The sequence below is a fragment of the Gouania willdenowi genome, chromosome 14 (assembly GCF_900634775.1).
Source record: "Gouania willdenowi chromosome 14, fGouWil2.1, whole genome shotgun sequence".
NCBI classification, from domain to species: domain Eukaryota; kingdom Metazoa; phylum Chordata; class Actinopteri; order Blenniiformes; family Gobiesocidae; genus Gouania; species Gouania willdenowi.
The window spans coordinates 25,259,018-25,331,106 of NC_041057.1; the positions used below are offsets into that span (position 1 = coordinate 25,259,018).

Sequence of the window (72,089 nt, forward strand, 5' to 3'; positions counted from 1 at the left end):
TCTTTTCCGTCAAGGATCAAAGTAAAAACTATTCGAATGAAATGAAATAGTTCCAATAGGACAGAGAGGTGTGTTCGAAAACTAAGTACATAAAATAATTTACCTCCATTTCCCATTACCATGACTTTGCCTGATGATGTTTTGTATGGGGAAGCTGACAAAAAAAACACAGGCGACGTATACAGCAGGAAATGGGACAATTACATGCTTCTTAGTGAATAGTACACTTAAAGAAACAAATAATTGGTGTTAAGTATGAGTCTTAAAATACACACGGCGAGTAATATGATTGAATCAATTCAGAATATCAGAATCAGAATCAGAATCAGAATCAACTTTATTGGCCAGGGGTGAATGAATACACACGAGGAATTTCTTTTGGTGACCTGTGCTCTCTCAGGTAGTATAACATTAAATAATAACAATCAACTAGAATAAAGAAAAATAAATAAAATAAAGAAAAATAAATGAAAAAAGAAGTATAAACATAAATATAAGAGTAGTTAGACTAATATGTGCAAACTAAATAAAAATAACAAGATAATAGTAATAATAATAATAATAATAATAATAATAATAATAATAATAATAATAATAATAATAATGAAATAAAATAAGAATACAATAATAATAATAATAATAAGATAATAGTGCAGTAGTGCATTGATGAGTAGTGCAAATAGGTGAACATTTAAATGAAAAAATTATGTCCATGAACATTCACAGTGACAGGTTGTTCCAGGGTTGATATGTTTAGTTCCAGGTTATATCACAGTAACAGAAACAGGTCCGACACTCTTTGACTGTTTAGTGTTGATCAGAGTGACAGCCTGAGGGAAGAAACTGTTTTTATGGCGGGAAGTTTTGGCGTACAGTGATCTGTAGCGTCTGCCGGAGGGGAGGAGTTTAAACAGATTGTGTGCAGGGTGGGAGGGGTCTGCAGTGATGCTACCTACCCGTTTCCTGACCCTGGACAGGTATAAGTCTTGGATGGAGGGCAGATCAACACCAATGATCTTTTCTGCAGTCCTGACTATCCTTTGTAGTCTGTGTCTGTCTAGTTTGGTTGTAGATCCAAACCAGACAGTGATGGAGGTGCACAGAACAGACTGAATGATGGAGGTGTAGAACATTATCAGCAGCTCCTGGGGCAGGTTGAACTTCCTCAGCTGTCGCAGAAAGTACATCCTCTGCTGAGCCTTTTTCCTGGTTGTGTCTATGTGGGAGGACCACTTCAGGTCCTGTGAGATTGTGGATCCCAGGAACCTGAAGGAGTCCACGGTAGCCACTTTGCTATTTGCAAGATTAAAGATATAAAACCATCTTTTAATCAACATCTAATGTATTAATATTGAAGCAAGCTGAAGTGGCACTTTTAACTTCAGTAAACATTTTATTTTAACCTTGACTGATAATGTTTCAGGTTGTAATTTTAGTCAGAAAAAGTGTGTTTGAGTGAGTTTTCTCTAAGTTTTAAACTAGCACCATCTAAAAAAAAAAAAAACACGTGTGAAATCACTGGTCCACCGTCCAAATATGCTACACTTTTTGAGGACATAAATGCAAATAAATTGTGCACAGTGCTCTGCATATAAAGAGAGAACTTTCACAACTAAGTGTAACTGTTATCCTTCTTTAGCAAGAATTACTAAATTATTTATTTAACTGGACTCTTATGTTATCAAAGGGCATGATTGATTAGTTGAAATGAAATGAATATAACCACAGATTTAGTAATAGTTTAGTTTAAGAAGTTAGATATTTATAACTCCGTCTTCGAAGACTATTTCACACCTTTTACCAACCGACTAATGAAGGTAAAATTAGGCATGAACTCAGTTTAGAAACAGTTATTCTTTAGAAACCATAAATCACTTTGGTTTGTTTAAAATGTGTTCTAATTGTAACTCCGTAGTTCAGTTGCCATACACACTAAAGTGTGTAAGTTTGTGTCCAGTCCAAGGGAAATAGAGTTAAATAAACCATTTTTGGTCAGTCTAAACACTACAGACGTGTTTTTTTAAAAAAAATGATGAAGTCTTTAGTCTTCAGAAATAAATTCTTTTTTTTTAACTCTACACACAAAAAGCTTTGTTTTTTGAACATCTGAACCCAATAAGCCTTTTCACACTCTCGCTGTGGTCCAGTTCTTTTTGCATTAGGTCAAAGGTCAAGAGGGATAAACCCGCCTTGGCCGACGGTGTAGGAATCGAGTCTGACAGAGATTGTGATTATTTTTGCCGTTGGAGCGTTGATTCCTTACAAGATTTTTTGCGTAAACGTGACATCAGTCTCCAAGGCAGAAAGACAGAGTTAGCTGCTAACGCTAATGCTGCACAAGAGCTGAAAATTCCGGTCTCAACAGTGACCCAGGTTATAGTCACATTTTGTAAACATGAATCAGCTGATCAGTGCTGTTTCACTTAATCAGAAAATACTTTATTTAAAGAGTATGTAATTAATCAATTTAATTTGTTAAAACAAGTAAATGGAGATTGTTTTGGCAAATGTATGCGTCGTGGCTACACTGCTTAGGCTCCATAAAGTGTTCTAGGTATATTGCACTGTTGTGATGTACAGTACTAAACATGATAAAAGGCCAAAATAATGGTCAGATTCAAGTGATTAGAAATAGATGATACAATATATTCTGTTCTTCTGTGTAGTTTCACCATCTCACAATACCACTACCATTAATTAAGGTTTATTTATAATATTAAACAACATAATATATAATCGATTTTATTCACACGTTCAGCAAACCATAGATTATGCCAGGCATATTTTTTTTTTTGCGACTCCTCATCCATTAAAAACAAATTGAAAATCAAGCTCCGAGCGTCGATGTGTACACATCCATAGATTATACCTACCAAATTTCAGCTCGATCCGTTCATGAATAACAGAGGAGTAGTGATTTTTAACTAGTGTACACAACCAGAAGAACAACAACAAAGTGAGTGGTGTTTTGAGTCCAGTAGACGGGCCTACTAAAACGCAAAAAATTCAATGAAACGTGTTCGTTGAAAGCCGGTTTAAGTGAGTGACTGCAGTCTGAGTGTTGCACTTGCAATATATTGGAATGTCAGATAGATTAGGCTTACCTTTATCATATAGAAAAGTCAGCTGAAAATCTCAGCGCATAGCACAAACAGCGTCGTGTTTACATTGTCATATCTCTTGTCCAATGACACCCGCAGGTCGCGCATGCGCACTTCCAGAGTGTGAAAAGGCTTCTTAAACTTATTTTTAAAGAGAAATATGACATCCTGCATTTTTTTCTAATGAATGTATTCTACTTTTCAAACAACCCGAGTAAAATTCTTTGAAACTTTAAACACTTTGAACAGGTCAAACCCCACCTGATGGACAAAAACAAGTTCAAAGCAGGTATTAAACGGCGTGGTGAAACTCTTTAAATTGGGCAGAGAAAACAGCAAGCTGTTCCATTTACTGCTGAGGTAACCCCAAGTCTCTCGTCCCAGAGTCTCTTCACTAATCATCCCAACTGGATGTCACCCCCTGGTGGAAGCACGGCTTGGCTGCTTCCACCAGGGGGAAGACCCTCAAGCCAGGGGTTGCGAGACACAAGCCAGATGCCTTCAAGAAACTGGGAATATTTTTTTGAAGAATTTGGGCACATTTTTACCCTTTATCTGCAACTACACTAAACTTGCCATATTTTAACCTATTTTCATCACTTTTTCTTGCCATATTTTGCTCCTTTTAATGCATTTTTGCTACATTACTCACATTTCTGCCACTTCTCCATCAAATTTCAATGCTTTTTCTGCATATTTTTCCACGTTCAAGGACATTTTCGGCACTCATAACCCTTTCCACCACTTTTCCATCCTAATGTTGCATATATTGACCCATTATTGGTCACTTTTAACCTCTGTTCACCATTTTTCATGCTTATTTTTTCCAATTTAACCACATCATGATTTTTGTCATGCACAATTAGTAGGAAATATCTTGAACATTGTCTTGCAGTGCCTTAACTTCTCTTGGACTTTTATGCATTTATTGATTTTTTTATTTGTTTTTAACTTCTTAACTCTGTAGATCCTGCTCTGTTTGTGTGAATGTGAGCAACAGACTAATGCACAATTTCCTTCGGGATCAATACATTATGTATCCAATCTATTGCCGGTTTTAAACTAATTGTTCCTACTTTTTAAATTACAAATATTTCCCCCTCTTCCAGGATGGGTGGTACACAAAACAACCCCCTTTTTCTACTGAGATTCTAACTTTGTCTGTGAAGGCTAATAAACATTATTGTGCTTGAATTTGATTGTATTCCATGTATTATAGAGGGTTTTAAAACTATTAAATCGAGGAATGTGAACAAGAGCAGACAGGTGAATGGTGCACGGTCACTAGTTTGCATGTTTCTCATCGAGTATGCATGGCTCATGGTTTTCTGCCACTGACACTCCTGATGCTCTACCCATTCTCAAAAGTTGTAATGGAATATTTGAAATCAAAACTACAGATCAAATCCAATCACTCCAGCAAGCTATATATATATATATATATATATATATATATATATATATATATATATATATATATATATATGTGTATAGATCATTTATATGTGGAAGTGCAAACAAGGGCACAGTAACAATTTGCTCTTTCTCCCATCAAAGATCTGTGGCCCCCTTGAGCTCAAACTGACCTAAAATGAGTTTGACACCTCTGCTGTATATCATATACTTAAATATTGATAGATTTGGTAATATTACCTGCTAAACAGAAACCAGTCCTCCTTGCTGTTTCTCCATTCCATCACAGTGGCCAGAATTGCTTGTATAATCTCTACATCTACATGTGTGTTGGCATTAAGACAGCACTGCAGGACGGCCAGATAACAGCACACGTCTGAAAAAAAAAAAAAAACAATACATTTTAATACTTGCTTTCATTTTTAAAATTCATATTATTTAACTAAATGTAACGATATCCATCTGGTTTTCCTTACTGTCATTTTCTTGCCAGTTGATTAACCCTGCGGTGGCCAGAGTGACGAGTGTTTCCTTGTCCTGTGCCGACAACGTGGGGCAAAGCACCTGAAGCGTGTTCAGTTTGCTTTGAGACTCTGGGAACATACAGGGTCAAAGGCAGCAATAGTGAGTATACGGCATAGTAGCAAACATAGAGACTGGAACGCTTACACTGAAATGACTTTAGACACAGACCTGTCGGCACTACCAAAGAGCTTCTTCAGATCACCAGTGTTCGCCAAGTCGTTGGTGCGGATGTAACGATCCAGGGTCAGTGACCACAGACCTCCGTCAGTCACCGACCTGAAGTGCACAAAAATAAATAATGTAAACTGCAAAGTAAACATGGGAAAGTAGCAACACAAAAAACAGACAAAAAGAAAAAAGAAATACAAAAAGATGACTACAAAAAAAATGTCAACAAAAACACACAATATGACAGAGAAACATACTAAACAACATCAAAAACACACAAAACAATGACAAAAACATGAGAGACATGTCCTAAATGATACCAAAAACACACAAACAACAAAAACATACAAAATGCGAGATGTCCCAAAATAATACCAAAAACACACAAACATCAACAAAAATACACCAAATGACAACAAAAACACACAAAATAATAGAAAGATGTCCTAAATAATACAAAAAACACACAAACAACAAAAAACGCACCAAATATTAATAAAACACACACACGACGACAACAAAGACACACAATGTGTTAGGAAGTGTGACCAAAGTGGCTCGGATGTGGTAGGAGGCAGACGAGGGAAACTTAATCCAGATGCAAAAATAATTTATTTCCAGGAACAAAAGTAAATCTCTGTTTCACTTGCAATGTAACACATATATATAGCATGTGGACAATTGCCCTGGTTGACTTAGCCTCCAGTGTCTCCAGCTACACTGACATCCCAACCCCCCCAACAGTCCAAGACAAACTGCTTAAATAGACTCCTGTCAGCAGGAGTCAATCAAGGCAGCTCCATCTACCTAGGTAGCGCCAAGTACTTCCCCCTTAAATCAGGTAGAGAACACAGTCATTCACAACTTCCATTTCATACATAAATGCTAAATGAAGTGCCAAATACTGTTTCTATATAACGACACTTATTTAAATAACATTTCTCCCTTTAATCAAATAACCTAATTTTATGTCCCACCCCTTCTACTTGGTCTCACCCAGTGACATCACCAGTGACATCACTGGAGTTGTCACCCAGAGTATAAATGCAGGAAATGGTGGTATCCACCTTCCCTTTGTCCCTGGAACACATGGTGGTGCAGGTGAGTAGCAAAGAACACTCAGCAATTAAATAGCAATGCTAACTAGTACACAAGATGAAATTGATGGGACAAATGGTGTGTTCTCACCCACTTTGTCACACAATGCAAGTATATTTTTGGAGCCTCTTTGTATAATGTTTGCTGTTTTTTGTATTTGTTATCATTTTGGGTATTATTAATGTTTCTTTGTATATTTTATGTTGTTCTTTTGTGGATTTTTGAAGACTAAAAGAATCTTGCTAAAGTTACTATGCGGAGGTCAAGGAATCTCCAATGGAAACATCAAAGCAATCAGCAGATGCCTTATTTCTGAAGCTCAGCAAATTAAAGTTTTAGTTAATGAAATTGATGACATTTTATTTTGAGCGTGTGATGTCAGACACATTTCTGAACATTGTGGCATGGCTGGTAAAAAATGAACTCACCACTGATATCTTGCAGTAAATCCTTGACCAGTATGGAAGGACTCCTTTGACCTCTTCAGCATCTCTCTCCTGACACATAGACCCAAAGTCCTGCACGGCCTGAAACCAACACACACAGTTAATACATAAACTGGAAGGATACATCCTAAGGCAGCGATGTCAAACTCATTTTAGTTCATGGGCCAAATGGACCAGTTTGACCTCAAGTAGGCCGCAGTGGTTGGGAATCAAACAACTTCCACATTAATAGTTGAGCCACTGCCACAGAATTAGGTTTCTTTCAACAATTTGAGAGTAAAAATGACTTCCATTGTTTTCTACAAGCATGGGAATTTGTGATAAATTCAATGAAACTCCACTTGAATAATTGTAATGTTCTATTTCCAAAGAAAACTCTAAATGTTATGTTTTGCTAAAGTGTATTATTTTGCATGGATGCCAATATTTATGTTTGGGTATGATACAGTGATTTCAAAATACTCCTAATTTCTGCTTAATTTCAATAAATAATTCCCATTAAAAATTTCTATTTTTTTTTTTTAATACATTGCAAAAATCCCCAAGTTATTAAGTTCCCGTCGAAATTTGCCAGATATTTTATGCCCCTTTGCAACCCTGATGCGATATCCACAACTACATTATTTGGTCATTTACACAATGTTTCGTGTTTTCTCAGACAATTTTACTTGAAAGTGTCTAGAGATGCATTAAATGTGGCCATAGCCCCCGAGACTATGGGTATGTTTCCGAATCTTTTCTACATATGCGTAATGTGCTTTTGTTTTCACCATGTAAGGATGGCCAAGTGGTCAAGGTGTCACAGTGAAGGATTCTTCTTTCCGCTAACGTGACATATGAATTTTTTCATTTTAACATATTTAACATGGCAATTTCCACCTTTAAAAATACATATACAAAAATAAACATGTTAGGGTTAAAGATAGGGTTAGGGCTAAAATAAATGGGTTAGCGGGGTAGCTAAAAATAAATATGAGCTAAAATACAACTGATGGAACTTTAAGTCACGTGGTGAACCCATCACATGATCTAAACTGGCCAATGAGGGGCCAATGCGTATGCATAGATAGAGTCTATGAATACGTTTAACGTATCCATAGACACGGCCTTTTTACTTTCCCTTGCAGATCGCTTTTGGACATTTAGAAGTCCGGATTTAACCCCCAGGCCTTAACCTCAATGTTAACTTGTATTCCTCGCACTGTAGTCTCCAGTTCAGTAATCTTTTGGAGAAGACTGCTGTATTCTGTTGTGGAAAGAGCCATTCTTCTGCTAGTTAGCTTGCTACTTGTAGCTAGCTAGCTTGCTACTTAGCTTTCCAGTTGAGCCAGCAAATAAAAAAGCAGTAGATGATTACCTCAGAGCCAGAGTCAGATGGTAAATGATAGATTTTGATGTTGAGGTATCGTATCATTTCTCAGAAGAAAAAGTTCATGTTTAGTAAATAAATTCCTCTGTGAGCTCCGCTCTGCTCTTTTGCTGCTGTCAGCTCAGCTGCCGGAAGTACACCAAAGCATGATTTTGTGTGCGTTGGTGGCCCAGTAGTAGGGAAGGTTAGATAGGCTAAGCCCACCACACGCTCTTCTGTAGCAAGGACTTACCAGCTCTTGGATGTCTGCCAGCCCGAATAAATGAAGATATTATACTATCAATGTTGCTAAAAACAGATCTAATTAGGAAGAAAGTCAGACTCTGGAAGACATACAGGTACTGTATCTGGGCAATACATTCTTTTTGACTATCTGCACTCTTCCAGCTATAGAGAGTGGTAGTTTGTTCCATCTCTGTAGGTCCCATTTACCAATGAGGTCAAGGCTGTAAGGTTTTGTTCCCATAGGGATTTAATGTATTTAGTAACATTGATACCTAGATATTTGAATACCGTACCACAGAATCTAAAGGAAAGTGGGGATGTTGGCAAGTCTCCAGCTAATTGGTTAACAGGAAAGCACTCACTTTTCTGGATGTTTAGTTTATAACCTGAAAGACAACCGAAAGAGTCCAGAAGCGAGAGGATATGGTCAATGCTGGATACAAGATCCCGCGCATAGAGCAGCAGATTGTCTGCATATAAAGAGACTTTGTGTTCTACACTCCATCTCTGAATTCCTCTAAACCCACTGTTCTTCTTTAAGGCTATAGATAACAGTTCAATGGCAATTGCGAACAAGAGGGGTGATAGAGGGCACCCTCTGCGTGTACCCCGAAAAAGAGGAAATAATTTTGAACGTTGAGTGTTTGTACACTGATGCATAGGGGGTAGTGTACACCAACCAAATCCATGAGACCAGGCCATCTCCAAATCCAAATTGATGTAAGCAGGAGAAGAAGTAGGCCCTTTCCACCCTGTCGAAAGCCTTCTCAGCATCTCGTGATATAACTACTTCTGGTTCAGTCGGAGAGGAAGGTGTGTGGATGATGCTAAGAAGCCTCCGTATATTAGTATATTAGTGAACAAGTGCCTTTCCCTAATGAATCCTGTCTGGTCATCTGATATTAATGACGGTACGACAGATTCTAGTCTGCGGGCAAAAACTTTAACAAAGATCTAAGACTAGCTGTTCTGCCTCCCTAGTGAGCAGAAGGTCAAGCTCAGTCTGAAGTCTTGCCCTTTATAAAAACAAGGCGATGAAACAAACGAGAGTTGACGGTCTATAGTAATATAGTCAACTTTTAGTATTAATGAAATAACATTTTATATATATATATATATATATATATATAAAACCGCGGGCGGTCTCTTTTCACTTCAAGCTCGGGTCCTCTACCAGAGGCCTGGGAGCTTGAGGGTTCTGCTCAGTATCTTTGCTGTTCCTCGCACTGCACTTTTCTGGACCGAGCTGTCTGATGTATTTCCTGAGATCTGCTGTAGCCCTCTTCCAGTTTGGGGGTCAGTGCCCCGAATGCCCCGACGACCACGGGTACCACTGATGCCTTCACCTTCCAGGCCTTCTCCAGTTCTTCTCTGAGCCCCTGGTATTTTTCTAGTTTCTCATGTTCCTTTTTCCTGATGTTGCAGTCACTCGGTATTGCTATGTCAACCACAACGGCTTTCCTCTGCTCTTTGTCCACCACCACAATGTTCGGTTGGTTCATCATTACCATTCTGTCCGTCTGTATCTGGAAGTCCCACAGGATCTTAGCTCGGTCATTTTCTACCATCTTTGGAGGTGTTTCCCACTTTGACCTTGGGGTTTCCAGCCCATACTCTGCACAGATGTTTCTGTACACTATGCCAGCAGCTTGGTTATGGCGCTCCATGTAAGCTTTCCCTGTCAGTATCTTACACCCTGCAGTTATGTGCTGGATTGTCTCAGGGGCCTCTTTGCACCGTCTAGACCTGGGGTCTTGTCTGGTGTGGTAGAACTGGGCCTCTATTACTCTGGTGCTCAAGGCCTGCTCCTGTGCATCCATGATGAGTGCCTCTGTGCTGTCCTTCAGTCCAGCTCTGTCTAGCCATTGGTACGATTTCCTGATATCGCCACTTCACTTGTGTTTCGGTAGTACATCCCATGTAGGGGCTTGTCCTCCCATGACATAACGTCCAGCACCTCACCTCCTGTTCTCCATTGTCTGAGACATTCACTTAGCATGTCATCTGTTGGAGCATTGTCCTTGATGTACTTGGGGATCTTGGATGTTTCATCCTGGATAGTGGCTCTCACGCTCACTAGTCCTCGGCCTCCTTCCCTTCAGCTAGCGTACAGACTCAGGGTGCTGGTTTTGGGGTGGAACCCTCCGTGCATGGTTAGGAGCTTTCATGTCTTAACATCTGTGGTCTGTATCTCATCCTTTGGACAGCTTATTATTCCTGCAGGATATCTGATTATTGGTAGGGCATAGCTGTTTATTGTCCGGGACTTGTTCTTGCCATTGAGCTGGCTTCTTAGGACATGCCTTACTCGTTGGAGGTATTTGGCCGTAGCCACTTTCCTTGTCACCTCTTCGAGGTTGCCATTTGCTTGTGGGATTCCGAGGTACTTGTAACTGTCCTCAATGTCTGCTATTGTTTCTTCCGGGAGTGAGACTCCTTCTGTGTGGACTACCTTCCCTCTCTTAGTCACCATCCGACCACACTTCTCTAGTCCGAATGACGTCCCAATGTCTGCGCTGTAGATTCGGGTGTTATGGATCAGTGAGTCTATGTCTCGCTCATTCTTAGCGTACAGCTTGATGCCATCCATGTAGAGGAGGTGACCGATGGTGGCCCTGTTCCTGAGTCGGTATCCATAGCCAGTCTTATTGATTATTTGGCTGAGGGGGTTCAGGCCTATGCAGAACAGCAGTGGGGACAGGGCGTCTCCTTGGTATATGCCACATTTGATGGAAACTTGTGCAAGTGGCTTGTCATTGGCCTCAAGGGTGGTTTTCCACAACCTCATCGAGTTTGCAATGAAGGCTCTTAGAGTCCTGTTTATGTTGTATAGCTCCAAGCATTCAATGATCCAAGTATATGGCATTAAGTCGTAGGCTTTCTTGTAATCAATCCAGGCAGTGCTCAGGTTAGTGTTTTGGGTTCTGCAGTCTCTAGCGACTGTTCTGTCAACCAGGAGCTGGTGATTGGCATCTCTGGTATTTTAACAGATTCCCTTCTGAGCTGTGCTCATGTAATGATCCATGTGCTGCTTATCTTAGCCGCTATGATGCCAGACATGAGCTTCCACGTTGTGGAGAGGAAGGTTATTCGTCGATAGTTGGATGGGAGGGATCCTTCAGGATCAGGATTGTGCGCCCTTTGATTAGCCATTCAGGGTGATTCCCATCTCTCAGCAGCTGGTTCATTTGTGCTGCCAAGCGCTCATGGAGTGCCTTGAGTTTCTTTAGTCAGTAGGCGGGCATCATGTCGGGGCTTGGTGCTGTCCAATTTTTCATACCTGAGACTCTTTCTTGGATGTTCTAGGTGGCTCAGCATGGTGTACAAAGTGATGCAATAGCATCCTCAGTGGAGCAATTGATTCTGTAGGTGAACTGATGGGGATCACAATCACCAGAGCTGCTTAAATATCCATTTGTTTTAATGTAAAGTCCAGTTTTCTGGCTGAAAACAATAACAAGTGTGTGAATAGCAAAAGAAAGTTGCTAGTGATCAACTGTTGTGTGCAGTCAGTGTTTACAGCCCGGTTTTAGAATTGGTCAGAAAGTGACTTTTCAGATGACTAAAACTCCAGAAAACAGGCGGGTTAGGGAATATAAACCTCAAATACTATGTTGTTGAAGATGAGTGAAAAATAGCATAATATGTCCCCTTTAAATTACTTCTTAAAACATACTTTAATCGGAGAGCCTAATACTTGCCTTTGGAAAACACTTTGTAACGTGTGTTTTGAAAAGTGGTCTATAAATTAAGTTTATTATTATTACATTATATTATTATTGTAGATTGTGAGGCTCTGGATTCCCTGCCACACCTGCTAAGGGTTGTTGTCCATTAGATGTCCCTCAATTTTATTCTTATGCACCCTTTACTGTTCTGATGCCCCTCCTTAGCTCTGCCCTGGCCCTGGAGTACAGCTCCTTGTCTCCCGTATGCCTGTATGCCTATTTGATGTTGCAGAACACATCATCTAAACTGTTTTCTACGGAAGCGTAGAGCTGCCACAGTTGAAAATATATTTTTGATCACTATATTGTACGAACAATATAATTATATTGTACAAACATGATATTATATTGTACAAACAATATAGTTATATTGTACGAACAATATAGTATATTGTACGAACAATATACTTATATTGTACGAACGTGATATAATAATGTCCAGATGGTGGACATTTAACCGGAAGTAAGAGCAAACGAAGGAAGAAAACATGGATTCTCCACTGTTGCGGTTCCTGCGCAAACGAGGTGTGCCTGAGGAGTGCCTTTCCCGCATGGAGGAGGAACATGTAAGTTTAAAGTTCATTTTCTTCTTTTTTCCACGGGTCAAGTGTTTTAAGGCAACGAGGGAAGGAGGTGGGTGCGCGCGCATTCGGACCTCGTAGAGTGCGAGTGTGCGCCGGCCCGTATTATACTTCTCAGGTCATCATCCATCCATTTTCTGAACAGCTTGCTCGTTTCTCCAGCTGTCATCGGGCTCAATGCTGGCCGTAGGTACACCTTACAAAGCGCCAGTCCTTCACATGGCTACCAACCAGACACAGAGAAACGGACAACACTCACACTCCCATTCATTACAGGCAACATAGGGACTCTAGTTATCCTGACAGTATGTGTTTGTATTGTCAGAGGGAACCACATTCTTGGGTGACCAACGTAAGCACAGGGAGAACATGCAAACTCCATACAGCAGGACCTAAGTGCCTATAATTGGTCAGAATCAATGAAAGTCTTTTTGTTCCCACAAGCCATGTAGCCTTGTGCTTTTGATATTTCATATTTATTATGCACTGTTAATTTTATTATATTTTTGTGTATTTTAACTTTGTTTTTAATAACTTTGATTAATTTATGTAACAAAACCATTATAATTACAATCTACTTCTTGGTCTCATTGTCAAAGCGACAGACGTCTTCTGTTTCCACACTCCTCTCCCATTGATGGAACTTAACGACATACACCAGGTCCATGATTATTTTTATTAGGCTGTTATTTCAATCCAATTTACAAATTTGGACGAAGTGCACAAGATGAACAGGTCCACAGTTCAAAGTGACGGAAAAGTCAGGAAAAACTAAATTTTCAGCTCGCTCGTGTGCAGCATTAGCTTTGGCAGCTAACTCTGTCTTTCTGCCTTGGAGACCAATACACATTTTAAACGCAAAACATCTTTCAATGAATCAACGCTCCAACAGTTAAAATGATCTAAATCTCTGTCAGACTCGCTGTCAGCAAAGGTGAGTTTATACCACTCGACCTTTGAACGCATGCACGAGAACTGAATGTTCCGAGAGTGTAAAAAAGCTTATTGTGTAGCAGAGTGCTGTGTTGTTTGTTGCAGGATGTTGCATTAGGTATCAAGCTTGTTTGTTAGTTTGCATATAATTTTCTGTCTCTCTACAGATTGACGCTACAGTTATTGACTGTATGGATGATGGCACACTCTCCGGTTACATCCCAACCTATGGAGATAGAATAGCAGCAAGACGCTTCTGTTTGGAAAGCAAAGATACAAATACAAAAGACTCCAAAAAAATTCACTGCTTGAAAAACTAAAGAAGAAGATGGGCGTTGATAATGATGATAAATGTTTGAAAGGAGACGAGACATCGGCACCAAAGCGAAAAAGACAATATGCAAAATGCAACAAATGGGCTGAAAAAAAGACCAGAAGAATTGAGTTGGGGTGGATTCATGAAGGCAAACAAGTGAGGAAACGCAGGGGAGGAGGAACAAGGATGCTTGATGTGCCAAAAGGATCCAATTTTTTGGATTCTTTTGGCACATCAAGCATCCTTGTACTGTATGTGGTTTGCCTAAACAGGTATGTTCTTGATCATTCAACACCATTGAGTTTTCTGTAGGATGGTATTTAAAAGGGGTTTATAATTATTCTATTCTAAACTTTAAAACACAAGTTCACTCCTGAATTTAGAACTGGATTCAGAAACATTGCATTGGCTGTTGGATATGTTTGTGCCAGTTACCATGAAAAAAGTGTCGTGTAGTTTTGAATTGAACAAAATTGTTGTTGTATTCTTGACAGCTGAAAAAAGATGAACATATTTGTTTTTTGAACAATGTGGTTTATTTATTATTGTTGTTTTGATGGTGCTGTATTTTTTTATTTGGGGTTTTCATCATTTCACTTGGCTTCATTATTCCAAAAAGAAAAACATTAAATGTTGTAAATACAATGGTTGATAACAATATGAGATTTAGGCTTATGAAAGGAAAACAAATTCAAACAAGTTCGGATAAACCACGACCGGGGCTCCGCGGAACGTCTCCGTGCCAAATGGCATGTACCACGTTCCCAAGAATTCAGTCAAATGACTCGGTTCCACCGAGTAAAAAAATGGGGCCCCTGGCGCCCCATGGGACATACGGGGTAATGGGCCCCATTCATATATTGGAATGTGTCAACGATTCGGTATCACCAACTGTCGCAATATTTGACTCACAAATAAATGAGAAAATGACTTTAATGGAAATTGCCGAAAATAGGGGAGTGGGCCCCTAATCAAATTGTGCAATGCATAATCGTAATCTACATTGAATTACCTTTGAAACGATATATCACACATTTATGTTCCCATAAATTTGTAATTTACGATTAGAATTAGAATTACGTCATAATTGTGATTAAATATCAATTTAATTAATATAGAGATTACGTTCCCAAAAGCTTAACTGTGTCTGCCTCTAAGTTGACATTTATTATTACGTTATTAATTGACATGCAGGAATTTTTACCTACAACCTTGGAACATGAGACTGCTTATAAGGTTTTCAGAATGTATGTTCTAAGGAAAAGATATAACTCTATGGCTTCCTCTGTATTGGTTGGTGGGAGCAAGAAGTTCTCTGACATAATATGGCAGCACAAATTGAAAACGGTTTCATCACAAGGATAATGTCCTCTCTGTTGGCACTCCTCTTTACAAGCCTCCACAGCTCCTGGAGAGACTGTTTTCAGGTGATCTTGTCCACCAAACAGATGAGGAATGGTGTACAGAAGAAGTGGATGTCCACTTGGTGCCACTGCATTTCTGCTGTGACGCATGATGTGGCTGTTCCACAGATGTGAAACTTCTTGCAGCTCCTCCTGTAGAAGAAATAGTTTTTACTTGTTATTTACAATCTGTTTGTGGCTTTGTACAATTCTCAAATAAAAGAGATACTTAGGGGATAAATACTTAATGGAGAGGACATACCCTGTAGTCTGAAAGTGTCAATAAAAATTACATTCACAAATAAGCAAAAAATGTAAAATCTCTCTCCTTTAGAAAATATTTTTTGAGGTTCAATGTTATGTTCATAAGCTATTTCCAGCAGGTTTGTCAAATTATGTTGGCAGGGGCGGCCTGGGGGTTGGGGTCGGTGGCGTGGTGCCCTGGGTCCTTGGCTCCTTGGGCTTTCTCGGGTGTATATGTGGGGGGCGGTTTTTACACATACATTGGTCATGGATGCACTGGCCTTGGCTGTGGGATAACACTCATACTGGGCTCAACCATAGACACGTTGTTCCCAAATACCTGTTTTATGGAATTTCCACTCACTTCTTCCTCTGTCCACAGCCACCACCATTATTCCTAAGCCTCACACTGGTCACCAGACTGGCTTGATAACACAACATAATAAGCACAATATACACAACCACATCTCATTCTCACTTGAAAACAATCAACTCTTCCCTCCTCCCTGTTCCTTTCCCACTACCACCCACCCCCTCACCTTGGTGTAACACTGCCCTGTCTTTTTACAATCCTCCCTTTAATAAAGTATTTCTTACCCTTCCTTAGGGAGAGCTGGTGATGGTCACAATTATGCAATAAAATAAATTCATTTATTTAATTGCAATAACAAAACATGCATTGCTGTTAAAAGATTGCACTTGTTGTAGTGTTGGGAAAAAAAAGAGAAAAAAAGAAAAGCATGAAAAGAACAGTTAGATGGATTGCTTAATGCATCCCAGACTTACTCGTAAAAAAAGAGACACTACAGGAATCACTCACACATGCTGTCCCTGGAAGAAAAAGCCAAAAGTGGCTTGTGCAACTGGCATTTTCTATCAGCAAATTTGACCCAGAATTGTATTTCTAGTAAGACTGTTGAGTTAAAAATATCGAGATTTATATTGTATATCACAATTTGAGGATAAAATATTGAGATATTTTGGTCCATATCGCCCAGCACTACTTCTTACATTTACTAACACTTTCCCTCTGCCTCTCACACACATAATGCAGCATAATCATTCTTATACAGATAATGAGCATGATTGTTTTGATGTTCTAAGTATGACTGTTAACATACATACCTCACAATCCTTAAACAAGTAAAGAGAACAAGCTGCTTATCCAAAAAGCCACCAGAGAAGTAGTCATTGTCTTTCAGTTTCTGGAAACGATTCATCCAGTGTTGAGCGTGGTGCGTCCTCAGAAAAGCCCACCAGCTTTCGATCCACTGGTTGTGATTGCTGGATCCAGAGATGTAGCAGTTACTGGTGGAGCGATCAACACTCCACCGAAGGAATCGCTGCATCTCTGCCATGATGACATTTTCAGTCCCCAAATCTGCTCGGATTCTGGCAGGAGTCCCCATTCTCTCTTCAACTTCAGTTAAGAAATAGCCAGCGATGATTTTCGGATCACTGTTTGTTGAAAATGCATGAAGCCATATAATTTGTCTGGAAAAGCCATCAATTGCTCCATTTATACATATTCCAAATGGCTTCAGTTTATCGTACGAATCAACATGCCAAAGAAAATTGTGTCCAGGGTTCACATACATGCGTCGCATCAGCCGTCTTCTTTGCCTCAGTTCCACACCAATGGGGTCAATAAATTTAAGCAGATGTCTCACTGTATTTTGGGTCACCACGTATCCAGCTTGAAGACACTTTAGGTGGTGAAACTTGTATCCATAAAGCCTACCGTGGTTCTCGAGTTGATCAATGAGGAACGCTGCTACCTCCAGAGGATCCGAGTGGTTTTTCCTCCTGTACAGCCTCATACTTTGAAGCTTTCTCCTCAGTGTGCGCATACTAATAACAATATCGTCCACTGAACGAAGCATCATGAGGATTTCTCCATGCCTCAGCCCAAGCATGAAGTAGAATTTGATCAAATCCTGCACATTCATCGTCTTCGTCTACGCTTCCGTATCTTCCTTATCAAAATCCACTTTCGAATAATATCATTATATTGTTCGTACAATATACTTATATTGTTCATACAATATAACTATATTGTTCGTACAATATAACTATATTGTTCGTACAATATAATATGTTTGTACAATATAATTATATTGTTCGTACAATATACTATATTGTTCGTACAATATACTGTAAGTATATTGTTCGTACAATATAGTATATTGTTCTGACCACACGTGCTCTCCATCAGAACATCAACACACACACACACACACACACACACACACACACACACACACACACACACACACACACACACTAAACCATATTTATCTAAAGATATAATATAATAATATATAACTGCTGAATCTACATATACTTCCGACTAAAACATGAATCTTCCGCGTTAATAAATTAGTAAAACACATTTTTTATTTATTTACTGTTTTATTATTTAATATTTATTTTACAGATACTCATTAGATCTTCTTTTCTTCTCTTTATGTCTATTTTTAAATACTCAAACTGGAGTACGTGTCCCCCTCGGGCAGGGGTCTGCAACCTGTGGCTCTGGAGCCTCATGTGGCTCTTTGACTCTTTTGCAATGGCTTTTTTTTTATTTATACAGAGGCTTTTAATGATTAATGACAAATAAAATCAAGATATAACAATTTGTTAACCTAAAATAAATCACGTTGTGCAATGACTCAGCACTTTCCTACTTCACCTCCTGCAACATCTACAGACCATCAACTTTCCTTAAGTTTTAAATCCCTGGTAAAAAAATTAAACCAACAAAAACACTATTCTGGAAGAAAATAAAGATTTTAATTGTGTGGGAACAAATTAATTTAACCACCAATGTACAGGTTAAATATGTGTGTTTTATGTGTAGCAAGAAATTAGTAATTGGCATTAACTGAAAAAATATTTATATAACATTGTGTTTCTGTAAACTGAGATGTGTAAGAATTTGAAGATGAGCATACTGTTTTATTTATTGATGATCAATAACAATCTAATCAAATCTAATCAAACATTATTCTATGTAATTTTGACTGTATATAATTTAATACACTGTATTGTCTTTATTGAGAAGGTATTTTTTCAGCTCTGAGAGACTTTAATCCAGGTGAGATGAGGTGAAATGGTTCCTTAGAGAGTAAAGGTTGCAGACCCCTGATCTAGGTCTAGGGGTACTTGTACAGTTTGTTTTTTAACATTTTAAATTTTGTTGTCTTTTTTTTTTTTTTTTTCATGCACACAAAGACGTTTTTCTCATCCACCAATAATCATTTGTGACACAACTCATTAAAATACACCAAAAGGTGAAGTTCAAATTCTAAAAAATCAGAAATAAATGAATAAAAAGCCCTAAAATCAAGGTTAATGTTGGAGATAAAGGGGTACTTGTGATTAGAAATATAAGTTTGGGAAACACTGGTTTATTACATTAATTAATAAACAAAATGTAATTTTAACTACCATCAAAACTGCATTTAAAAAAAAGTAAAACAAAACAGAATAGAACAAACAAATAAAAGAAAACAATGAGCAAAAAAAATGTCTTAATGAAGTTTTGAAAGCTTTAACTAAAGGGTTCTCAACCTTGGGGTCAGGGCCTCATTTGTGGTCACCAGATGCCTTCAAGAAACTAAGAATTTGAGTCAATGTTTGCTTATTTTTACAATTTTTCTGCAACTACATCAGTTTCTTGCCATATTTTTGCTCCTTTTAATGTATTTTTGCTACATTACTCCCATTGACATCACATTTAAATGACTTTTCTGTACATTTTCTCCACTTTTAAGACATTTTTAGAGCTTATAAACCCTTTCCACATAATGTTTTATATATTGACCAAATATTGTCACTTTTAACCTCTTTTCACCAGATTTCATGCTTATTTTTTGCCAATTTAACCACATTCACCATTTGTCATGCCCATTATTTGCCATTATAAACTAATTATTCCTTCTTACCCTGTTGCTGTTTTAATCGTAATTGAATTGTAATTCAGTTCAGATTATTGACTTTGCGTCAAAATTATCATTTACAATTTAATCAAACACAAACCAGGGGAACCATCGTTACAGTTCTATGGCTCACACACACACACACACACACACACACACACACACACACACACACACACACACACACACACACACGTAGTGAACATCATTCAAATATCTTTTATATAAAGTTTACCTGTCACTTCTCTTCAGGATCATTTTACCATTTAAATATATATATATATAAATGTATATAAAAATCTAGGGGCACACTGACAGAAATAAATTCCCATATCAAAAATATGAAATATTTTCATTGATTATGATGCGTAACGAGGTAAACAAAAGATGAGAAACTAATTAGATGGTAAATCATATTTTTTTTGTTGTATTTTACAGTTTATTGAAGACATGGGTCAAACTGACCCGTTAGCATTACAGATGCTAACAGAACGCTAACACAAGAGGAAAGTTAAGTTTAATGGAATTATTTATTAAAGGCTCCGTACTTGTGATTCATTGAATTTCAACTGTAGTAATTGAGAATGTAATTGTAATTGACTTTCAGGGGAAAAATATAATTGTATTTGGAATTGGAATTGGAAAAAATGCCGCTCAAGACACAATTGTAATTGAAAAATGTAATTGATCCCAACCCTGCTTCAGGCAAAGAACGATCACCAAGAAAATGGACAAAACCAACGAGTTGTGCAAATATTTATTGAGCTTTGGACAGAACCATGTGATGAGGTTCATTGATCAGTTGTATTGATCATGTGATCACGCTTGCTTTTTACGGGCTCTTCTGGACTTCCTGTTTGCTGTGAAGCTCAGCGTGTCGTCGGCGGCTCGTCTCACGTTGGCGTCGCAGTCTTTATTTGGAGTTTCCCTCAGCGCCGCCTGCACGTCGTCGTCCAGCAGGGGGGACACGTCGCCGTGCACCAGCGCGGCGATCCTGAGCGTCTCACAGAAGTAATCGGCTAGGTCCTCGTGGCGTTTCTTCTTCTTCAATGTTTGTCTTTCCATGACGTGTGCCAACCAGTTTCTCACCGCGTAGCACGCGTTCCGCCGCACAGGCATGTAGTAATGGTGCAGGCAGTTGATCAAGTCATTGAAAACGTCGTTGAGGGGCAGGTGGGATGGGAGGGAGGTCAGTGGGTTCACGTGAGCCAACAGCCGGCACGTGGCCACCCTGATCTCAGGGTCGTGGTGAGTCAGCGCGCGCTGCAGCACCGACGCGTTTACGTGGAGACGGCAGCCAGCGGAGAAAAGGGAAGCGCGAGCCGCATGGGACAAGACGTTCAGAAGCACGGCGGCCGTTCCCCACAGCGCGCGTTGACCCAGGAGGTCAGGGAGCCGAGAGCAGAGAGAACGGCGGTGTGAGGACGCAGTGGGGTGGGCGTCGCCGGGTGCAGACAGAAACCTGGCGACCCGTCGGAGGTGGGGGAGCGAGCGCTCTGGCTCAATCAGCAGCATTCTCTTCAGCAGATGGAGGGGCCACTCCAGCAGGGAATGAGGGAGACTTGGCAACACCTGTCAGAGCAACGGAGAACAACGTGTTACACACCAAAGAACTCAGAATGTTCCCTCCTATCTCCTTTCCTATCCACTTTTCCTTAAAGGTCCAGTATTATGAAAAATCCCTTTCTAATGGTTTTGCTACAGTGATATACATTCATTTAGCCTCATTCATAGGAACAAATGTGAAAAAGTTCTGTTCAGTTGGATTTTAACGCCCTTATGATGTCATAATGGGGAAACTCCTCCTCCTGACAATCCTGGCTCCTCCTACCCTATATAAGAATGTGAGCTCCTCCCTCTCAAACTACCTCACAGCTAAAACACACATAACAAAGACAGGTTGATATTACAGTTAATCTATTTACGTTCATAATCCAAAGTGCAGCGTGAGCGCTCACAATCAGTTCCATTTTTAGCAGCTGTTACCACCTCGTATCGCTTTCATAGGATGATCTGATCTGTTTGTGACCCAATGCAATGCAGCATTAGGACAAAATAATGGACTATCATCTTAAATGGACAATTTCTGTGGTTAGAAGAGGTGAGGAGGAGAAGGAAGACAACAGCTACTCATGCTGATGTATATGCATGAAGGCCCAAAAAACAGCCTGTTTATAGAAGCGTCATGAAAGTGACTTAAATACTATGTTGTTGGGGTTCTTAGAACAAATAGCAGAATACTGGAGCTTTCCTTAAAAAGGAGCAGTTAAGACACGCCCAGTCTATACTATAAAATCTCCAATGAACAATGTACGCTATGCTAACTAGCTTAGTTTGTAAGCAAAGTGTTTTCAGAGCCCGAGAGGAACTGACCTGCAGGAGCTTTGGAAGAACACCAGAGGCGTGGTACAGGTTCAGGATGGAGACCATGGTGGGCTTTGGCAGGTCCAGGAGTACAAACGGGATGAGCAGGAGCTCAGAGCTCAGGGAAACCACAACGACTGTAGCCGGAGAAGGAAACCTGAGAGGAAAAGTTTGACTCAAGTTACTTTTACCTGCGGCACACCACGACATCCACTCAGAAATAATAACAATTTACATTAACAATGTTTTTAAATGGTTGAATTAACAAAATCTCTGTTAATAAATTAACTACGTAAAAAGACATCTACCACACAAAATAAAATGAAAAACACATAAAGCAACACAAGAAACACACAAAATGACAGAAAGATAGAGAATCCACAAGAGAAATGCATGATAACAACAAAAATACACTACAACAATAGAAATATATACAAATGACAATCAAAATACACAACAGAAATTAAAGATACACAGGATGACAGGAAAATATACAAAACAACACCAAAAACACACAAAACAACACTAAAATACACAAAATGAAAAAAAACCACACACACAACAACAAAATTAAACAAAAAATACACAAAACAACACTAAAATACACAAAATGAAGAAAACCACACAAAAACACAAAACAACACTAAAATACACAAAATGAAACAAAAAACAAACAAAATTAAACAAAAAATACACAAAACAACACAAAAAACACACAAAATTAAACAAAAAAATACACAAAACAACATGAAAAACACAAAATGAAACAAAAAATACACAAAACAACACAAAAAACACACAAAATTAAACAAAAAAATACACAAAACAACATGAAAAACACAAAATGAAACAAAAACACACAAAATGAAACAAAAAACACACAAAACAACACTAAAATACACAAAATTAAACAAAAAATACACAAAACAACACTAAAATACACAAAATGAAGAAAACCACACAAAAACACAAAACAACACTAAAATACACAAAATGAAACAAAAAACAAACAAAATTAAACAAAAAATACACAAAACAACACAAAAAACACACAAAATTAAACAAAAAAATACACAAAACAACATGAAAAACACAAAATGAAACAAAAACACACAAAATGAAACAAAAAACACACAAAACAACACTAAAATACACAAAATTAAACAAAAAATACACAAAACACTAAAATACACAAAAACACAAAACAACACTAAAACATACAAAATGAAACAAAAAACAAACAAAATTAAACAAAAAATACACAAAACAACACAAACAACACACAAAATTAAACAAAAAAATACACAAAACAACATGAAAAACACAAAATGAAACAAAAACACACAAAACAACACTAAAACACACAAAATGAAACAAAAAATACACAAAACAACACGAAAAACACACAAAATTAAACAAATAATACACAAAACAACATGAAAAACACACAAAATTAAACAAAAAACACACAAAATTAAACAAAAAACACACAAAACAACACCAAAAACACACATAACACCAAAAACACACAAAATGACAGAAAGATGCACAAATTGACAGGATAAATTCTAATAACAACAAAAAGACACGAAAACAACAGAAATAAATACAAATGACAAAAATAATCATAAAATGACCGACAAATGTTAATCTTTTTAAAATTGCTGGCTCAGAGTGTCCACACATCTGGATTCTCTCTCACAATACTGAGGAAGACACGAGTTCATATTTGTGCCGTGCACATAAAAAACAGCTTCAAGGAACCAACACAGCCCTGAAAGAAAGATGTCAGCATTAGAATAACGACCAATCAGAGCATTAACAGCATTAAATTAAAGTTTCCAAATGGATTGGAGAGGATGAGGAAGTTTGTCTTGTCTGAATCCATTCAGGTTATCACTTTACCTGTCTTAATGTTAACCTCTGAGAAGGAGTTCACTTCTGATGTTAAGTTGTGCCCTGGGTTGTGTGTGATAATTCATAGATGTAAACTCTTGTTTCTGTTCTCTGCTTTAGACATTGTTTGATTTTGCTGGGCAAGAGGAAATGGCCAGTGAGGTTTTTTGTCTTAGAGAAGCAGCATCAACCAATCTACTCGAAAGCACACTGTCAGGATCCATTGAGCAGTACAACATCAAAGGTTTTTCAACTCTCTATGTTCAGTGGATGGCAAGACCAGATGGACAGGTGATTAACAATGTAATTTCAAACATTTTAATTTGTACTATTTTTTTTTTTTTTTTTAAATAACAGTTTTAATGTATATTGTGTATCTGTATTTGTGTGTATTTTTGTCTCCAATTCAGGAAATGGATGCATGTGACCTGAGCAATGCTTGCCTTGCCATAGACCAACACAGCCCTTCAGCTACTCCTTCTTCTCCTCCTTCTCTCCTGACCAGTCTCCTGTACGATCACTGCCTCTTCAGCCAACTCTTAGAACAATAGTGGAGAATAGTGAATCCTCATCATCTCAGTATGTTATTTTACTTTCATTTGAATAATTAGTCTCAAACTTCAAAGTTGTCTTTTGTAATCTTAACTTTTTACATTTGTTTTTATATTACAGAATTGATCTGCAAACTGTCTTGATGAAGCTCCTCAGCAAAGTGGATCTCACCTGCAATCACACAAGCAATCAAATAAACGTTTGCAGAGACAACATCTTGCAGGGTAGCCTTCAAGCGTTTAAACGACGCCGCCTTGACCCAGGAGCAAAGCTGGATGTAATATTTGTCGACAGTGAGGGGGAAGGAGAAGGGGCTGTGGATGACAGGGGGCCAACCAGGGAATACCTGCGTTTGCTAATGAGGGCTATACAGCACTCAAAGATATTTGATGGGCCTGAGGATGATAGACTGTTGGCGCTTGATACTCATTGTAAGTAATTGTGAAGTTTTTTGCATATTTAAAAAGAAGTGTAACCAATTAAAACTAATTATTTTAATCTTTACATAAATGTTTATTTTTCAGATCTTGAGACTGGACTGTACACCCTGTTTGGAAAGATGGTGACTATAATCCATGGTGGAGTTCGCCCATGCTTCTTTTCTAAGCGTCTCTTTCTCCGGCTTTGCGGTAAATCTCCACCTGCTGCTTCATTGGATGAAGTGGGAGACCAGTCGTTCAGAGAAAAGTTATTAAAGGTTGTGTATTGCACCGTTTTTGAAGCTTGCTCATTACATTTTCACTGTAGATTTTTTCCCCAAAATGTGACGACTCTCAGTCAATATATATGTTTTTTTAGATAAAAGGAGCTGAGACTGTCCGTGAGGCAAATGATGCAATCACAGATGCAGAAGAAAGTCTGAGCATGATGGGAACACTGAGATACATCACATCCTTGGAGCAGAGGGATTCCCTGGTCCAATCTGCAGCACATTATTTTGTTGATGGGCGAACGCACATGGCATTCAGACAGTGAGCAGTTTATCCATCAGGGCAAAACTGAGGGGTGTGAAAGGGTAACTTGTTCATAAAACATTGATTTGTAATGTTCTGATTTATGTGTGTTTTTTCCAGGTTTGAGGAAGGTTTCAAAACTCTTGGTTTCCTTGATGAGCTTAGGGCTCACCCTGAAATCTTTGAGGACCTGTTCACCAAAACCACTGGAGGCAAAAGACTTGTCTACTTTGTTTCAAGTTGATTTCTCGGTCCCTGGAAGTAACAGACGACCCCTGGAAAATCAGACCATCTGTTTCTGGAGAGACTGGTTAATCGATGTTGAGGGTACGATATTTCAATGGCATGTGTGTTTTTGGCGGGACCACTAAGCCAGCCCTAGGAATTGGAATCAGGTTTGGTTGATCGGTCAGCCATTTGTGTCTTGTTGTGCAATTATAGTTATGCTGATGGGCCCCAGGGTGGCCTTGCATATGTCAAAACGACAACTTGAAAATAGCCTCAGACCTCTATTGGGAAGTTTCAGAAGAGTTTAGCAACAATGTTCAACAACATATATATTATAGATCTGGACTATATCATCACTTTCATGTAGATACAGTTGTACAAAACTTGAAGCGTATTAGTGTGACAGGCATTCATATTTATTTCCATGTGATCTACAATTTCCTTTGCTTGTGTCTTTGTAGAAGGAGAATGCAGCCCCTTTACGCTGGAAATGGTGCTGGAGTTTGCCTCTGGAGCTTCAGCAGTGCCTCCCCTGGGCTTCCCACTGCATCCGGTCATTGAATTTCTCTACAATGAAGACACTAAAATCTTTCCAGAGGCAAACACATGCGCCATAGTGCTCAGACTGCCCATTCACAAACAATATGAAAAATTCAAAAGCTGTATGACAGAAGGCATTCTGCAGGCCCCAGGTTTCGTCATTGCATAATATAACTAGGGTCCTACATAAACACTCTAAAATCTCTGCATTGTTTCAAAACAACCTCCCAAAACCTGAGCATTTTCTGAAAAACTACAATAAAATTGTATTAAAACCAATTGAAAGCTTACTTGACTTTAACTGTAGCATTACATTTGCCCTAAAATTAATAAATCTTTAAACCAATGTTGTAGTCAAGACCACACTAAATATGACCAAGAACTGCCCGACAACAGAGAGCTCCCAGGCATTTAGGGAACGAGACCAAGTCCAGACCAAAACAATAAAAATATCAATATATAACAAAGAGGTTGAACAAAATACAAAAAAATCCATTGTTTAATATGTTTGTGTCTTTAAGTCTAACGGCAACAAACAAGGTCTCTGCAATTTGTTTTCAGTGCCGCATTCTGTGGACAAAAAGTTTAAGTCAGTTCAGGCTTTGAAGTACAAGTTCACAAAGGCAAAGCCCGCTTCAGACTTCTGTAATGTTGCTGCAATTTTCTTAAAATTAAAACTGCTTTTTCAGGGCATTTGTGTAAAGTAATCATAACTGAACACAACAATAGTTAGAAGTTATAGTATGGTTATACTGTTAAAAGAAGTTCATATTTTGGAGACAAATATTTCAGAAACTGATATTTTCATGTTAAGTACAACTCACCCTTTTCCCCCCTCAAATGTGGTTATCAGTTAATGTTCCAATGTTATGCAGTGGAGGCAGGACATTTTGCAGTTGTACAATAAAATAAAGAAATATATTTTCAAGACAAAATGCAGTCTTTGATTTCTGAGGTAAAATGACAGGGTGTAAAGTGGTGTACTGCAAGAAGTACAGTGTTTTCCGGACTATAAGTCACATTTTTTGTCATGGTTTGGCTGGGGTGTGACTTGTATACAAATATATTAAACATTTTAGAGGTACAGACACAGAGATCAGTGTGATATACAAGCCTACAGTACGCTCTAGCGGTTATCCATGTGAAGGCCACTAGAGGACACTGTAGGCTTTTGTATCAGTGCATGCTCCTCTTTGGCTGGTGCGACTTATATATGTTTTTTTTCTTCATCATTATGCATTTTTTGGCTCGTGCGACTTATATTCCGGAAAAAACGGTAGTCTTATTATTGGTCATTAGACAAAATATTACATTACTTAACTATGATCATAGAGGGTATTTCAAATAAATGAATAAGCGGATTCAACACCTGCCTTTATTATTTGTTGAAATAGGATATTAAAACAGTCAGTGAACATTTACTATACAACGTATAGTGTTGTACTACTTGTGCTTTTGTACAGGAGTTGAATACTTCTTCTATTATAAGCTATGGTATACCTATATGGTAATTTATAAAACAGTTTGTTCTGACCAGGCAATATGATTGGATCAGAGGCATTACGTGAGCGACGATATAGGACACAACTTTATTGGGACTTTCCCCAACATGCATCACTCCACCTCTGCCAATAGCTTTGAATACTCTGAAGTGACAATTATAGCTGAAAGGTTTTATCTTTTCAACTTCTCAAACAACAGACTTGAATTTCAATCGTTTCATGATAAAATGAATTTATTTTAACACACAAGTTAAGATTCATACAACAAAGTAGCTGGTCTGTGGTAACCATGGAGACCAACAAAGTAACAGTGCAGGAGAATCTATGGGTTGCTTAGAATGAGACTGAGACTAGTTTTAGTTAAACTGTGGAACTCGTTGAGTTGGTGGAGTTAAAATAATCTGTTGAGTTTTTAGTTGTTACCACTATTTTGTGCTTGTATTAATGTTGTATTAAAGCAACATCACACTCTAGGTTGAGATGTTGTTCTGGGTATCATCACTCTGGATATTACTTTAAATTGTCCTCCAGTGTATCAGTTTGGTCTTTAACTCATTCATTATTTTCACTTTGGGGCAACACAAGCATATTTGCAATTACTGTGCAGCAAGTGTGATATTTCTGTGTCGTATGGTAATTCAATTGCCTGGATGACGAGTTGCTGTTGCTGTGAAGTGAGGTGGATTCTGGGTCCTTCCACAACAACAGCTGGGAAATGGTCGTCGTCATCAAGACTGGGGAAAGTGACAATCCCATGGTGTGCCAAAAGGGCCTCCAAACTCTGTTCACTGTAAAGGTCCTCACCAAACACATTGTTGATGGCTGTGTTGTCCATCTCCATATTGGCCAGCATTCCTGCAATCCAGATTTGGACAGGTGTTCTGTTGTTTTCAGTGCGCAGACAGTGGTTGTTCCAGGCATTTCTGAAATTGTGAAGTCTTTTCTGAATTTCTGGCAGAAAGACAATTTGCAGTGCCATTTTGTGGAGGTCCTCCTCAGGATCAAGAAGCTCAGAATTCTCCAGAGAGTAAAAAGCATCATAGAAATATTGTAGAACATGCAGAAAAACATCTCTCCAAAGACGTTCTATTCTTTGGTTATGGACAGACTCCCCTGTGATGTGACTCCTCCTCTCCACACCTTGAACAAGGTTCATGAACAGTGCAACTTGTGAATTCTCACCTCCATAGTCTGATCTAACTCTGGAAGGAAGGCCATACATACAGGTTGCTTTTACAAACTGTGTCAGTACAGTGGAGGCGCGATTATTTGTGTTGCAATTCAAGTATGTGATCAGTCGAGAGTGTCCATCAATGGCTCCATGGACCACCAAACCCCACCTTGTGATAAACAAAGGAGAAAGGTACATTTGATTATAAATCTAGCAGATTGGTGGAGTTGTTTTTATACCTCTAGATTATAGTGCATTGAAACTACTCAGTAAATATACATACAGGGAAAGATTAAAGGAAAACCGCTAAATAAAATACACATAAACATCTGAAAGTGAGATTCTGTTCACCAGGGCTAACTGAATGGTCTGGTGAGGATGAAAATTATGTGAATAAATGCTCGGGCCATTCAGTCAGCAGAACTCAACCAAGCTGAACATCTACGGAAAATTTTAGCCAAACGTCACAATGCTCTTGACCCCCATATCCATAACAACCACTGATATAATACAAACTTTAAACTTCTAATCTATTTCGTGGTGCATGCTATTTTCTCTGATGCTATATGTAATTTGTTCAGTCTGTCCGTGTTTGTTTGTCTTTCTATCTGCTGGACTCATGTCTCTCTTCGTAAAAAAAGTATAATCTGATAACATAAATTATACAAATGATGGAATATCTTGTGTAGAAATGGAGTTCATCCCTGTTAATAGTTAGTCATGAATACAACATACAGACCAAATACCTTATGAGTCACATGTTTCCATCTATGTGCCATAAACTATTGGGATGGGGAACATGGTACACCCTTCTGGTCACAGCACTGCTCCACCTGCGTGCAGCTGCACCAGGATTTATCTGGGTCAATGCGTCTCGTACCCTATGCCGTGGAATAAACAGCCCCTCAGCTCGGAGGAATCCTCTCATCATCTGATAACATAGAACCAACACACAAACAAAAAACATTTTCAGCAAGTTGTATTGGTGAGCCGAATTACAACATACATTTTGTGTACAGTTCATGGGGAACATAAAAACTACTGTACCTCACTTCCTGTATTAGGATAAAGCTCATGAAGTCTTGTGATGTGTTGGATGAGCTCTTCGTCTGTCACTGGTAGATGTCCTCTTCGAACACACACTCCAAGCAGCTTTGTTTTCTTGTAAAGAAACGATGAGGAGCAACCAAACATGCCAGCCATTTGCTTGACAGTGTATCCTTGTTTCAGCAAAAACAGTATTTGCTGCCTTGAAACATCAATGGCTGGTCTGCCACGGCCTCCTGAAAAATAAGCAACAGGTAGCTCAAAAATGACTTTCAAATATATGCATTGCAGATTTCTGACTATCTTATTAAACTGTGAAACACTCTCTAAAAGTGTGTCTTATAGTCATTTATCTAAATTTGTACATATGTAAAAGAAGATTTAATATTAAATGCACTAAATTATCAAGTTAAACTACACTATGTATTTTTTGTATGGTTTGAAGTGTTCAATCGTTGACGTAGGAGAAATAGTGACTAGAGATTCTGTTCAAATAATGAATGGTACAGTTATGCTGACTCTGATCTCCTTTTAACGCCTTTGAAAAGGCAAAATTGCCATCAATTTATAACATGTTTTCTGAGCTGATCATGTCTTCAGAGTAGCAAACAGGCCTAACTGAACGGTTAAAATAATAGTATGGTGTAAAAAGAATAATTTAGCCAGCTAACTAAGCACATCCACATTATATACACAATCATTGAAAGAACACAATTAGTTTAGATCAGGGGTCACCAACCTTTCTGAAACTGTGAGCTACTTCATAGGTACTGTATAGTCCAAAGGGCTACCAGTTAGAAAAGCATGTCTTTAATACTATATTTTGTCCCTTTATTAGAGGGTAAGATAATAAGGAAGGCCAGCAGTAACTTAAAATTTGTAAGAAATCTTAATGTATGCAATCGTTTCATTTTCATGACATTTTGTAGAAAAACTACTTTTACCTATTCATATAACGTAACATTTGTAAAATGTAACAATTGTCATATTTTACGAAAATCCACCTTGCATTTTTTTTAAATAATCTTATATATATCCTATTATATATAACAACACATACACCAAATCTGCAACATGTAAAAGCATTTGTGATGATGTTCCAGTTAAAATAAACATTTAAAGATGGTTTATTTAACACTAAAACTTTATAAATGTTTATTATATTTAGTAGTATTTAACTCTACTTAGTAATAACTACATCTCTTATATGTATTTATCTTTGTGAGTTTGAATCTTGGAAAGTAAATCAGATTTTAGATGGAGCTCATTGGTAACTAGAGCTCTTGAGGGCCCCTCACATGGTCCGTGAGGGCTACCTGGTGCCCGCGGGCACCGGGTTGGTGACCCTGGTTTAGATGTATGCACACCGTCGTGCTCACCTGGTGTTAGCTTGTATGTGCCTGTCCTGTTTACATCTTTTACCTTTCTTTTCCTTACAGAAATATCTGAGTAACGTTAGCCCTTAACAAATTTTCTTTAACTTGCCACCATCTGCCTGGATTTTGTAATATTACTTATGTTATTCACGGTAGACCAAAGCTCATCGTCACCATTTAGCATATTAGCATGTTCACATAGATAATATGAATATAATTTTGACCAATGATTCAGCACTTACCTGAACGAACTCGATTAACTGAGAAGGCTGCCGGGGCATCTCGCTGTGAACTCAAAATCAATTCCTTGATTTCCAGAAGGGCGTCTCTTAATTCATTAGCTGTCTCTGTAGAAAGTAGATCAGCAATTCTCGCTAAATTAACAATGCAGGCGTCTGTCGCGCGTAGTTCCCTTTGACTACATACACCTTGTTGATAAGCTCGTTCGATTGCAAAACATTTTCTTTGAATTTTAAGGATCACTTGCTCCGCCATATTCTACGTCTTCCACTTCAAAACACATATGGTGAGAGCCACTGGCACCGTCATCTGCGACCGTCACAGTCGGCCAATGGAATGGTACACGACGGCCATTCCCGCCCACATATCCGAAATTAATATGGTAATTTTGAGTACATATCCGAAATGACGTCATTGACCCGCCCACATATCCGAAATTAATATGGTAATTTTGAGCACATATCCGAAATTAATATGGTAATTTGGAGCACATATCCGAAATGACGTCATTGTCCCGCCCACATATCCGAAACTGCATTTCCACATGTTGTAATTCAACTGCAGATATCTGTAATATAATTGTTACATGTAAAAATGTAATTGCAGATATCTGTAATTCAATTGTTACATGTAAAAATGTAATTGCAGATATCTGTAATTCAGTTTCTACATGTCGAAATGACATTTTGACATGTTGAAATATATTTGTTACGTGTGAAAATGGCTTTACAGATATCTTGAATTAACATTTCAACATGTCAAAATTACATTTGAACATGTTCAAATGTAATTTCCACTAGTGAAAACTAAATTGCTACATGTCCGCCAGACTTATTAAATGTTAAAAGGGCTTGCCATACCAGCGCGGCGATCCTGAGCGTCTCACAGAAGTAATCGGCTAGGTCCTCGTGGCGTTTCTTCTTCTTCAATGTTTGTCTTTCCATGACGTGTGCCAACCAGTTTCTCACCGCGTAGCACGCGTTCCGCCGAACAGGCATGTAGTAATGGTGCAGGCAGTTGATCAAGTCATTGAAAACGTCGTTGAGGGGCAGGTGGGATGGGAGGGAGGTCAGTGGGTTCACGTGAGCCAACAGCCGGCACGTGGCCACCCTGATCTCAGGGTCGTGGTGAGTCAGCGCGCGCCGCAGCACCCACGCGTTTACGTGGAGACGGCAGCCAGCGGAGAAAGGGGAAGCGCGAGACGCATGGGACAAGACGTTCAGAAGCACGGCGGCCGTTCCCCACAGCGCGCGTTGACCCAGGAGGTCAGGGAGCCGAGAGCGGAGAGAATGGCGGTGTGAGGACACAGTGGGGTGGGCGTCGCCGGGTGAGGACTCAGTGGGGTGGGCGTCGCCGGGTGCAGACAGAAACCTGCTGCACTACGAAGTTCACTAAAGTCTTATGGAGCTAAATCACCACGGTAACTTAGGCTGAACGACTAACCTGGTCGGGACCAGGTTTTGTTCTGGCTAGGATTTGAGCGAGCACTAAAGTCCCGCCTCCTGACCAATCAGATCTGATGTGACGCTGACAGGAGAGAGAATATTTAGACATTGATGTAATCCTTTCATTTACCAATGACATCATTTAGGAAACATATAGATTTATATCTGATGAACTGATAAAGTAAAATAAGTTAAATAAGTCAGCTGATAAAGCTTGCGTGCATTGAGCACTTTCACACCCATAGATTAATTAATTCCTTCATTAATTCATGTATTATGTGGTAATGTAAAGAGCCTCAGTCCTGTAGATAATATAAATATAAATATATTCCACCTTATGATGTAGGTAAAAAAGAAAGTGAAACTGTTTATTCTTCGTTTAATTTAATCATTAACACTCATCAATTCCTGCATTAATTATTTTCTGCTTTTACTGCAGCAACAGTGTAATTTTTGGTCTGAATTATGGATTTAAATTTTTCATATTTTTAAATAATTATTCCTCATTTGTGGCATTCTACAGTTCCTGTGTGTGTGATTGGTCTGACGCTGTAATATCCTCCTCTGTCACTAGAGTGCGCCGGTTAACCAGACTGAAATCAACACGCTTCACTCAGCTTGTTGTTATCATGCTTCATAGGACAGCTTCTTTCTGACAGGGAATGTTTGGTTAGGTGAAGCCCACTAAAGGGGATTAATCCAGGATATAATTATCTAGATTTGAAAACATAGGGTCTTGGAGTCATTGTGTGTGTGTGTGTGTGTGTGTGTGTGTGTGTGTGTGTGTGTGTGTGTGTGTGTGTGTGTGTGTTAGTTTACTTTTGTCTGGTGTAAATAAAAAAAATAATTTTACCATCTGCTGAACAGAAGTCGTATTCTGGGTATTCAGAGTGGATCCGTTTCCAAATGTCTACAAACATCAGTGGATTCAAAGACAACGGGACAGAACTGTTGTTTTCAGGAATATGAACATCAGACCGTCACACAGTCCATGAGGGGGCGGCGGCTTTAGGAACTGATAAGAAAAACATGTATCACTTATTATTTGTTCCAATGGATGTTTGTCCAGTGAAATGTGAAATGTTAAAACCCAGGCAGTACCTGACTGGGGTCGAAGCCAGCAAGAAGCCTACATTCTCCACGTCAACCTGAAGATCCACATGTTCGGCGAACAGACGCAAAAGCAAGGCCGAGAGAGGCTGGAAAACAAAGGCAGAGGTAAAAGTAATGGATTAATACTCGTGTTACTGTAATTGAGTTGCTTTTATGGGTACTCGTACTTTTTGGAGTACATTCCTAAATCAGTCATTTTACTTGTACTTAAGTACATTTTTAAAGAAGTGATTTGTTATATTTCTACACCAAACATCACTGAGTAAATGATCATTTTCTGTTTTAAAAGGATCAACAGACAACGTGAAACTACAAAAAATTGTGACAAAAAGTGACAACACAGCATTGAATGTAGGTTATGTTCTGTTTTAGGGTTCATAGATGTAGCTATACTTAGCGTCTAATCATTTTATTTATTTTGAATTGAATTCATTGACATTATTATATTTGAAGAAGAATTGTACATTTTGACGACAACAAAAAAAATACAAAATGAGAGAAAAAAAAAAAAATATCCAAAACGCACACAAAAATGGATGGAAGCCCGTTTCCGACACTTAAAAAAAAAAAAAAAAATCACCAAGGAAAGTCATAATTATGGGAAACAAAATCATAATTATGAGATAGGAAGTCATAATTATGAGTTAGTTAAGTCATAATTATGAGAAAGAAAGTCATAATTATGAGATAGGAAGTCATAATTATGAGTTAGTAAAGTCATAATTATGAGATAGAAAATTTTTTGGTACATCCATCTGTACCCATGACACTGACCAGAAATCTCCATGTGTTGTTCAATAAACTGAGCTACTTCAGCCACATCAGTTTTATCCTTTTGACGCCAGAGCCTCTTTTTGCTTAGTATCTTTTCAAGGTTACATTTACTCAGCATATTTCTATGTGAATTTGCAAGCAAACAAAGTATTTCATCATTTGTAAAGCCCCGTCTAAAGTAGTCTTCGATAGTCTGATCAGCCATCTCTCAGTTTCAGCTCACCACATGAACAAGCTGCTGTAAATGTGTTTAAGTATCTCATAATTATGACTTTCTATCTCATAATTATGACTTTCTTTCTCATAATTATGACTTTCCTTATTGATTTTTTTTTTTTAGTGGCGGAAACGGGCTTCCATAAAAATGACAACAAAAATACATAAAACGACAAAATGTAAAACAGCAAAAAATGCAAAAAAATAACAACCAAAGCACTCAAAATGACAACAAAAATACATAAAACTAACAAAATATACAACTCCAAAAAACACACAAAACGACATAAAACACACTAAAGAGATAAATAAAAAATTTACATTTTGACAAAACTTTTATCTTATACAGATACATTTGTGGAAAATAAATTAAGATTTGGATTTGGTCTCTTCATTATTAAGTTTTCTACATGAAATGTTTACTATATGCATGGGACCCGTACCTAGATTTATTACCAACAATAAACATGGGGGTGAAAGTAACTTTTATTTTGTGTTCTATTTAATTGATCAGCTTTTTACTTTTACTTGAGTATTTTATGTATAACTTACTTGTATTTGAGTAAAATTACAATCAAGTAACATTACTACAGCATATATCAGTATTCTTCATAACTCTGTCTGTGTATGTGTGTGTGTGTGTGTGTGTGTGTGTGTTATGATCGATGTGTGTGTGTGTGTGTCTTATGGTCGATGTGAGTGTGTGTGTCTTATGGTAGATGTGTATGTTGCGGTAGATGTGTGTGTGTGTGTGTGTGTGTTAAGGTTGGTGTGTGCGTGTTATGATCGATGTGTGTGTGTCTTATGGTCGATGTGAGTGTGTCACTTACTGCCAACGCTCTGAGGGAGGGCTCACACAGAATCCTCTTGAAAGGCTTGATAAGCTCCTCCCACCTGGAACAATGGAGCACATGATGAGTTTAGTTGAGACAGACAGTGGTAGTGTTGGAAATGTCACAATAACGTACTACACACTAAACACACAATGGTCCTCATTTATCATCCTTTGAGTGAAAACAGGTGCAAATGTGAGTTCATATTGTGTTCACAATGGCATCATCCTGGTGGGCTGTCGACTAAAAGTTGTCCGGTCCGCTATGTTTTTTTTTTACAAGCTAGTGGAGGCAGACTTGTTAACAGGTGGCCAAAAATGGTCCAAAAGTGGCAAAAACGTTGCAAGAAAAGAGTGAAAAGTGACTAAAATGGGCCAAAAGCAGTAAAGTATGGCCAAAAAATGGGCAAATAAAGAGGAACCAGGTGGTATGTAATGGCAAAGGTGTAGCTTAAATGAGCAAAATGTGGCCAAACATTAGTGAAAATTAGCAAAATTTTTGCAAACAATGGTGAAAAAGGGCAAAAATGGGGAACAAAAAGAGGCAAAATGTAGGAAAAAAACAAGTAATCTTTATTAAGCAAAAGTTAGATTATTTGGATGAAAAGTCGTCAAAAAATGAAAGAAAGGACAAAAAATGTCCATGAGGTGGAGCAAAGCAAAGATGTGCTTTCTATACGTGTGACAACTGAACTTAAAGGAGCTCATTTTAATGCTCTGGGAGATGATCAGTGACTGAACAGGTGACATCTGCCCCCCTGTGTGCGCTGAGAACTACACGACAGATACACACAGAAATATGACAAAAATGTTGATCATGTGGCCCTGGGATCAAATACATTCACATTTTTGTAGTAGTAGATTTATGTTATTATGAGTAGGACATTAATATGAGTTGTATTATGTTGCGTTAGTATGAGTAGTATTACGTTACATTAGTATGAGTAGTACGTTAGTATGAGTAGTATTACGTTAAGTTTGTATGAGTAGTACGTTAGTATGAGTAGTATTACGTTAAGTTTGTATGAGTAGTACGTTAGTATGAGTAGTACGTTAGTATGAGTAGTACGTTAGTATGAGTAGTACATTAGTATGAGTAGTATGTTAGTATGAGTAGTATGTACAGACCGGTGTTGCTGGTCCGCCCAGTCCTGGTTCCTCTCCAAGTACATGAGCAGTGCTATCATGCTCTGATGCAGCGCCTGCTGCGAAGAGAAAGGAACCACACCGGAACTCAGACACAGGTTCTCCACCATGTCATGAATCAGGTGAAAAAGGACGTGAGGCAGTCCCAGGTCAGCGCTGGCCTGGTTAAATGTGTCCACGTTAGGCATTGCCATCAGGCTAACCAGGTGCTCCAGGAGGCTGGGCACCATCTCGTCGGTTACAAAACCGTTATATAACTGTGAGAAAAGGAGAAAAGTCAGTCAAAGAAACAGAGTTGATACATTAGAGCAGCATTGTTTTTTATCAGATAAAGACAAAATGTCAATAAATCAAAGATCATGCGTGTCTTCAGGGCGTCCACCCACTGGCTTTGGTTCCTTCTTCACAGTGACAACCTTCCGTTTGCCGACTCTGCTGATTGGTTCCCTGCAGTGAGTGATCAGAATGATGAGAACAACACAAACACTCTGCTTCAATGTAGTGGTTCTCAACCTTTTCAGCCCACCACCCCCAAAATAAAGGTGCCAGAGAGCGGGGTTCAAAGTTTCAATATTGGCTTAAAAGTGGCAGAAATGGAGGGGGGGTAATGTAATTTACAAAGTAGGCACAATTGAAGCATTAAAATCAGTGAAATGTTGTTAAATTGTGAATTTACAGGAATTTTTGTGTGTTTTTATCATAATTTCTATATTTTTCTGCCATTTTGTGTGTTTTGAGAGTATTTTTGTGTACTTGTGTTGTCATTTTGAATATTTTTTTTAATTTTGTGTATTCATGTAGTTGTCGTGTGTTTTGCAATTAATGTGCAAATAATGGGCATAAAAAAAATGGTGGGAGAAAAAAAAAATAAAAGCATGAAATATGGTGAAAAAAGGTTAAAAGTCACAATAATGGGTCGACTTCTTTTGGTCAGTCTGCTTTCGCAAAACTGTGGAACTCTCTAGTACCCACACACCTAAAATTAGAGACTCGTGACAATATTTTCAACAATAAACTAATAGAAAAATGGCTCAAATTAAAACAACAGTGTTCACATGAATAGTTTTACCTGGTTTCTCTTCCCGATAACTAATGACTGTATTTACATTTGCAATGTGTTGTACAGTGCATATTTCCTCCTTATTTTCCTATTATTTCTGTTACTTTTAACCTTTTTAAAGCCACAAATACCACAGATAATCTTTTGTTTATTATCCCGTTATCTCGGGAAAACAAATTAAATTAACTCGTTATCTCTGGAAAACAAAGTCTCGTTATCTCGAGAAAATTAAGTCGTTATTACGGGAAAACAGAGGAAATAAAATGTATGAAAGCATGGCCCTTTAGGGCTTCCGTAGGAAAGGGTTTATAAGTGCTGGAAAGACATGGAGAAGTGTCAAAATAAGAGTAATGTAGGTTGTAATAGGTTGAAATGTGGCAAGTTTAGTGGAGTTGCAGAAAAATGGTAAAAATAAGCAAAAATGGACATTCTTAGTTTCTTAAAGACATCTGGCGACCTCAAATTGGGTCCTAGCCCCAAGGTTGAGAACCCCTGTTTAAATGAAATACGTCATGTCAGTTCTAACGAGCAGTGATCACCTTTGTTTTGGTCTGGTGCTTGGACACAGAGATTGAATAGTTTGATCTGAAGGTTTGGTTTTGTTCCCATGTGATGCTGGTGCTGATTGTGTTGCTGGTGCTGGTGCTGATGGTGGTGCTGGTGCTAATGGTGGTGCTGGTGCTGGTGCTGATGGTGGTGGTGGTGCTGATGGTGGTGCTGGTGCTGGTGCTGATGGTGGTGCTGGTGCTAATGGTGGTGCTGGTGCTGGTGCTGGTGGTGGTGGTGGTGGTGATAGTGGTGAAGCAGAAGCTGGTGTAGCCGCCGTGTCACAATTGGCTCCTCCTTCTCGGACTCCGTTAGTGTTTTCCTTGTGATTAAAAAAAAAGAAAAAAACCTATTTAACAGGTTTCTTTAGCGGTAAATCTCAGAAGACAAAAGTGAACACGCATAATTAATTACAATTATGGCATTGTTATAATTGTAACTGTACTTGAAAACATTTGTTGCGGTTGTAATCATAATTGATTTGTAATTAAGTTCATTTCATTGACTTTGTAATTGTAATTGTCATGGAAATTCTATAAATACTACAATTTAATTAAAACATAAAACTGGTGAACCATGTTACAGTTCCATGGCTCACGTATACATAGTTAATAATCATTAAAATATGTTTCAGATCAAGGTTTCCCACTACATTTCAGTTATCTTGAGTATTATGTTATATATGTATATATATATAATATATAACAAGGTAACCAAGAGATGAGAAACAAAGTGGATGATAAATAAAACATTATTAGTGTATTTTACAGCTGATATAGGACATGGTTCAAAACTCACCCATTATCAGAGATGCTAATAGAACGCTAACACAAGAGGAGGGTCGCGTTTATGCATTTCTGTTGTCATTTTGTCTATTTTCGATATCATTTTGTATGTTTTTTTTGTCTCTTTGCTGTCATTTTGTCTATTCTCGCTGTCATTTAGTATGTTTTTTTTTTTTTGTCATTTTGGGTGTTTTTGTTGTAATTTTCTACATTTTTCACTCATTTTGTACATTTTCTTTGTCATTTTTTTTAAATTTTTCACTGTCATTTTGTACTTTTTTCAGTTCAGATAGTTGACTTTGTAATTGTAATTGAAATGTGAATTATATAAAAGCTGTCAATTACAATTTAATTAAATGCAAAATGAGGGAACCATGTTACAGTTCTATGGTTTACACATACATAGTTAACTATTGTTACAATATGTTTGCTAACAGAAAGCTAACACAAAACTGACCCATTAGCATTAGAGATGCTAACAGAAAGCTAACACAAAACTGACCCGTAAGCAATAGAGATGCAAACAGAAAGCTAACATAAAACTGACCCATTAGCAATAGAGATGCTAACAGAAAGCTAACACAAAACTGACCAGTTAGCAATGGAGATGCTAACAGAAAGCTGACACAAAACTGACCCGTTAGCATTAGTGATGCTAACAGAAAGCTAACACAAAACTGACCCGTTAGCATTAGAGATGCTAACAGAAAGCTAACACAAGAGGAAGGATACGTTTAATTTATTAAAGGCTCAGTAATTGTGATTAATTGAATTTGAAATTTATTCATTGGTTGACCTAATGGTAATTGATTTGTAATTGAACATGGATAATTGACATAAATGAAAAATGTATTTTACCAGAACCGTGATGTCACTCACTTTGGCAGAGGGCGTTTTCTTCCTCTTATCATTTTTCTGAGGTCTTTGCAGCCATGTTGTTTTTCCTGCAGTCGCCGCAGACTTCTCTGCAGCTTGCTTTAGTTTCTTAATCAACATGTTTGGGCTGGGTGAGACGGTCAGCGGGCTGGGGAGGGTCACGGCAGGCACAACTGACACACACACACACACACACACACACACACACACACACACACACACACACACACACACACACACACACACACACACACACACACACACACACACACGCACACACACACACATGCAGGGTTAAGATAACATATACAATCATGCAAAAATGATTTGTTACATAATTGATAATGTTGAACGACAAAAATTTGCGTCGACGCGTCGTTTAATGTTGTAAATTCAGGATAAAATCTTTCCGTTTCATTTTTGCTGCAGTACCATAACATGAACTGTTGGGTGCAGTGTCGCTTCACCATTTACATTGTGAAAAGAAGAAAAGAAGAAGAACCAACCTAAAGTCTCAAAAGTTTGGGACCATTTCACTGAAAACGTAATATGTTAGAATCAAAGCAGCAGAAAACGATTATTTATTTACTGTATTTTATTGTGTGAATTTGGGAAAAGTCCCTCGTGGTCAAAAGTTCCCACTCCTCAGTTTTGTCTTTAATTACATTGTAATTGACAGTTTCTATAGACTGCTCTTGCCAATTACAATTACAAAGTCAATTACCTGAACTCAATTACAATTCAATTACGCTCCGACCGTCTCATCATATTCATTCATAGAGTATTCATGCCAAACTGCCTTCTGATCTAACGAGAACTAACGGAGGAGTAGTCATTTGAAAAAATGGTGCCCCCTGGCACCCCCATGACACGTACGGAGTAATGGGCCCCATTTATATATTGGTATGTGCCACCTACTATATTTCAGCCTGATCCGTTAATAACGGAGGAGTAGTGATTTTAACTAGCTAGCTTCAACAACAACAAAAAGAAGAAAGAGAACAAAGTGTGGATGTTTTGAGTCCAGTAGCCCCGCCTATAAATCTGTTGCTGTTGTAATCATAATTAAATTGTAATGGAGTTCAGATAATTGACTTTGTAATTGTAATTGCCATGAAAATCCTACAAAAATTATCAATCATAATTTAACGCTAAACTGTTCTATATGTACAGTTCTACACATACAGTTTGTAGTTAATAATTATTAAAATATGTTTCATATCAAGCTTTCACAGGTTTTACCATTTTAAAAACATTTAAATCTAGGGCTATACTGACACAAAAAAATGCTCAAACGCCCACACCATAAATATTAAATATGTAATTGACCCCAACCCCAGTGGGCGTCGCCCTCACCAATAACACCATCAGCAACAAACGGGTGCTGCAGGAGGTCCGGCCAGGACAAGCGCTGGAGGGGGTCTTTGGTCAGCAAACCTTTCAGGAAATTCTGTGAGGGATGAAAATACAGATTACAGTTACATGTGTTATTTACACGTCAAACACTTCCCATCACAGCAAGATCTGAGGGTCACGTGATCAACATTCATGTCAGCATGAGAATACCGACCAATCAGAGCATTAATACAGGAAACTACATGAAGTTTGTGTTTTTTTGTTTTAGTTTTGTATATTTTTCAGTCACTTTGGGTTTTTTTTTGTTGTCTTTTTAGTTTTTACAACAAAAAATCTGCATTTGTGTATCTTCATAGTCGTCTTGTGTGTTTTGCAAGTAATTTTGTCAACTTTTGATGTCCTATTTGGTTTTTGGAGTCACTATTATGTACTTGTGTTGTCTAATTTTGTGTGTTTGTTGTTGTTTTTATATTGTGTGTTTTTGTAGTCATCGTGTGCTTTTTGCGTGTAGTTTGTTGCATTTTTGTTGTCATATTTAGTCATTTTTGTGTACTTGTGTTGTTGTTTTGTATATTATTCTCTCATTTTGTGTATTTATGTAGTTGTCCTGTGTGTTTTTGCAGTTGATTTTGTGCATTTGTGTTAATATCATTTGTAAATCTTTCTGTCATTGTGTGTATTTTTTGAGTCATTTATTTTTGCTGTTGTTTTGTGTACTTTTCTGTCATTTTGTGTATTTTTGTCATCTTTTTAGATTTTTTTTGTCTATTAGTGTCATTTTGTAGTTGTCTTGTGTGTGTGTTGCATATCTGCCATGTTATTTTTGTGTACTTATGTTGTCATTTTGTATGTTTTTCTCTAATTTTGTGTATTTTTGTATTTGTCTTGTGGTTTTGTGATTAACTTTGTGCATTGTTGTTATATTATGTTTTTGGAAATTTTTATGTTGTCATTTTGTATATTTTTTATCTTACTTTGTTTTGTTGTTATATTTTTCTGTCATTTGGGTATTTCTGTTGTCATAATGTGTGTATTTGGAATTATTTGTTATATTTTTGGAGTTATTTATTTTTGGTGTTTTGTGTGATTTTTTTAAGTCATTTTTTTTCTGGGCCCCCGCTCTATCTATTGTTTATATTGACCTTACCGTGCAGAGATCGCTCATGGTTTGGGGCCATGTGACCTCGCTCTTAATGATCAGGTTGGGCAGGTTGAGGATTTTCTTGCAGTAGAACGGGGGTACCCCCGTGTAGAGCTCGTACAGGATGCAGCCCAGGGCCCACAGGTCAGCCGTGTGGTCGTAGGGCTTCTCCTCCACCAGCTCTGGTGACATGTAGAGCGGCGTGCCTTTGATGGAGGTCAGCACCATGGTGAAATCACCCATGGCTCGAGAAAACCTAAAACAAGACGCCACCGGTTCATAAATCATCATTTAAAGCTGAGGTTCTCAACCTTTTTTAGCCCGTGAACCCCAAAATAAAGGTCCCAGAGAGTGGGGACCCCCACTGCAGCTGAAGGTGAACACAGACATGAACATTGGAGACAGGACCATCTATAAGGGGGAATAAAGGGGAGAGATTTTTGGGGTCCATCCATAAAGTCAGTAAAATGATGGTCCATTGTTCTATGAATCTGTGATAACCACATTTATTTATTCATCTGAATAATATCCACTGTAATCAGGAACGTTTATTAGTATTATAGTCATCTTAAAGATGGAAATCCTGGTTTTAATCACTAATAAAATGGTTCAAAGTGACCAAAAATGGTGAAAAGGTGGTGAAATGGGATTTTAAAAACCACAGAAATTGGTTAAAAGTTGCAAATTAGAAAAAGTAGAAACAATGAGTTTAAACTGGCAAATAATGGGCATGTAAGTCATCTTTAAAAAAAAAAATTGTGTATATTTGATTTGTTTTTCTGTCATTTTGTGTATTTATGTAATTGTCTTGTGTGTTTACTGTTTTGCAATTAATGTTGTGCCTTTTTTGCTATTTTGTTATGGGGGGAAATGTAATTAAAAAAGTAGGAACAATTAGTTTAAATGCAAATAATGGGCATAACAAATGGTGAATGTGGTTAAACTAGCAAAAATAATCATGAAATATGGTGAAAAAAGGTTAAAAGAGACAATAATGGGTCAATATATGTGAGATTAGGTGGAAAAGTTGTAGAAAGGGTTTATAAGTGCTGAACATGTCTGGAAAGTGGAAAAAATGTGCAGAAAAGGCATTGAAATTTGATGTGGAAGTGTCAGAAATGGGAAAAATGTAGCAAAAATACATTAAAAGGAGCAAAAATATGGCAAGAAAAAGTGATGAAAATATGTTAAAATATGGTGGGCTTGGTGGAGTTGCAGAAAAATTATAAAAATAAACAAAAATTGTTCAAAACATATTCTTATAGTTTCTTGAAGGCATCTGGCAACCCACTCCCAGCATCTCATGTTCTGACTGTAAGGTTGAGAACCCCTGATATAAAGAAACATTTCAGCCGTGTACATTTACAACTTTAACGCCAAATATTCTACAACCTACAACCTACCCAAAGTCACATAACTTCACCACGCCGCCTTTTCCCAACAGGATGTTTTGAAGCTTCAAGTCACAATGAATAATATGATTGGAGTGTAAATAATACAGAGCTGAGACCAGCTGACAGGCGATGTTCTGAACCTGCAAATTAAACATGACAAAGGTGTCAAATGCTACATTTTTACTAATAAAGTAGATTGAAATCTCTGTAGTGAATATAGTTCATACCAGTGTCTCAGGAAGGCTCTTATTCTGCTCCAGAATGTGGAACAACTGTTCCTTTACAATTTCCGTTACAATAACCACCTGTTACACAAACATAGACAAGATATTTACTATATAGAAAAACTAGTTTGGATCCTGTTATCAGGTTGCAGGACTGCAGCCCTCCAGGATAGCTTGTATAGCTCAATGTGTGACTGATAGTTACCTCAGATTGAGTCTCAAAGCTGTCGTAGAGCTGCACGATGTTGTGGTGCTTAAGACCTGTCATGATGTTGATCTCTTTCTTCAGCTCTTTCAGCTCAGCCTGAGATAGACCTCTCTTTTTAATGAACTTCAGAGCCACCACCTGTCAACACAGTGACCACAGATGGTTGTTTTTCACTCCATCACAAACTATTTAGGTGGTAAAAGTGAGTCATTTCAACAAGTCTAAACCTGGGGTGTCAAAACAACTTAGTTCAGGGGCCAATTCTTCCTCCTGCACTCGATGAAGGCGGTGGCATTCCCCGCTCCCTCCCTTATCTGCCCTGGCTACTGCTTGTTTTGTCTTGTGAATGTAAAATGAGCCTCTCCTTACATCTCTATCCAAAAACCAAAATTATGGAATTGATCAGTTGGTCTCTCAATGCAATCGACCTAATTTTTTCGACAAAAAGAACGGGCAGAGGTGAGCCCGCCGGTCCGAAAGAAACGTTTGCTGCTGGATACACGCTTGACTCCTGGCGGATGGTCGTGTGTCTGTCCATTCTTTCTGTTGAGGACGTGGAAGACATCTACATGATTGGAATTATGGTAGCAGGCATGCTGCTGATTGGAGCTGGCAGCTTTCTGACCTATCGCAAAGTCCAAATTACTAAAAAGAACATTTACAGTGAATTGGAACCAATCATCATTATCATCATTGGCTTCCCATGCCAGCCGTCAAGGCTGTCTCATCTATACACTAAGGATGTTTGTGTAGACATGACGCTACGTCCCCCTCCTCCTCCTCCATCACCACCTGGAACTTTGTTTCTGAATTGATCTACTCAAGGTTGTCACACGTCATCGGACTGTATCAGAATGAAGCGAAGGGATTATGTAAGTGCTGAAAATGTCTTGAAAGTGTAAAAAATGTGAAGGAGAGGCATTGAAATGTTATGGAGTAACATAGCAAAAATGCATTAAAAGGAGCAAAAAAAGTTCTCGCAACCACAAATGGGGTCCTTACCCCAAGGTTGAGAACCCCTGTGCTAGACATTCAATTTCAGACATGCTCAGGTGCTTTTGTGGAAGCCACAATATCAACATCTGCTATTGTTTTGGCACCAATTTCCAATCATAAAAACACCAGAAATGGCAGTTTTTTTTTTTTTCTCGAGCAGTTTGGAAAATTTAATGTTCCCGTCATTGAAGAAGCAGCTATCTCCTTGTGATGGATTAAGAAAATGAAGCCCCTCATGTAGTTTTTTTGTGTAAAAGAGGCGTGTTAATACCTGTGAGGTGTGCTTATTCCGACCTCTGTGAACACATCCGAACGAATCTTCTCCCACCAACTCTAGGACAGTGTAGCAGTTCATCTTAATGCTTTGTTTCTTCTATCAGAGCCGGAAACCGCACACTGTGGATAAAGAAATTACATTATTAGATTTCATTTCATGGTAAAGTTCACAATTCACAAGAAATATTCAACTTCATTACATTCCATGTCCAGAAAAGAGCCCAGAGAAGAAAAATTATTATATTGCCTTAGCCTGCCCCTTACTTAATTACAGATATTCAACAGTTGGTCTGTCACGTTTACACTACCCGAGATAATAATATTACAGCATTATTCAAAAAATAATAATGAATAAATAATGCATGGTTCAAAGTGTCAATATTGGAACAATTAGTTTAAACTGGCAAATAAGGAGCATGATATATGTGAATGTGGTTAAATTGGCAAAAAATAAGCATGAAATATGGAAAAAAAAGAGGTTAAAAGTGACAATAATGGGTCAACATAAGTGAAAAATAAAGTGCATAAAAGGAATTGAAATTTGATGAAGAAGTGTCAGAAATGGGAGTAATGGAGCAAAAATGCATTAAAAGAAGCAGAAATATGAAAAAGTGATGAAAACAGCTTAAAATATGGAAAGTTTGGTGTAGTTGCAGAAAAATGCATCTGGTGACCCCCTCCCTGTGTCTTGCGACCCCAAATGGGGTCCTGACCCCAAGGTTGAGAACTTGCCCTCGTATATAGTCATCTTAAAGATGTAAATCCTTGTTTTAATCAGAAAAAAAGTGGGTTAAAAGTGACCAAAAAACGGACAGAAAAAGTGGTAAAAAAGGTTCAAAGTGTAAATATTGAAACAATTAGTTTAAATAATAAATAATGGGCATCACAAATCATGAATGTGGTTAAATTGGAAAAAAAGAAGCATGAAATATGGTGAAAAAGATGTTAAAAGTGACAATAATGGGTCATCATATGTGACATTAGGTGGAAAAGTGGTGAAATTTGATGAAGTGTCAGAAATGGGAGTAAAGTAGCAAAAATGCATTAAAAGGAGCAAAAATATAGCAAGAAAAAGTGATGAAAATAGGTTAAAATATAGAAAGTTTGGTGTCGTTGCAGAAAAAAGGTTAAAAAAAAAATAAATAAATAAAAAGCAAAAATTGGCTTAAAATTGTTCAGAAAATATTCTTAGTTTCTTGAAGGCATCTGGTAACCCAAGGTTGAGAACACCTGCTCACGTATATAGTCATCTTAATGATGTAAATCCTTGTTTTAATCAGAAATAAAATGGGTTAAAAGTGACCAAAAAACAGATAGAAAAAGTGGTAAAAAAAAGTTCAAAGTGTAAATATTGAAAGAATTAGTTTAAATAATAAATAATGGGCATCACAAATCATGAATGTGGTTAAATTGGAAAAAAAAATAAATAAAAAGCTTGAAATATGGTGAAAAAGAGGTTAAAAGTGACAATAATTGGTCAACATATAGATATTAGGTGGAAAAATGGTGAAATTTGATGAAGATGAATATGGAAAGAAAAAGTGATGAAAACGTGTTAAAATATGTAAAGAAATGGAAAGAAATTGTTTAGAAAATATTTGTCAGTTTCTTGAAGGCATCTGGTTACTTAGTCATATCTGTATTCAGCAGAAATAAGTATTTTTAGGGTTTACTTATACTCAGCTTCTTCTGTGTGTGGGGACGAGATGAAAAGTAACAAACAAACCAAACTATTGCCAGAATATGTCGCAAACAAACTACTAGCTTATTTTAAATGATAAGTGAGTAAAGCACAGCATACTTAACTTAGCATTCCTTCGCTTCGAGATGAACTATTGTTGTAATTTACACTATATAAAAAACGTTGAATTGCTCTACACCGACAGACAGCGACATATAATAAATATAATATATATAAAATATAAATAATACAGCAACACACGGAGGAGCAGCAGGATGGACGTAGATGACCTGTGACCGCCGACAAATAAAATAAAAAACAAAACACGTCACAAAGATTGACAAATACAACAAACGGAAACTACAGCGCATTCTCTATGTGATGCTTAAATCCTGTTTTCAGCTTTTAAATTGTTTATTCAACGTATAGTGTTACTTTTTACAAGTTAAAACAAAAAGGGCTTTCCTGCGGGCAAAAAAAAAAAAATAAAAATAAAGCTGGGGTCCTTCGCTTAGCAACGGCGCACCTGCATTCCTAGCAACGGAGCAGCAGAGCTCATCCTGCACGAAACGCAATGAAACCAAACAAAACACACGTTTTTAATGTACACGTTTTAAATCTGAATCTAAAACAAAAGGTTACTTCTATCGTATTAGAGTAGGGAGTTTATTTTGAAAGGTTTCAACGTGCATAGTCATGTTGCTAGGTAACGGTACCAGCGTAAACAGACAGAAAATGAGAGATTTAAAATATAACGGGAAACAAAGTCATGAGGATTTAGTGTTTGATGGACAATTTCATATTTATCGTTTCATGAAATTTGATTTTATAATATAGAGTTGCTACACATCCTGTAGGCCAGGGGTTCTCAACCTTGGGGTCAGGAACCCAATTTGGGGTCGAAAGACTAAGAAACTAAGAATGTTTTTTGAGGAATTTTTTGCTTTTTTTTTTTTCTCAACCCTTTTTCTGCAACTATATAACTTAAGTAATATTTGTCTCTACTTTACTGAGTAATATAATTGGGGGACATTTTTTTTTTTTACTTCCACTGCACTATTAAATAATTAAATAATGAATACAAGTGGATTGGACTAGAAACGTTTTGCACTTCTTCTTAACCCTTTTGAACGTGAGTATTTTTAATGATAAGATTATCAAATATGCATGCTTTCATTTATATATTATTATTGTAATCTTGCTATATCACATCCATTCTGTAAAAATTGAAGTCAAACACCCTTGTTTTATGTGTTATATGTACACACCTTAGGCTCTGAAAGACTCTCAAACTGTTCAAAACAGTATACGGACTGTGTGTGCGTGTTTTATTTTATTTTTATTATTAACGTTCAAAACTACGGAAGCGTAGAGCTGCCTCAGTTGAAAATATATTTTTGATCACAATATTGTACGAACAATTTAATTATATTGTACAAACATGATATTATATTGTACGAACAATATAGTTATATTGTACAAACATGATATTATATTGTACGAAAAATATAGTTATATTGTACGAACAATATACTATATTGTACAAACAATATAGTATATTGTACGAACAATATACTTATATTGTACGAACAATATACTATATTGTACAAACAATATACTATATTGTACAAACAATATACTATATTGTACGAACAATATACTTATATTGTACGAACAATATACTTATATTGTACGAACGTGATATAATAATGTCCAGATGGTGGACATTTAACCGGAAGTAAGAGCAAACGAAGGAAGAAAACATGGATTCTCCACTGTTGCGGTTCCTGCGCAAACGAGGTGTGCCTGAGGAGTGCCTTTCCCGCATGGAGGAGGAACATGTAAGTTTAAAGTTCATTTTCTTCTTTTTCCACGGGTCAAGTGTTTTAAGGCAACGAGGGAAGGAGGTGGGTGCGCGCGCATTCGGACCTCGTAGAGTGCGAGTGTGCGCCGGCCCGTATTATACTTCTCAGGTCATCATCCATCCATTTTCTGAACAGCTTGCTCGTTTCTCCAGCTGTCATCGGGCTCAATGCTGGCCGTAGGTACACCTTACAAAGCGCCAGTCCTTCACATGGCTACCAACCAGACACAGAGAAACGGACAACACTCACACTCCCATTCATTACAGGCAACATAGGGACTCTAGTTATCCTGACAGTATGTTTTTGTATTGTCAGAGGGAACCACATTCTTGGGGTGACCAACGTAAGCACAGGGAGAACATGCAAACTCCATACAGCAAGGACCTAAGTGCCTATAATTGGTCAGAATCAATGAAAGTCTTTTTGTTCCCACAAGCCATGTAGCCTTGTGCTTTTGATATTTCATATTTATTATGCACTGTTAATTTTATTATATTTTTGTGTATTTTAACTTTTGTTTTTAATAACTTTGATTAATTTATGTAACAAAACCATTATAATTACCATGTACTTCTTGGTCTCATTGTCAAAGCGACAGACGTCTTCTGTTTCCACACTCCTCTCCCATTGATGGAACTTAACGACATACACCAGGTCCATGATTATTTTTATTAGGCTGTTATTTCAATCCAATTTACAAATTTGGACGAAGTGCACAAGATGAACAGGTCCACAGTTTGAAAAGTCAGGAAAAACTACATTTTCAGCTCGCTCGTGTGCAGCATTAGCTTTGGCAGCTAACTCTGTCTTTCTGCCTTGGAGACCAATACACATTTTAAACGCAAAACATCTTTCAATGAATCAACGCTCCAACAGTTAAAATTATCTAAATCTCTGTCAGACTCGCTGTCAGCAAAGGTGAGTTTATACCACTCGACCTTTGAACGCATGCACGAGAACTGAATGTTCCGAGAGTGTAAAAAAGCTTATTGTGTAGCAGAGTGCTGTGTTGTTTGTTGCAGGATGTTGCATTAGGTATCAAGCTTGTTTGTTAGTTTGCATATAATTTTCTGTCTCTCTACAGCAGGGGTCACCAACGCGGTGCCCGCGGGCACCAGGTCGCCCGTAAGGACCAGATGAGTCGCCCGCTGGCCTGTTCTAAAAATAGCTCAAATAGCAGCACTTACCAGTGAGCTTTTATATATATAGATTTATTTATTTAGCTATTCTTGTTTAAATCACACTTACATGTAACTTAGAAATGACAATACATATATATAAACACTTAAAATGTAAAGTGTTTTTTGTGTTTAATACATACTTGCCAACCCTCCCGATTTTCTCCTGATTTCTGCCCGACATTGTCCGGGCGGACCATCCTTCACTGAGCGTCGTTTCCAGCGGGACAATAATAACGATTACACCGCATAAGAAGAGGAAGAAGACTCTTCATCCTCTTCTTATGCGGTGTAATTATATTATTGTAATAATAATATTGTTGTAATAATAATAACGATTACACCGCATAAGAAGAGGTGTAATCGTTATTATTGTCCGGCCGGAAACGACGCTCAGTGAAGGATGGTCCGCCCGGACAATGTCAGTGAGGAAATCGGGAGAAAATCAAATCCAACCATGTGTAGGGAAGTGTTTCTGTTATGTTATAGCCGTTGTTGTATAGGCTATGTTTAATTTTCCTTTTGTTGATTATTTTTATTTCAAGCATACATTGCATAGATTGATGGATAATTTATGCAATGTATGCCTTTTTTGTTTAATTTTATGTTATTTATTTTATTTATTCTACTACTACCACCATTTACCATTTGCACGGGTACTGTGGAATTTGTTCTTTACCTTATATGTGTTTTTCAAATAAAAGAACACTGTGAAATTGAATTATTTCATTTTCTCTTTAAAAAGCAAACTACCCCCCCCCCCCCCCCCCCCCCCCCCCCCCCCGCTCTTTTGAAAATCTCCCTAATTATTATTTAAGTATGTATCAAACTGGTAGCCCTTCGCATTAATCAGTACCCAAGAAGTAGCTCTTGGTTTCAAAAAGGTTGGTGACCCCTGCTCTACAGATTGACGCTACAGTTATTGACTGTATGGATGATGGCACACTCTCCGGTTACATCCCAACCTATGGAGATAGAATAGCAGCAAGACGCTTCTGTTTGGAAAGCAAAGATACAAATACAAAAGAATCCAAAAAAATTCACTGCTTGAAAAACTAAAGAAGAAGATGGGCGTTGATAATGATGATAAATGTTTGAAAGGAGACGAGACATCGGCACCAAAGCGAAAAAGACAATATGCAAAATGCAACAAATGGGCTGAAAAAAAGACCAGAAGAATTGAGTTGGGGTGGATTCATGAAGGCAAACAAGTGAGGAAACGCAGGGGAGGAGGAACAAGGATGCTTGATGTGCCAAAAGGATCCAATTTTTTGGATTCTTTTGGCACATCAAGCATCCTTGTACTGTATGTGGTTTGCCTAAACAGGCATGTTCTTGATCATTCAAACACCATTGAGTTTTCTGTAGGATGGTATTTAAAAGGGGGTTTATAATTATTCTATTCTAAACTTTAAAAACACAAGTTCACTCCTGAATTTAGAACTGGATTCAGAAACATTGCATTGGCTGTTGGATATGTTTGTGCCAGTTACCATGAAAAAAGTGTCGTGTAGTTTTGAATTGAACAAAATTGTTGTTGTATTCTTGACAGCTGAAAAAAGATGAACATATTTGTTTTTTGAACAATGTGGTTTATTTATTATTGTTGTTTTGATGGTGCTGTATTTTTTTATTTGGGGTTTTCATCATTTCACTTGGCTTCATTATTCCAAAAAGAAAAACATTAAATGTTGTAAATACAATGGTTGATAACAATATGAGATTTAGGCTTATGAAAGGAAAACAAATTCAACAAGTTCGGATAAACCACGACCGGGCCCGCGGAACGTCTCCGTGCCAAATGGCATGTACCACGTTCCCAAGAATTCAGTCAAATGACTCGGTTCCACCGAGTAAAAAAATGGGGCCCCTGGCGCCCCCATGGGACATACGGGGTAATGGGCCCCATTCATATATTGGAATGTGTCAACGATTCGGTATCACCAACTGTCGCAATATTTGACTCACAAATAAATGAGAAAATGACTTTAATGGAAATTGCCGAAAATAGGGGAGTGGGCCCCTAATCAAATTGTGCAATGCATAATCGTAATCTACATTGAATTACCTTTGAAACGATATATCACACATTTATGTTCCCATAAATTTGTAATTTACGATTAGAATTGGAATTACGTCATAATTGTGATTAAATATCAATTTAATTAATATAGAGATTACGTTCCCAAAAGCTTAACTGTGTCCGCCTCTAAGTTGACATTTATTATTACGTTATTAATTGACATGCAGGAATTTTTACCTACAACCTTGGAACATGAGACTGCTTATAAGGTTTTCAGAATGTATGTTCTAAGGAAAAGATATAACTCTATGGCTTCCTCTGTATTGGTTGGTGGGAGCAAGAAGTTCTCTGACATAATATGGCAGCACAAATTGAAAACGGTTTCATCACAAGGATAATGTCCTCTCTGTTGGCACTCCTCTTTACAAGCCTCCACAGCTCCTGGAGAGACTGTTTTCAGGTGATCTTGTCCACCAAACAGATGAGGAATGGTGTACAGAAGAAGTGGATGTCCACTTGGTGCCACTGCATTTCTGCTGTGACGCATGATGTGGCTGTTCCACAGATGTGAAACTTCTTGCAGCTCCTCCTGTAGAAGAAATAGTTTTTACTTGTTATTTACAATCTGTTTGTGGCTTGTACAATTTCTCAAATAAAAGAGATACTTAGGGGATAAATACTTAATGGAGAGGACATACCCTGTAGTCTGAAAGTGTCAATAAAAATTACATTCACAAATAAGCAAAAAATGTAAAATCTCTCTCCTTTAGAAAATATTTTTTGAGGTTCAATGTTATGTTCATAAGCTATTTCCAGCAGGTTTGTCAAATTATGTTGGCAGGGCGGCCTGGGGGTTGGGGTCGGTGGAGTGGTGCCCTGGGTCCTTGGCTCCTTGGGGCTTTCTCGGGTGTATATGTGGGGGGCGGTTTTTACACATACATTGGTCATGGATGCACTGGCCTTGGGCTGTGGGATAACACTCATACTGGGCTCAACCATAGACACGTTGTTCCCAAATACCTGTTTTATGGTATTTCCACTCACTTCTTCCTCTGTCCACAGCCACCACCATTATTCCTAAGCCTCACACTGGTCACCAGACTGGCTTGATAACACAACATAATAAGCACAATATACACAACCACATCTCATTCTCACTTGAAAACAATCAACTCTTCCCTCCTCCCTGTTCCTTTCCCACTACCCCCACCCCCTCACCTTGGTGTAACACTGCCCTGTCTTTTTACATCCTCCCTTTAATAAAGTATTTCTTACCCTTCCTTAGGGAGAGCTGGTGATGGTCACAATTATGCAATAAAATAAATTCATTTATTTAATTGCAATAACAAAACATGCATTGCTGTTAAAAGATTGCACTTGTTGTAGTGTTGGGAAAAAAAGAGAAAAAAAGAAAAGCATGAAAAGAACAGTTAGATGGATTGCTTAATGCATCCCAGACTTACTCGTAAAAAAAGAGACACTACAGGAATCACTCACACATGCTGTCCCTGGAAGAAAAAGCCAAAAGTGGCTTGTGCAACTGGCATTTTCTATCAGCAAATTTGACCCAGAATTGTATTTCTAGTAAGACTGTTGAGTTAAAAATATCGAGATTTATATTGTATATCACAATTTTGAGGATAAAATATTGAGATATTTTGGTCCATATCGCCCAGCACTACTTCTTACATTTACTAACACTTTCCCTCTGCCTCTCACACACATAATGCAGCATAATCATTCTTATACAGATAATGAGCATGATTGTTTTGATGTTCTAAGTATGACTGTTAACATACATACCTCAACAATCCTTAAACAAGTAAAGAGAACAAGCTGCTTATCCAAAAAGCCACCAGAGAAGTAGTCATTGTCTTTCAGTTTCTGGAAACGATTCATCCAGTGTTGAGCGTGGTGCGTCCTCAGAAAAGCCCACCAGCTTTCGATCCGCTGGTTGTGATTGCTGGATCCAGAGATGTAGCAGTTACTGGTGGAGCGATCAACACTCCACCGAAGGAATCGCTGCATCTCTGCCATGATGACATTTTCAGTCCCCAAATCTGCTCGGATTCTGGCAGGAGTCCCCATTCTCTCTTCAACTTCAGTTAAGAAATAGCCAGCGATGATTTTCGGATCACTGTTTGTTGAAAATGCATGAAGCCATATAATTTGTCTGGAAAAGCCATCAATTGCTCCATTTATACATATTCCAAATGGCTTCAGTTTATCGTACGAATCAACATGCCAAAGAAAATTGTGTCCAGGGTTCACATACATGCGTCGCATCAGCCGTCTTCTTTGCCTCAGTTCCACACCACTGGGGTCAATAAATTTAAGCAGATGTCTCACTGTATTTTGGGTCACCACGTATCCAGCTTGAAGACACTTTAGGTGGTGAAACTTGTATCCATAAAGCCTACCGTGGTTCTCGAGTTGATCAATGAGGAACGCTGCTACCTCCAGAGGATCCGAGTGGTTTTTCCTCCTGTACAGCCTCATACTTTGAAGCTTTCTCCTCAGTGTGCGCATACTAATAACAATATCGTCCACTGAACGAAGCATCATGAGGATTTCTCCATGCCTCAGCCCAAGCATGAAGTAGAATTTGATCAAATCCTGCACATTCATCGTCTTCGGCTACGCTTCCGTATCTTCCTTATCAAAATCCACTTTCGAATAATATCATTATATTGTTCGTACAATATACTTATATTGTTCGTACAATATAACTATATTGTTCGTACAATATAACTATATTGTTCGTACAATATAATATGTTTGTACAATATAATTATATTGTTCGTACAATATACTATATTGTTCGTACAATATAAGTATATTGTTCGTAAAATATAGTATATTGTTCGTACAATATAAGTATATTGTTCGTACAATATAAGTATATTGTTCGTACAATATAGTGTATTGTTCGTACAATATAAGTATATTGTTCATACAATATAAGTATATTGTTCGTACAATATAGTATATTGTTCGTACAATATACGTATATTGTTCGTACAATATAGTGATCAAAAATATATTTTCAACTGTGGCAGCTCTACGCTTCCGTAGTTTTCTCCCTGGTGGCACATATTTTAAGCTATCCAAGCTGGGTGGAGGATCTGCCTTTCTTTTATTTATTTTTTTCAAACAAAAGCAGCAGCTTTGCTGACAGATGGGAGATGAAAGGGGGAGCTGGAAGGAAGAAGGGAATGAGAACAGGTGGGGGTGAAAACTGAAGAAAAGGAAAAAAGCAGAAGGGTCAGCAGGGGCAACAGACAGGGGGGGGACAACATGTGTATTTGCAAGGGGAGCAATCGATGGGATGAATTTCTTCTCTTTCAGTGAGCTGTCCCACAATTTTCGCCAGATGTCATCTACTCTGTATAAAAAGGGCAAACTAACTTTATTCTGCTAAACTTAAAAAAAATATTTAGACCACTTAGACCAAAGTGTAATACTTGCACAAATTTTAACAACTAAAAATGTATTTCTTAACTGTGTCTTGGTTTTTGTAGTTGAACAATTGGAGGCTTTATTGTAGCACAGATGTAGTGTTACTTCTGTTTTTTATTCTAAAAAAAAGCAGTCGGGGTGCAGAACCGAGCAGAATACAGTTTTATGGCCCCTCGGAATAATAGCTTTTCACTCAGGCATAGGGCTCTGGTTTAAAGGCTCTGTAAAGAATTGGAGGTAAAGGCTCATTCTCAATTGAGAATACAGCTGCCTATTTAGGACCCTATCCACCCCCACACACCCTCCTTAAGACCTAATTATGCTGCCCCCTGCATATCAGTAAACCCCAGCAGATTGCTGAACCGGCCGCTTAACCTCCCTGCTGTGGCATGCTCACTCCACCCTGGCTGCTGTTCAACTGTCGAGATGGTGGAGAACAATGCATTTAATCATTCCTCCTGCGTGGCTATATTTCATTCAATGTAAATTAGGGATGTAACGATTCACTCAACTCCCGATACGATTCGATTCACGATACTGGGTTCACGATACGATTCTCTCACAATTTATTTTACAAAATGGGACTGTAGACAAATGATGACTGAAAAATATTCCTTTATTTTTTTTGGGGAAAAAACTAGAAAACACTGTTCTATTTTCCTTTTATTTTTCATTGTCAAAAGAATCCCTTGATAAACTATTCAAAACAATGCAATTTAACTAAAAATAAATCTTGAATGAAATAAATAAAGGAATAATACAAATGAAGAAGCCTATTAATTTAAATTCTGGTTTAAACTACATAATAGTTATTTTTCTTTTTAGAAGTACAACTGAAAATGTATTTTGTGCCTTAACAATTGGACTTAAAAAAAAACCCCAACATTGCACTGATTTACGTCAGATATTTGTTTGGACCAGCAGAGGGGGCTAATAACCCAGTGGTCGGTTGGCATGCAGAAATTCTTGCAATGAAGAACAGATGCTATGCTAGCAGACAGAGCTAATAGAAAAACGTGACTTTTACAGATATTCACGTAATATTACAGATATTCTTTTGGTGCTAAAGGGGTAATGAATCATTTATGAACATATTTTAGAGTAGGAGGCAGCTAGAAAGAAAGTAATAGCAGTTTCCGCCCGCCGCGTACACTGTTAAACAAGATATATATATATATATATATATATATATATATATATAGCTGCCATGCAAGGCGCTAGTCAACCACTATGAGCAACTTAGTGTTCAGTATCTTGCCCAAGGACACTTCGACGCATAGACACTCAGCATGTGGAGAATAATCGATGTAAATCAATATCTAGATACAAACGTGTGCGATGCAAGTGTATCGATTCATTCAGTGTGCATCTGTACAATTTACAGGTGAAATCGAGATGCATCGGTCACTGCGTGCCTGCATCGGTAAAATCCATGGTTGCATCAGTTTTTTCATCCATTCATCATCCATCCCTATTCTCACCCCCTTGTTCCTGTTTTCAGGGTCGCAGGACAATTTTTTATGTTATATTTTATTCTATCCTGTTTTTCTGAGGCACATTGAATGCACCATCACTGCTGCATGTTTTGTTTTAAACACAGACTGAAGCCCGGGAAGCACGTTGGTACTGCAACAAAGAGGTCTTTGAGTTCACCTGTGGCCCTAATACTCTTCTGTACGTGAGAGCAGCAGCAGTAGCTATAGAAGAGATTTAAAATGCACCTAAAAACTTTAAATCAGGCATAGAAAGATGGTGAGGGATATTTAGGGACATTATTTACACATTACACTTAGCTTCACAAGTAACTACGCGGCACACCCGTCCATTACACATTGATCACTAATACGGGTTACGTGGGTGGGGGGCCCGACGGAAGAGGAAGGGCGAAGGAGATAAAGCCAGGGGTAAATGCCAAAGCTCGCTCTCTTCGCCTGGATCCCACATGGAGAAGGAGCTCGGAGCCGGTGCCTTGTACTTGTAAAACGTATCTGTAATTGGTGTCAACTCTATTCATTGACTTCAGCTTCATTATAAGTGTATGATTACAAATGTGTGTCCTCCTCTAGCATTAAAGGACCGGGGCGGGTTTCAGCTCCGAAAGGCTGTGTAGCCCCTCCAGTGAACGGACTGGAGCACATGTCGGCTCTGGTCGGCAGTGTAGATCATCTAGGGACCAGACCAGAGCACATGTAAAGATTGTAACCTAACAATGGTGTGACGGCAAATTTGCGGTTGACCTCATTTGGAAACATGATTTATTGCTCTGGTTGAATGATGGAGTCCAGTGGAAGCATTGATGATTTTATAAAAAAGATTTATTATAAAATTAAATAAAAAAGGAGTAAAAAAGAAGCTTCCATCCTGAAAGAATGAAAGGCAAAAGGCTCGTGGCAGAGCAAAAAGGCAAGACCCACTAACTAACAGTTTCACAGCTTAAGCTTTTATACAGATAACAGAAAAAGTTCCACCCTGAGGTGAGGAGAAGGAGGGTGTCAGATGCCCAACAGTGGAAACATTTGAGGATGATGAAGACGTGTATATTATGAGGAAGGTTGGGCGCCACTTTTGTCTGTCCTTGATAGTGTGTGTGCGTGTATATCTGCATGTGCGTTTGAGTTTGGCCTTCAGCAGAGACTCTGTGTTGCACTGTGAATACAATACGATCTGTACTGTTTAATCTAACATGACTCAGCTGTTCAAAAGTGCAAAGAGTAATGCAGTCATCATGTATTAAAACATGACAAATTGTACACATGAACACACATTTGATGATATGATGATGAATATAATAATTGCCATAACAATGGTAAACTTGACCTGATGCAGGTAGTCTGTAAAGAATACCATGCTGCTCAACATTACACAAACTGAGGTGCTCACTAGTAAAGTTACGGCACACTGCTCCCCCTAATTCAGATTCATCTGAGGCAGATTGGAATCAGTTCTCCAGCAAAACTGGTGGGAAAAGTACCTCTAATAACTTTTGTCCAATGTTGTACTCTGACAGCTACCTCTACCCGTGATAAAGACATAACTGACGCCAGATCCGTTTTCAAAAGTGTATTTTATTTTATTTTATTCTTTGTTTGTCTTATGGACATTAAATAGGACTCAGGGTCTGTTTACAGCAGCTGTGACTGTTATACAGTATAATAGTTCATATTTCTTTCTACAAGCAGTTGTGAAAGACCTAAAAATGAAAAGTTATTATTATTAGTATTATTCATATTAGAAATGTTAATGCTACTGTATTAGCCTAATACCTGCTGAACAGTTCATATTAATATCTGTGGTAGACAGGAATATGGACATACATTTTTCAGAATTAGTGTTACTAACTTAAAGTGGTACTTTAAGTCACTCATTGAGGGTGATGTTGTCTAACTGTTTAAGTTGTGACAGTGTGAGAAACAGGTTCTGCTCCTTAATGTTGAATCTGGTTGTAAAACCCAACTACTGGTGAAAAGGCCTGTTTTTTGTTTTGCTTTTTAAGAGGCCAAAATAAGTTGCATAGTTCTAGTAGAGATTACAATCAAAATGTGCACTTTTGGTTAAATTTGCTGCTTATAATGAATACAACAAATTCTCTGCCTCTGCTACTAAACAGAATCACAGCTACTTATTTACTATTTACATTTTTAGCATTTTTTCTTTGTATCATATTGAATCGCATATTACAAAATTGCATTGTGTAGAATTGAATCGTCATCAAATCAATATCAAATCTTATCGAATCGGGAACAGGTGTGAATCGCATTGCATTGTCAGGGGATTTAATGTATCGCTAATGCATTGCATTGCTGGTGGTGTATCAAGATGCGTATCGAATCGTTGCCAGTGATGGAGATTCACATCCTTAAAAGACTGGGATCAAACCCCCAACCTCTCGATCAGAAGACGACCCCTCTACCACCAGAGCCACAGTTGGAAAAAGTTGGATTTTCATCCGTCTGAGAACCCCATCCATATGTTTAATACAATGCTCAATGCAACATTTACATAAAAGGACATATCCTAGTTTCTCTTGAGCAGTGTAGAAAACGTGGTAGGTTATTCTAAGTAAAGTTGGAATTACTCGCAGTTTGTTCAAACTAAGATTAGTTAGAGTTAGAGTTTCCCAAACGGTGTGCTTCGGCACACTGGTGTACCATGAGGCACGACCAGGTGTGCCGTGGGATTTTGTGACGACCATACTGGTGCGGCGAGCTGCCTGATGGTGCATTCACACCAAACGCGTCTTCTGCAGCACATGCAAGCAGATTACATGCAAAGTCAATGGGATAGATGTGCTGGGAGGCAAACTGTTCTCCGGCGGGGCGGCGCGGTCTGATTCGCGCATGGAGAGCGTGGGCCGTGGCAAGCGCGCTCCCGTTTTTTGGGATAATCGCCATTCACTTGAGTTGAAAATATTGAACTCCAGCACCTGTTTTGCGTGACGCGCAGGCGCGAAAGCCAATCAGAGTCCTTGTTGGCAATGACGTCAGGTCGTCAACGTGGAAACCGGTCTACTCACCTATTCAAGCATGGAGGAGAAACTTATTGTAGCTGTGAGTGACCACCCTGTGCTGTACGATACAGCCAGTTATTGGTAGTAGGACCGTACCAGGAAGGACCTGGTGTGGAGGAAGATCGTCGAGGCGGTGGGACTAGCAGGTGAATTTTCTCTCTGTAGTTTTCATCTTTGAAAGTCGTTAATGAGCAAGGATTTGCAGCTAATGGCCGCTGTGTCATCTTACCGCTTTTTTCACTTGTGGTTCATTGAATTGAATTACAATTTTATTTTGGCCGTCTTCACAAACAAAAAAAGTACAGAACAAACAACACTGAATTGTTCAATTGTTCATCCAAAATGGTGTAGGTTGAAGCAAAGCTTACTTCCCCATCACAACCAAACAAAACCAGGTTCTCTACATAATATAACACACAAAAAATATTTAACTTATATTACTATTTTCACAGTATACATTCATTATATATTCTGCAAGTTTTATTTATACAGTCTGTACGTTCACATCAAACATATATACATACATACACATATACACACGTACATAATATTAATATTGTACTATTTCATATATATGAAACAAGTTTCGTCAATTAAATTTAGAGTGGCAATATATGAATTAATAAAAACCTTTTATTTTATTGTGTATTTGAGAGATGTGTCTGATGAATCATCTTTGGTTGCTTATGAAACTTACCGGAGATAGATGGAAGGTTGTTTGGCCACAGAGATGAAACTCCGAGAGTTGCAACTCTTGCCGGGACATCCGGTCGTCATCCAGGCGCAGCTCCTGGAGCAGGCAGTGAAGCTCACCGAGTTGGATGTGTCGCTGGTTAACCTGGTGAATCCAGGAACGCCAATGGTTCTTCCACGAAAGGTAAAGAGCAGTGATATGACGGGGGTCCTTCATCGTTGATGGTGAAAAGAGACAGAGCTTGGTTGTCGCCTTTTTGGGAGTCTGGTGGGCGGTGCTTCTCTTCAGATGCGCATACAAAGCAAATGGGGAAAAATGTTTTGATCCTGCAAAACCTGTGGAAGGTTTTGCGCAGCGGACATGTCCGGTGCCGCGAAATATGCGTTTGGTGTGAACGCAGAATTAGTGCTCCGAGTCCGGGGTGCGCGGTGATGTCATTTTTGGCACACCTCACGACGTCCTGCGCCCGTCAAGCATAAACCAGGCTGCTGGGTGCATGTGCTGCATCAAGCGCATGCCAGCGCGCGCTCATACTGCTCCTTGTGAGCGCAACCATGCACACTGCTCTGTGTGCGTGCATGATTCTCCTCGGCACACCTCAACAGGTGAGCGCAATCGCACTGACGAGAAAGTCACCCTATGAACAGCCTTTAGCTGTGCGCAACGGAGCAGAGAACACCTGAAGCATGCACTGCACAATACACATGGGAAAAGTACTGAAACAAAAAGGGCTACCAGTGAACTCTCATGCTGCATTCACACCGAATGCGTCTTCTGCGTCACCGGACGCATCTGCCGCACGAAATGTACCGCAGGGTCCGCAGGATCAAAATTTTTTTCCATTTGCTTCATACTCACGTTTGAATCAAAGCCCCGCCCACCAGCAACACATCCAACTTGGTGAGTTTCACTGCCTGCTGAACCAAGGACGGCCTGACGTCATCGTCAACAAAGACCCTGAATGCGTTCGGCATCAATGTCTGATTGTTAGCAGTGTGACTCTGAAGTGCTGTATGTTTGAAAACAGGCTTATGTTTTAAAATCTATGATTGGCTTTCGTCATGCGAAACAGTAACAGGAGTTCAAAAATTTCAACTCTTGCGAATGTGCGGATATGCGTAAAATCGGAAGCGGGCTCGCACGGCCAACGCACTTGACGTGCGAATTGGACCGCACTGCCGCGCAGGAAAGATTTTGCATCTGGGAAGCATCTATCTATTGACTTTGTATGTAATCTGGACGTATGGACATTTTGTGACTCATCAGGTATGAACACAGCATAAGGACTTGACTGTTAAAATGTGAACTCATTATTGTATAATTAATTTGCTAAATTAATTTGCTGAATTAATTAAGTTGTTTATGTGAGAAGAGGAAAATTGTTTAAAATTTGCTTTAAAATTGTTTATGTATTTAAGGGCTAAAATAAGTTAATTTATGTAAGGAAATAGTATAATATCAAAGTATTTCTGTTGAGAAATTGTTGAATTTAAATTGTAATATCTATAATTGATATAAACAAAGGAAAATGGTTTTAGGATATAAAATGCCTAATTTTACAGATTACTACCTGCATTGATTTAATAAAAAAAGTTTAAAATGTACTTTTACCAAATTAAATGTACTCCCCATGAAATTGTGTTTATTTGTAATTAACTTGTTTGATGAAAAATTATGAACTTATTTTCTTTGTGTTTTGTGTTCAAAGGTTTTTCACCTTTCTTGTCACTGGAAACAATAAAAGTAAGAACGAGTGAAATCCTGACTCTGGTCAAGTCCTTCTTTTTTCAAGTGTGAGAAGCCATGAACATCAAGACACCTGACACATACATTAGTATTGCAATATACAACTACACAAAAATAATTATATATTTTAATTCACTACTTTGTATGCACTCATTTCACAAAACAGAGGCAAACTCTATACCTAAAACAATTCTTTAAAAAAAAAACAAAAAGAGAGAACGCAATATTTCACTGTTCCCACGGTCGGAATTATAAGACATTAAAACAGAGAAACAGCAAGAAGGAAAATGGAGCGCTTTCTTGTACGGTCGCCCAGATTATAGTATGATATGAGTGATAACACGTGTTATGAAGGCTATTTTGCACAATAGGTGTGCCTTCAGATTTGTAGTTGTCCTTTGGTGTACCTTGGGTACAAAATGTTTGGGGACCACTGAGTTAGAGAAACGGAGCCGGAGAACATGTTTCAGCGACATCTTAATGTGGCAGGTAGAGGAAGCTTTAAGTTACAAAGTGCCAACGCCACCTAGGGTAAGCCTAGGACCTTGCATGAAGGCAGACAGGTTCGTTTTACCTTCAATCATGGGGCAGAGACAGAACCCTTAATTATAACAGGTAAGGTATTTTATTTCACAGATTTCTTTAAAAGAGAATTAATTTATTTTCAAATAATGTAGAGGAATTAAACAAAACAAACTCAAACCCAAACAAAATACAACACATGCAAAAGAAGACAGAATGCAAAATAAATCAAATACCAGTTATGCACAGATAAGATATACAATATTTACACAGTGGCAATTCTTAGAACACCAAAGGCGTTTTGGTAGCTAATGTCAAAAGAAAATCCCAAGACCAGCTTGAGAGGGTTACTGTGTTTTTAAAGCATCCAGAACAGCACCGATGGGAGGAGTTGCGCCACAGCGTGATGAATGGTGTGTGCCAAGACTTATCCCCAGCAGACGCAGAAGGTGCAGTTTGGTCCCGCTGTGGTATAAATGCACCATATTAGGAGACAGGATTATAATTTTAAGGGAGCCAGGCAAAAACCAGCAGCTTACTGGTCAGAAGAAGCACCGGTCCCAAGACCCCAACAGAGGCGCGTTCCCGGCCTCCGCAGAAAATGTGCGCAAAATGCGCCTACAGACGCACCTCACTGCATAAAGAAGAAGGGATTAGGGCGGACATGGCACAGCCAGGTGGGTCGAAAGGCGAGGCATGCTGCTTACCCAAACATCCCACTCTGATGACTTAAACAAACCGCTGTCGATGGCCAATGCAAGCTGCGAAGACACTGGGGAAGGAAGAAGAACACGTGAGTGCCCAGTGCGCACAGCACAGCAGCAAGAAGAAGAACTACGTGTAGAACTCACCCGAGAGTAGCAATCAGAGCTCTCAAAGCAGCCGGCCGTCAGCCTACACCAGAGCACTGGAGGAGAAGCACTTTTGAGCGCCAAGTGACAACCGATGGTGCGTAAAAGGCAGCAAATAAACTCACCAACGAGGAAGAAAAGTGGTGAGTGTTGCCAGGTGACCACAGCATGCTAAGCCACCGCGACACTGCCAAAGGTACAACTCCACAGACTCACCGAAGAGGAGAGATCCGCGCACAGGAGAGACAAGAGGATCTGAGCCACAACAGACCTGAACCTAAATCCCTTCGGTCCCCGCCCTGTAATCAGCAACAAACCAGGTGCGCAAGGAGGAGCGCTCCAAGAAACAGGTGGGGGGAGTGCAGAAGCATTCCACCCTGTCACATTAAGAATAAATAATTTAATTAAAACTGCAAGCAGTGATAATCAATCGATCAATCAATCTTTATTTGTATAGCGCCAAATCATAACCAATGGTATCTCAAGGCACTTTACAGTAGAGCAGTCTTAAGGACGGACTCTTCATTTTATGGATACACACATATGCATATATACGTATATACACATACATATGTATCCCACACCCAACATGAATTCATCATGGCGGCAAGGAAAACCTTCTGTTAAGCAGCAGGAACCTTGTGTGGATCCCATTCCTATGATGAACAGCCATCCACGTTATGCTGTGTTGGGCCCTTGCACCGTCGAGGCACGAGGCGACTCCTTCCTACCGGCCGTGTTCAAGGTCAAACTTCATTCCATACGGCACGAGGTCTGGGGCAACGTTATTATGCGATTTCGAACACAGCCTAAGCCTAATCACTGAATAGCTCAACCACACTGATGGTACTAGGGGGTGGACACACGAGCAGGATACTTGAATGCACAAAGACACAAGAGTTAACAAAACATGAATCAAAACATGAATCAGAAACCTAAACTATACAGATCTAAATAAACAGAGACTGACTGGTAAAACTGAAAGAGGACCCACACAGGGCTGATAACCAAAATATTCCTGACATACCCTGACATTGCCAGTACTAAATGATACTGTATATTTACAGGAATCTTTTAAAAATGGATTATGATTCGCCACACAGTCCAGATCCAGCCATTTACTATTTGAATTCGACTTATACAGTTTGTGTCAGTGGGAAGGTGGCAGGTTGTGGGCGTTTTCTCTTCCCCAGCAGCGCTTCACCGCCAAGCATCCAAATGAGATCAACCAATCAACTGAATGAGATGCATAAATAACAGGCTACATGTGTGCACTCTCAAACACAACATCAAACCCCTCCCAGACTGCCATTCCTCACCTTCTATTGTCCTGCAGTCAGACAACAGGCTGAGTGCTGCTGCAGCAGTAACAATAACAGGCTGACTTTCCCCCCAGGCCCTGTATGGGTCACCCCCTCTAATTATTCAAGTGTCCTTTGGGATCTCCAAGCTGCCCCAACACTGGCTGCATGAGGCAGATGCTGGCCATTTGAACTAATGGGAAGTCTGGAAAGGGGGTGTAGGGGTGTGACATGACTCCTCTAAGGTTCCCATGCTCTGTGGCACGCTCATGTCACACTCCTGCAAGTAATACAGATGACAACAGCAGCGATGAAGCACTGCCCATCTGCTGCTCTGACACAAAGACACAAACACCATCAACAGTGATGCTGCAGATAGTGGCTGTGCACACATTTGATACCAACATTTGCCTTCCACCCAGGGGAATTCGATGACGCATGGGCCATATGTTAGACATCAGAAGCCTGTATTACGAAGCTGGGTTGGATATTTCTCTATGTCTGGGTGGACTTACCCAGACATGCGCAATCCAGATCATCTGCACTACGAAGCTGGTTATCAACTCAATAATGTAGGCTTATTCAGTCAGTGCATGCACCCATAGAAAGGGTGGGGGTGCAGGGTCTAACCATTCACAAACAAAGAGAAACCATACAGAGCAGCGTTTTAAACTATGAAAGAACAGACAATTATTGTCAAAAAATGTGAAGAAATCAGTGATCCAGCCAAAAGCAGCACTGTTGCTGCAGTAAAAGACAGGGAGAATTGCAAATTGCATACATTTGTGAGGTAATAAAGTATGGATTTATCAGAAAAAAAAAATGGACAGCACTGTCATCAGTCAGTATCACTTTATTATGGCACAGACATTTTAAAAGGGTGGGACATGCTGCACTCAGTATAGAACTCAATATGTCTAAGGTGATCATAAGGTGTACATTATTTGTATTTTGCATGGCCTAATATTATCTTACCTGCTATCAGTGACGTGCAGTGTGGTTCATGACTAGTGAGGCACTGACTCCTCTGGAGTCAGATGCAGAAATTTATGAACTCAATAGAAGCTTAAAGAGTAACTAAACCGCTTAATTTTGCTGACTTGCCACTAGGAGGGAAAATATGGCCGTTACTCCTGAAGCAGCTAAGACACGCCCAGTCAGGAAGCGCATAGCGCTGCACAGTGAGGGGCGGATTTACTAAGATCTGAAATAAAGGGTGGTAATTCAGTTGCTTCCCTAAATCCTTTAGTGACGCACTTTTATCACCTGCTTCGTGCAATTCACTAAGGGCTCTATTCTCCCATGCACATAAGTCCAAAAAGCCGCAGGGCGGCACTGTTTTTGGCTGCGCGCTATTCTCCCCCAGTCAGTCACTGCGTGGAGGAGCCCTGAAATGTGGGTGTTCCCATTCAAATCTGGCTTTACACACATTCTCTGGTGTGTGTAAGTCCTTTTCCTCTTACGCGCTTCTAACCCTAGAATAAGTGCAGCGCCCCGATAAGGTGAAACATTATATTGCACTAGAAATATGGACATTTTTGAAGCCACACGGACTTGTGCGTTGCGGAGCAGCTGTGCTAATAATTAAAACTCTGACAGATGCAGACTTCTATCCACGTTGGTCACAGTGATTCAACTAATTTCATACTATGTCCAACGTAAAGTCACAGTTTGATCCACTACAGAGTGAAACAAGCTGTCCACACATATTTTAATGAGGCTCAGCTCAGGTTGCTTTAAACAATTTATATTTAAAACTGTGTATTATGGAAGCCAATGATTATGTTTCACTGCAAACATCCTTCTGTATTAAAGCAATACAGCAGGACACTCTGCAGCCGGGTTATTTCTTCATATCTAACTCGGTCACGCTTTACAGCAATGATGATGATGATGATGATCAAGGAGAGAGATTTTACCTGTGACTCGGACAAAAGAAAACTGCTGATCTTCAGTCACACTGCAATAATTTGATCAATGATCTGATCAAATCAACCTGTTACATTGTTTATCAAGGCATTTCAAATTCAAAGGGAACTTTATCATTTTCACAGATTTCAATGACATTTACAAGCGTTGGGAAAACTCCATGTTACGTGATTTCTAGACAGCCCAAAAAAATGACATCACCGCCTCCTTTTGTTCAGCCCGCATTCATTCACAGACTACGCGGTTTTGCTCTACGCGGTGGCCGTGTCAGGAGCCTGCGTAACTGCAGGCGCACAAAAAAACGCTTAAGTCCAGACGGGAGAAGCACAAGCATCCACTATTGAATCAAACCTTTTTCTGCACAAGAACATGGATTATACTTATATTTGACATGTGGGTTATGTGAGTAGATTCACTGTCTCTGGCACCGTGGGCACACTGTGCACCTGTGTGTGTTTGAGGTGCTGGTTTCTTTGTGAGCTGACAGTTGTCTATTAATAAAAGCAGGCTTACCACTAAAACAAACAAATATGTCATTTGTATGAGGAAAAAATAGGTTTTAATTGTCGGTTTCAGGTCGGGCTCTGATATAAATACCTAATGTCTGTCAGACCTGTAGGTTTCACTTTTGCTTTGTCGGGTTCTGGTCAAAGCTTGAAGGTTCATATCATATGTAAATGGTCTGTATTTAAAAGGAAATCTGCACCACAAAAAGCTAAAACAAAATATTTGTCTCTCTTTTTCTTTTTCCTTGTCCTCCTCTGCACCTGCTCATTCATTCTTTGGCTCCGCTGCACAAAAACTTTGAGACAAATGCGTCAATGCAGATTGGAGCCACAAACCATTCATACCGGAGTCTGATACAGGTCACATTTTAAATAGTAATGTGAACGAACAAAACAAAAAAATTGTTGTCACTCGGCTCCGATAGAGACACACACACACACTCGGACACACACACATTTAGTGTGCATGCACACTGAGCCTTAAGTCATATTTTTCAATTAGTCACGGTATTACCATATATTGCGGTGAAATAGGGAGGCGGTATAACATTATCAAAATTTGGATACCGGCCAACGATAGTACCCCCCTGCAGGAGTGCTCAATAATTTCTAGAACAAAACAGGTCCTGAAATATCCCCAACATGCAGCTTACCAACCCTTGATCCAAGTGACTTGTCCAGTTATAGACCAATATCCAATCTCCCTTTTGTTTCCAAATTTTTTGAAAAAATCACTGCAGGTCAACTATGCGATCACCTACATAGGAACAATTTATACAACAGCTTTCAGTCTGGCTTTAGAGCACATCACAGCACAGAGACTGCCTTAGTAAAAGTAACCAATGATCTCCTCTTAGCCTCAGACAGAGGGTTGATCTCAGTTCTGTTACTCTTAGATCTCAGTGCAGCCTTCGATACAGTGGGTCATTATTTATTGCTTCAGAGACTGGAAAGCATATTTGGGATTAAAAAAACGGCGCTGGGTTGGTTTAAATCCTACCTATCAGACATAACCCACTTTGTTCATGATAATAATCTATCCTCAGCTCACGCCAGAGTTAATCATGGAGTTGCACAAGGTTCAGTTTTGGGACCAATACTCTTTACATTATATATGCTTCCACTAGGTAACATTATCAGACAACATAATATACATTTCCATTGCTATGGGGAAGATACACAGCTTTCTCTGTCAATGAAAACAGATGAAATGCATCAGTTATTAAAACTCCAGGCTTGTCTTAAAGATATAACATCCTGGATGAGCTGTAACTTTCTCCTTCTTAACCAGGATAAAACTGTGATTTTATTTGGTCCAAAACACCTTAGAGATTAATTATCAGAGCAAATAGTGTCTATGGAGGGCATTACTCTGTCACCCAGTACCATAGTAAAAAAAAAAAAAAAAAACTTAGGCGTTATTTTTTATACTGACTTAACTTTTAACACTCATATTAATCACAAGGACAGCCTTCTTCTACCTTCGAAATATCTCTAAAATCAGGAATATCTTGGCCTAGAGTGATGCTGAAAAACTAATCCATGCATTTGTTACATCGAGATTGGATTATTGTAACTCCCTACTGTCAGGATGTCCTAGTAACTCACTAAAAAGTCTCCAGTTAATTCATAATGCAGCAGCTACAATATTAACAGGTACTAATAGGAGAAAGCAGATTTATCCAGTGTTGGCTTCCATTCATTGGCTTCCTGTAAAGTCTAGAATAGTGTTTAAAATCCTCCTGCTCTACATGATCAATCTTCTGTATATCTTAGAGACCTGTTAGTGCCCCTATCGTCAGGGCAGAACCCTCTGCTCTCAGTTTGCTAGTCTTCTTGAAGTTCCTAAAGTGTCCAGAAGTAGAACAAGAGGCAGAGCGCTCAGCTACCAGGCTCCTTGTCTTTGGAACAAGCTTCCAGTCTGCTACGTTCACACCAAACGCGGTTTCTGCGGCACAAGCGAACAGATTACATGCAAAGTCAATGGTTTAGACGCGCTGGGAGGCGAATTATTCGCCGGTGGGGCGGCGCGGACTGTTTCGCGCGTTGAACGCGAAGGCTGCGGCAAGCGCGCTCCCGATTTTCGCCGTTCGCTTGAGTTGAAAATATTGAACTCCAGCTGCTGTTTCGCGTGACGCGCAGGCGCGAAAGCCAATCAGAGTCCTTGTTGGCAATGACGTCAGGCAGGCAACACGGAAACCAGTATTTTCACCCGTTCAACCATTGAGGAGAAGCTAATCGTAGCGGTGTGTGACCACCGGGAACTGTATGACACGGCCTGTTATTTTAACCGGGACCAGGACAAGGAAGGATTTGGTGTGGAGGAGAATCAGCGAGGAGGTGGAGCAGCAGGTAAATGTTCTCTCTGTAGTTTTCATCTTTGAAAGTCGGCAGTGAGTGAGGATAGCATTAGCTAATGATAGCATTAGCCGCTAACACCAGCTATTTTCACTTATGGGTTATGAGAGGAAAAAAAGTCAGGAGAACCGTAGTGGGTCAGCTGCAGGAACATCCAAACGGTGGAAATACCCTGTGGTCATGTCCTTCATCGATCCCTTTGTTTCACCGCGAGAGACAAGCAGCAACATGGGGCAGAGGGTTGAGGAAGACAGGACCGCAGAGTATGGTCAACCATCAGAGACTGGAGGTTTGTTTATCAGTGCAGACATATAGAAATATATACCAGGTTAATATTCAGGCCTTTATGCATCACAGGGCTTCTTCTAGTGGGGGGATCTAAATCTAGTATAGTGATGTGTTTCATATATTGTGTTTGCTGTCACTCAGAGGTAAACAATCAGATGAGTGATGGAGAAGGACAGGGAGGGGGAACAGATAGTGCTCAGGGAGCAGGAGAAGATGATGGTGATGGTGCTACAGCAGCATCTCCTGCAGAAACAAGTGCAGCCAAACCATCTGATATGAACATGACAGAAGTTGTTTTGCATTCTGTTATAAATAAAATGTATTTATAAATGCTTGGTATATCAGTGATGACAATGTTGATCATTACCTCATTTAATGTTTAATTAAAATATATCTATGATCTTATTTAAGTAACAGTGACTTGATAAGCTATATATATATATATATATATATATATATATATATATATATATATATATATATATATATATATATAATGTTTGTTTATTTTTAAGGAAAAAGAGCAAAGAAGAGGCCCAGCCAAGGCTCTCCAAGAGAGGTGGAGCAGCTTATCCTACAGACCTTCAGGAGACCACCTCCTCACCACCAGCTCTGACTGAGGATGAGATGTTTTTCAGAGACCTGCTTCCTATCCTGCAAAAAGTGCCACCAGAATTTAGGGAACGTTAAATTTCAAAGTTTTAAACTTCTTGATTATCATCCGGTAACACTAAATTTGGAAAATTTTAATTAGGTTTTGGATTGGGCTGGATGGGCTGGGGTGGGCGGCACTCTTTGCATGGCAGGAACCACATTGTGAATAGTTGTTTATACTAGTTTGTTTATTATGTAAGTATTATAATATTGAAGTAAATAGTTTGTTTAAAATTGAGGTATTATGTTAATGTACATGGTGTTGTTTCAGAATTGTTGATTAAAAACACATTTTAAAGTGTACTTTTGCTTTCTTTTTAATTTCTATCAATGCATCTTAACAGCAGTGTGTACACCACATCAAGGTTATATATTTTGTTCATACAAGAATATATAGTTTACTCATATTGATTCTCTGTGAGACCTTTAATGCCTTAAATTACTTTCCGAGGTGAGGTTTCTTGGACAGATGTTTCTCTCCCCATTCTTCCATATTTATTATACACATGTTAATACAATAGGAAGTTTGCTCTATAGAAGTATGTGGTTGGCTCTTAAAATAGTCGTTTTGGGTGTGCTGGTGCAATATGTCTAGCCATGGAACGTCTCCTGCAGACAAGTACGATGTGAAGACCTCTCGTCCATAGCTGTTAGCTGTGGTCCTGAAGGAGTCACCTGTGGCCAGATACCTGCACAGTGAACAACATAGAAAAGCTCAGATCATTGATAATCAGATATGTATAATGTGGGTGTGTGTACGTGTGCATAAAAGGTGGAGAG

The 72,089-nt window shown here is 38.7% G+C and overlaps 1 protein-coding gene and 3 long non-coding RNA genes across 4 annotated transcripts; 1 reads left to right on the forward strand and 3 right to left on the reverse strand.

The window, feature by feature from the left end:
• Positions 1-4,751: 4,751 nt before the first annotated feature.
• On the reverse strand, positions 4,752-5,824 carry LOC114475234 (uncharacterized). The gene is made up of 4 exons (XR_003675447.1): positions 5,694-5,824; positions 5,208-5,315; positions 4,991-5,107; positions 4,752-4,890 (listed from the first exon to the last, which is right to left on the reverse strand). It is a non-coding gene; the product is annotated as an uncharacterized LOC114475234 (long non-coding RNA).
• Positions 5,825-20,309: 14,485 nt separating this feature from the next.
• Positions 20,310-45,826, reverse strand: LOC114475269 (uncharacterized). The gene is made up of 13 exons (XM_028465961.1): positions 45,743-45,826; positions 44,473-44,613; positions 44,271-44,348; positions 44,053-44,183; positions 42,656-42,905; positions 41,509-41,602; positions 40,156-40,325; positions 36,868-37,142; positions 35,738-35,801; positions 33,938-34,003; positions 32,215-32,738; positions 21,864-22,011; positions 20,310-21,062 (listed from the first exon to the last, which is right to left on the reverse strand). The coding sequence occupies exons 1-13, from the start codon at positions 45,824-45,826 to the stop codon at positions 20,310-20,312; spliced, it is 2,778 nt and encodes a 925-aa protein (XP_028321762.1).
• On the forward strand, positions 24,621-25,217 carry LOC114475236 (uncharacterized). The gene is made up of 3 exons (XR_003675449.1): positions 24,621-24,733; positions 24,827-24,999; positions 25,101-25,217. It is a non-coding gene; the product is annotated as an uncharacterized LOC114475236 (long non-coding RNA).
• Positions 27,860-31,810, reverse strand: LOC114475235 (uncharacterized). Its single transcript, XR_003675448.1, has 4 exons — positions 31,362-31,810; positions 29,744-29,979; positions 29,443-29,627; positions 27,860-28,865 (listed from the first exon to the last, which is right to left on the reverse strand). It is a non-coding gene; the product is annotated as an uncharacterized LOC114475235 (long non-coding RNA).
• Positions 45,827-72,089: the final 26,263 nt, after the last annotated feature.

Bases quoted from the DNA above. Each gene is read 5' to 3' on its own strand.
- LOC114475269 (XM_028465961.1), bottom strand. From the start codon at position 45,826: ATGAACTGCTACACTGTCCTAGAGTTGGTGGGAGAAGATTCGTTCGGA. The intron at 37,143-40,155 runs GTGAGTGACATC...CTTTTCTCACAG, and splicing joins AGAAAACGCCCTCTGCCAAA to TTATATAACGGTTTTGTAAC. The intron at 34,004-35,737 runs GTAAGTGACACA...TTTGTTTTCCAG, and splicing joins CCTCCCTCAGAGCGTTGGCA to CCTCTCTCGGCCTTGCTTTT.